The following is a 72,089-nucleotide window of genomic DNA, read 5'->3' as shown; positions in this document are numbered from 1 at the left end:
TCTGATATCATGTAGAAATTTTGAATAATATAACACTTATTCACAGAGATTATCCCTATTATACACTATTTGCAGAATGCATGCATAATAAATAACCTCCTCTAGGTTGATCATCAATTTTGCAGAATTAAGAAACAATCACATGTGCACATTGAAACATCAATCACACATATCAACACAGTATGTACTGGGGAAAGCATACAGCTAAAAACCCCCAAATATCTGTATATTATAATGATAGATAACATGTAACAATACATAGTACAATACTCCTCACAAGTACTCAATACTATCTCCACCTGCTACACACAAACTAGCTCAGATCTGAATCAAGTCACAGGTTCAAATCTCCTCCGCTGTTTGCCTGCCTCTACTGCGCAATCCAAAACGAGAATAGATCAGCTCCAAGCTCATTTTTTTTTGGCTTGTACTACACAATCCTCATTGGAAATCTCAATCACTGATTGTGCAAATCTCATGCATAGCTATAGTCACAACTAATAGTAGTCTCCACCTCTAACACCTGTCTCCACTGAACTGTCCATGCATTGAGTTAACTGATGTAACCTTTAGTTGATTTATGAGTTAATAATTAGTGAATTAATTAATAATTAATTCACATCACTCATCACTAGTGTATTTGGCAGTTAGACTAAATACAACTAGTTCAACTAAGTCAAACTGAACACAACTCCATCAACTCCTCAATCAACTCTACCGAACTCAATCACTTGAGTTCCAACTGAAGTCCATCATGCAATAGCTCAACTAACCCATAAGAAAAGTGTATTTCCTTCTAGCAATTGCATGTGCCACATCCGTAGCTCGAACTGACGTGCTCCAAGAGGATAAGATAATGTTTATAGTCCAAATATTATTAAGAGCTAATAATATTCAACTGTTCTATTTTTAGACTGGCAGTCTAAAAATAGACTCCGCCCATATGTCTATTTACCAACATGAACAATCATCCACAAATAGCATCCTGCAACTCATAGACCATGATCCATATGTCTAAAAATAGACTTTGCGCCAAAAATAGCCTGCGGGCCCACTTAGTGAAGGCGACTTCTTTTCACTAAGCTCCATCATCTTGTTGCATTTTCAACAAAGATAGCACTACCTACTACTATCTCTTTGATACCTGCAAAGCAATAGAGTAAGATAATTTCCCAGACTGAGAAATTTGTCTTCATTATGATTCACCCTCAGTGCAAGAAGAAAAGTGTGACCACATCCAAAGCCTCTAGACAGGGCTCCTTCGCACGGAAACAACAAATGGGCAAGGTCGTGAAAGCGTACATGGACATATTCACCTCACCCACAGGGGTACCCCTATAATGCCAGGTCAAGCACTCCATCGATCTGGCCCTGGGCATTCTGCTACCCAATAGACTGATCTACCAATGCTTTGTTTTGGAGAACGATGAAATTACGAGTCATATTCAGGAGCTATTATAGAAAGGGAATATCAGGCAAAGTTCATCACCCTGTGGAAGCTCAATCTTGTTGGTATAGAAGAGAGATGACACCTGGAGACTTTGTATTGACTATCGGGTGTTGAATAAGATCACTATCTAAAATAGGTATCTAATCCCATGGATTGATAACCTTATGGACCATCTCAAGGGGGCCAAATATTTCAGTAATATTGACTTGAAGTCTAGGTACCACTAGGTACCAATTGAACCCTCTAATGTGTGGAAGACTGCCTTCAAATCCAAGGAGGGCTTTTTCAAATGGTTGGTAATGCCTTTCGAGTTGATGAATGCCCCTGCAACCTTCATGCAATTGATGGACGACATATTGTGGCCCTTTACCAACTTGTTGATGGTAGTGTGCCTAGACGACATCCTAATCTTTAGTAAGAGTTGGGAAGAGCACATACACCATATCCGACAGGTCCTATAAACCCCCCGACAACAAAAATTGTGTACCAATTTGGAGAAATGCACTTTTGGTATGCCCCATGTTCAATATTTGGGGTACATCATTAATGAGTGGAGTGTGCATGTGGACCCATCCAAGATACAAATTATTCAAGATTTTCCAGGCCCAACCACTCTAACAGAGCTCTGCAACTTTTTGGGCCTTACCAATTTCTATCGCAGGTTCATTTTGGGATTCTCTCATATCACTTGGCCTTTGAGTCAAGTCAGAAAGGGCGAGGCAAAAGCAAAGTTATTTTGGTCTGAATCCCAACAAAAGGCATTTCTCGAGTTGAAGCATCGCTTTTGCTCTACACCAATGCTCACATTATTAGACCTGCAACAACCATTTGAAATTGAGACAGACACCTCCGACTATGATATTGGTGCAGTTCTTACCCAATAGGGGCATCCGGTGACATGACATATCAAAATGAGACAATTTCATATGCAGTCAAAATTTATCCCACTTATGACAAAGAGATGTATTCTATTGTGCAAGCCTATCGATAATGGAAGCATTACATTTTGGGGAAGGAAACGGTCATCCACATAGACCACCAACCCCTACAGTTCCTACAGACACAAGGGAAGTTGCAGAACGAGTGCCATTAGAAATGGTCCACATATCTGCAACAGTTCCATTTGAACATCAAGTACAAGGGAAGCACCAATAATGTTGCAAACTATCTCAGCCGACCATCAGTCATGGCACTAACCATTGTGCTTGACTCTTGTGGACACGAGACTTCAGGGTGGACACATCATTACAAGAGCAATCCATAATTCGACAACACCTGCCAGATGCTCCTAGAAGGCAAGAAAGTTCTAGATTTTCACTTCTAGGGCACAATATTATGCCACATGGAACACCTTTGTGTTCCTACAAGCGAGTGTGCCAAGATGGTTTAGGAGGTGCACTATAGTCGGGTCGTTGCACACTTCGGAGTAGAGAAAAGACTGGCAGTGCTACAAAAGTACCTTTATTGGTCAAACCTTCAACGGGATGTTGAGAAGCACATCAAATCATGCACTTCTTGCATCATTTCCAAACCAACAATCAAGAAGCAAGGCTTATATACTCCTCTGCCTAGTCCTAGTCGACCTTGGGAATCCATCTCCATGGATTACATGTCGGTCCTTCCTTCTACTAAGTATAGCAATGACTATGTGTTAGTGGTCATCAATAGATTCTCTAAGATGGCCATTTGGTGGCCTACAAGAAGAGTATCACTTTAAAAGCCACTACTAATCTCTTCTTTGAATGAGTGTGGGTACATTTTGGGATCCCACAGTCCATTATCTCAGATCAGGATAGCATATTCATGAGTACATTTTGGTCAATCCTCTAGTTGATGTTGGATACTAAGCTCACTAATTACATGGCATTCCACCCCCAAACTAATGGCCAAACAGAGGTCGTCAATAGGATGATCGTTCACATTTTTCTCACTTACAACTTGAAGCATCCACGCAAATGGGATGAAAGCCTCACCTATGTCTAGCACAGCTACAACAGAGCTCTCCATAGCTCCACTAGCCATAGCCCTTTTCAGGTGAGGTTGGGATTCCATCCACCCTGTCCCATTGATGTGGCTATACCATTTGCAGCTACTCACGCAGATTCGACTCATGTCCAGTCCAAAGCTGACCAAGCTAACAACTTCATTAAGCGCATTCAACACATCCTCCAATAGGTCCATGACATATTGGATAGAGCCAATTCTAAGTACAAGCAGCATCATGATTAGCATCGAGTGCCACATAAGTTCCAAGTGGGCGACAAAGTTTGGTTACATTTTTAGAAGGAACACCTTGTTGGGCCTCAAGACAAGCTTCGCCTGCTCCGATATGGTTCATACACCATCACCAAGGTTGTAGGGGACAATTCCTTCGAGCTCAGCATTCCATCGTTCCTTGGTTTACACCTAGTATTCAATGTGGATCAGTTACCACCATACTTTCCTCCATTGTTGGACACATCCGACGTCGCAGAGTAACTGACACCAATAGAGCTCAACCCAAGCTGCATTGAGCAGGCCACAATTGACAGGAACATGGAAATAAAAATTAAAAACACTTTTTAGTAGAGGATCCAACTATATTGAGTTGTCAAAGCAGGCCAACTCCTTTACCAAGACAAGTGGTTCACCAAGTCAAGTTCAACAAAAATTTCCTCACCTCATGGAGGCTTTGCACGCAATGGGGACCATTACTTCCTAAGGGGGAGGAATAATGTAAGTTGATATTGGTGGCAACCCACCTATTCCACCTAGACATCTATTTAGTTTCGTTTGTTTCCTTGATTATAGCAACATTTACTATTTTTAGCAGTTTCTAGGTCCTGAACTTCCGGTGCTCTTTTGACCCCCTAAACGTTTTTTTTTTTTTTTTTATGTTCATCGTAGGCCCATAGACATGGGAAGGGGCCTATAGAAAATCTTGTAGTACTTGTATAGGTATTTCTGATGAGGTATCATATGCACCAAATAGATATCATACGACCAAGTTACGACCCAGGGAAATTGATTGCCCAACTAACCCCAACGAGGCCTACAAACTCTTAGTATTTCATCTCCTGGGGTTAGGGTTTTGGTTGTTTAAGGTTTTCCTTTGTTATTAAATAATAAAAAGTCCCTTGAGCCTCATTGTAACACATTTCAAAGGCATGTAGCCGCCACATCTCTTCTCAAAGATAAGCTACCATTGTCCGAGCTAGTTTATTTTCATTTTGTATGTAAGCATATTTCAGTTCTTTGATATTAATGAAATGAAGTTTTATTTATGTTGCATCTTTGTTTTTATGTTTATATATGTACTTTGTTGCATTCCTGCATAAGTCCATATCACCACCTGACGAAGGAGAGATTCCCAAGAGGAGAATATAACAAGCTCAAGATGAAGAAAATAGGACCTTGCAAAATACTCAATTTTTTTTTCAAATGCTTATGAGTTGGAATTACCTATGGGCATAGGTATCTCACCTATCTTCAATTTGGCTGATTCATATCCCTACCACGATGATGGTGAAGGTTCCACTACAACAAATGGGAGTAGTGCAGAAATTAGTGAATAGAGTTGGATGAAGCAGATGCCTATGGCAGGGGGTCTGGGGATTCAAAGAATCTTGGACACCAGATGTGCAAAGCACACCAAGGGGAAAGAGTATCTGGAGTTTTTGGTGAAGTAGAAGGATTGTTCGATGGAGGATTCTACATGGGTGAGTGTTGCAACACTACAAAAGGCAGGTTTCTCTGTAGAGGACCTTATGAGCATGAGCTCGTGAGTTTTCCTTCCTGGGGAGTCTGATGTAGGACCATTAAACCAAGATTGTGATGAAGAAATGGAGGGAGCTTGAAAATGTGGTGGATTGGCCACATGTTGAGCTGGAAAATCGATTTTGTCATTTGCATTCTAAATACTTAATGTAAATTCCAAATGAGTAAGTCGAAGAGTTCTAGTTAGGGAGTTATTTACAACTCACTGATTGTCTTTTTGACTTCCATCATTTTGAGGGATGAAGAAATTAACCATTTGTTTAAGTTTATGAATAAAAGAGGGGCATAAAATGGGGAGGAGAGAGCTCTTCTCTTGCCTCCAAATTTGTACAGTTGAATTAGATGAAAAAAATTTGTGCCCAACATATTTGTTCATAAATCTGCTCGTAAACTTGTGTTTTCTTACTTCATGTATCTAGTAGTACTATGTGTGCATTTTATCTACATTTCAGAATTCATGTTGTCATTTTTGTAGTGTTATATGTCCGTAAACATTTAACTTATGAGAGTGGTGGTTGTTATATGTGCCTCCCTTTACTGTGACCTCTGAACTATATTTGTAGCGCCTCTGTTTTGCAGGCAAAATTTGTTCTTCCAACTGAAGTTTGAACCATTAAATTGAGTGAGGTGAATGTTGTACGAGGAGAGGCGGGAAAAGGAAGGTTCTTTGAGTTAGATATTGAGCCAAATCGTGGAATAATGAGCCTGCAAAGGACCAATTCGTTTCACCTTCCCAAGAGCCCCAAAACAGAGTTTTGTAATGCTACGAAAATATTTCGCAGCGCCTACAACCAAATTTCCCGCGCTACATTTTGGAGCTCAATTTGCCTTCGATCTGCCATTAGTCATCAAGAAGACACAATAAAAATAAAAAAAACAACAACAACAACAAACAACAACAACAATATGACAAAGAAAACTTAACTAATTTTATTGAATTAGAGAATTTTCTTGAGGTTAGAATCTAAAGCATGGATAAGGAATCCCTCATATTCTCAACTAAAGTGGTAAAACCTAATTTCATCATCAATAATGAATTATTAGAAGAAGAGCATCCAACGATTGAGATTAAGGAGATATACATAAATTTAATTTGGTTAAATGTTGATGAGTGACGACTAACAAAGTGGTACCTCAAAGAAAATGTGTTAACGCACCAATGGTTATAAAAATATCGATATCAACATGACAACACAAGTAAATTATAGTATGGAAATTGTGACAGTGAAAGCAAACCACACAAATTCTCTTGAATGGATGGAAAATCACTAATAAAGTCTCAATGAGGATGAAAGCCTTGTCGGCAAACCCCTCGTTGCTACCGTTATTATAAGTTCTATGGAAAAGAAATTTTAGTTGCATCACTTAGCTTCCATGGTGACAAAGCCGACTGTGGAGTGGAACTGCATTTTGCATGAGTAGGTTATTAAACGAATGGTCAACTTGACACCCTCGGCACCTAGAGCTACAAGGAGGTTCCTCAGAAATTTTGACATAACAGGAGAAAGAAAGAAACCACTAACATAGGGCCAGAAGGATTGTTGGTAAAGGAGGTATGTCGGTTATGGTGATAGACCATCATATGTTATCGATAGTCTTCATCTGGATGTTATTGGAAAAAGGTATGACCTTTGAACTGTTGTAAGTGGATAGGTATAACATGGTCACAATCTAGATAATCTTGGTATGAGGTATGTCTCATGAATTATTGAAAATAGATAAGAGTGACATATTGGAAGTTTTTCCTTGTGATATTGGTTTTTAGTGCTATATTGATCCTTCGTCAAATGATATGTGATTTAAGAAAAACTGGGAAGAGTAAATCCGCATAAGTGGAAAAATTTGTACAGTCTTCTTCAATAGAAATTGCATTGTTGTTCCTATTGTCTCCATGCAATTAAAAATGTAGTAAGTGTTGTGAAAAAAAGGGCAATATAAACATAGGACCGAACCTCCCAAAGGTGGTGGTATGTGATGGCCCAGACACACAGAATATTTCAAGGGAGTTGAGTTTGGTACAGGGGATGCAGGGTTATGGTTTCATGTTTGCGAACAAGGTTTGCTCCAAAATATCTCCAAAATATCCTAAAGAGTTCTATAGACTATAGAATATAGAGAGATGCAGACACCTAAAACTATTAAACAAATTTTGGAAGAAATCCGGGGTGTGATAAGATTAAGGAAGATTAGATTGGCCATTTCAAGTGTAGAGTGGTAGATAAGTGGATTAGGTATAGTCTTTGGTGGTGTAACATTAGGTGTTGTTGGCTGCAATATTTTTGATGTTAAATAAAAAGTGAACAAACGTAATTCTAGTGGATTATAAACATTAATCTATATGTCGCTTTGTTGCAACAAATTGAAGTATCTCACCCTATCTGAGGGTCTTTTCCATTTGGAGCCTTGGTTTCAGATAGCTTGAGCTCGATCCAGAATAGTTGCAGGTTTCCATGGTACCCAAAATAAGTTATGAGTGTAGGAATTGGTGGATAAATTTGAAAGAAGGAAATTGAGCTCTTTAAGGCTAACTGGTGACTTTAGCATTGTCACTGGCCTCCTATTAGTTGTTGACATGATTAATGGATTTGAAAATCGGGAGGGTTAAAAGTATTTTAAGTTTGAATTAGCCTGATTTACCTACCCCGACGCCTTGAGCAGATAAACATAAGTGAATATGTTGGCATGGATATGATTCTCTGATATTCATGTACTTCCCCGAATTTAACTATTCTATTACCAAGGTAGTTTCAGATTGTCTACAAGCAGTGTGCATATTATTTTGGAAGTGTATTACTTCACACTAATCGGACAACCTTCAAGGAGGAACATTGGCATGGGGAAAACATGAAGTCATCTAATCACATATTGGCTGACAGATCCCAAGTTGTTGATTGGAAATCTTATCCTTTTTGTGGGGCCAAAGGGTTGTAATACTCTACCCATTGGGGAGTGCCAGGTGTGATCGTGGTCTAGCCAACAATAAACCACTATTGGTCTTCCCTCATTGAACATCATGGATGCCCTTTGTTTGTTGATTGGATGATTGAATGACAACATGTATTGTGGTAGATGTATTCTTTTTATTGTCATTAGCGGTGGGGTATGTAGATTAAAATTGTGTGTTCTCCTCATTGAAAGATGTGTGTCATCTTGTTTGTTTAAACAATTTCCTTCCTGTAGCCCATTTGACTACATATCTGACCTATACACCTGGACGTTGGGGATTGGATCATTTTCCATCTACATGGAGAGTCAATCATTAATCCTCAGCCTAGGCTTAGACATCACGAGGCTCATCAAAGCTATGGTGGCTATAGAAAATGAAAACGCCTCCAGAAGTCATCACAAGAAATATAAGGTCGTGAATTATGGGGATCGGGAGGGCATTATTTGCGATCTGGATAAAGAAACGATTAACAGTCCTCATGGAAACAAACATACACAAAGCGTGGAAATCTGACTGAGAACGCCTAAGGCTGCATCTTTAAACGCAACACATCCGCATATATGGACCCTTCGGATCTACTCATGCGTTTCTTTTACTCCTCGCCTGTAGAGATAACAAACATTAGCTATGCCTATGAAAATATGATAGAAACGCTTAAAAAACATAATACTTGCCTTCATTAAACGTTTATAACATCAACAGGAACAAATGTGAAAGAATCGACCCCTGTTTTTTAATTCACGCATTGATTAAGTCTCGCAAGCGTCAACTCAATTTACATGGAAAATCATCGCATAACACAAAACCAGATCTGAAATCCAGACTTGAAATATTATAGATGGGAACCCATACCCTATCAGGTCCGCCATATGGGATTTTCCATTAAAAACCACGACCACAACATTTTATCGAATACACAGGAAAACATGGGAAAACCCGCGGCCAGGCCATAAGGCCAGACTTCAAATGATATATACTTGGGCCTATAGTTATCGTCGGGTCTGCCACATCGCATCGCAATGCTTCAATGGCGAGTGAATGGACCTTGGGTTTCATCGAAGCCCGATTGTGATATGCGATGGGGTTCCAGACCCGAAATATGTATATGTTGTGCTTAATAGCCCCGACAGGTCTGCAATGTAAGACTTCTCTTTGAAAACCTCGGGCCTCAATACTTTATCGAATACACAGGAATACACAAAAAACCCGCGGCCAACCATAAGGCTGGACTTGAAATATTATGCCGCGGGGTCTAGAGTTATTGCGGGGTCCGGAAGACAGAGGTGCACCTTATATATAAGCCCTGAACCCTATCGATTGTGATATGCAATGGGGCTCTAGACCTGAAATATATATGATGTGGTTAATAATGCAATCGGGTCTAGAAGACAGGTGCGCCTTATATATATAGCCTTGGAATTCCGTCGATTGCGATATGCGATGGGGCTCCGAACCCGAAATATATATAATAAGGTTAATAACACCATCGGGTCCAGTGCCTTATGGTATGCTTTGTGTTGATTGCAATAGGCGGAAAAAGGGTGATTTATGCATGTTTGTGAAGCATTTCCATTGTAAAGAGTTATAATGGAAATACAGGTGCGATAGAAGGTTTTTGAGGGTTGAAAAGGTCCCGATGGAGGATATGGATGAAGGGTTGGAAAGGGTTATAGATGAATCATGTGGCAAATATTTATAAAGGGGGCTTAACCATTAAAAATTGGGGATTTGATTCAGCATAGAGTTTAAATCCTTGGGATAAAAACAGATCATTCGGAGAAGTGAAAGATCAAACTTCTAGGGGGGCCATTCAAATTTGCTACCAGAGCATGTTTAAATAGGGTGGTGGTTGTGGCCACAACAAATGGCGAACCGGTTATATCTGTTTCCAAATAAACCTTGGATCAATAGAACATCAAGGTGTTAAGATAAACTTGAAATGCAAACTGTACAGATGGGCAATCATGGGTTCCACTTCAACATTAATTGCTTCAGGTGGGATAGAGACAAATAGCTTCTACTTACTGATAGGTTTTTGACAGGCATTCTCCATTGGTAGTATTATGGGATTTATTGACCTTCCTTTACCTGTTTCCCACTTTCAAAGTCCTTTCGGGGCCATCACTGGTCTGTCAATACCTGTTTAGGTGTGTACCTCAGCTCTTTATTGCTCGTCAAAATTGATGTAGATACATTTATCTGCACTTTATATGAGAATTTCAGTGCTACATTTTCATATGATTGAATGGGGCGCAGTCATGGATCATGCCATATTTTTAAATTGCTTAAGTAAGGTTGGGCTTGCTGTGTCAACCAGTACTCTGAGCCCAACAATAGTCCCTACTCTAACTGGCTTGCCAAACAACCTGTCCTTCCAGATTGCCACAAGGACTTGACATTTCATTTTCTTTTGAATAAGTCCTTCCAGTTTCAGGCACAAGGACTAGAGCACAATTGGATTTGCCACAGGGTATATGACAGTGAGCTTAGCCCATGTAAGGAGGTTTACTTGTAGATAACAGGTACTGGACAATTTAGTGTGGTGGATGGGACCAATGGAGAATGACTGCAAACCTTACAGGCAAGTATATGCTAGGTTTGAGTGGGATTTATTTAAAAATGCAGCGTTCCTCCATGCCAGTCCAGCTGTAGTTACACATTTTTTTTATAAAGATGCCCCTACATGCTCGAGGTATCCAAGTTATCAATAGATCTTGCCTAGTTCCCCAACAGATGCTAATGAGTGGCTTCGGTTTAAATTCCACCTCTGATTTTCCAGTTCTCATGGGCTCATTAAAAATTTGTTTGATTTGCGATGTAATGATGGATTTAGGATCAGCAGACTCATCAGCAGGTTAATGAAGGAGGAAAAAGTTGAAGGTGGCGAATGGGGGCAATCTGAAAAGGTAAAAACGAGACTGGAGGACCGAAATCAGTTGGCTAAAAAGGACTGCAATTCAAAACAGAAGGAAAATAAACTTTGCAAAAAAACAAGAAAGGAAAAGACAGAAATGTAACTAAACTAACAACAAAAATAAAATGAATTCTAACCTACTCAGGAGGTAAACGCCATGTGGTGGATACTGAAAGTATCTCTTGAGATGTTGGCCATTAACAAGGATTTTTTCAGTTTCTCCCTATAAAGTTTTTAATCTATAAGTTCCCTGACCAATTTTTCCCACAACTTGGAATGGGCCCAGCCATAAGTGTTGGAATTTCATGTGTTTACCTTTTGGCTCATTCAACTTGTCCCATTTTAGGACTAGCTCTCCTACTCGGTAATCTTTATCTCTTGCCATATGGTGATCAAACCATCTCTTCACAATCATTTGGTGATTTCTAAATTTATTTCTGTCTTTATCTCTGAATTCCTCCAACCTCATCAGTTGGTTGATCCTCTCTTGAAGTAAGGCTGAAGGGGTTCCTCTTGAAGCTTGGGAGAGCTGTAGAGAGGGAAGGGTAATGTTGGGAGGCAAGATGGATTCCTTTCCATAGACAAGGAAGTATGGGGAGTCTCCTAAGGCCACTTTTGGGGTGACCCTATCAACCCAAAGGGCGTTTGTTAAAGCGTTGTGCCAATTCCTAAATGAGATTTTTATTCGAGGACTCTGCACCTCCATTTCCCTCGGGGTAAGAGTTTGATGCATACCTTATGTGAATTGATTTATCAATAGTAAATTCAGTCAATTTCAGTGATGAAAAGTAAGAAGAATTATCAAATATGAGAGCGTCAGGGATGCCAAACCTGTTGATAGTAAATTTCTCAACAAATGATATTACCTTGTCTTCATTTACCTTTCGAAGTGGGATGGCTTCAGTCCATCTGGTGAAGTAGTCGGTCATCGTGAGTATATACTTATGCTGCTACGAAGAGTTTGGAGTGATCTCGCCTATGATGTCTAGGCCCCATTGCTGGAACTGACGATAAATCATAACAGGCCTGAGGGGAACAGTTGGCTTTCTTTCTCGTCCTACGGCGGTTTGACACACCTTGCACTTGTGAGCATAGGCATGCAAGTCTCTGAACACTATGGGCCAATAATATAGGGCTCTTAATATTTTGTGAGCAGTGGTCTCTCCGCTGTAGTGACCACCTGCTGGGCCATCGTGCATTTCTTTCAAGACATGATCAGCATCATCCTCTTCCAAACACCTCAACCAGATTCCACCATAATTTTTTCTGTATAATATGTCATTGGCCAAGTGATACTGATTAGATTTCAATCTGAGCGCTCTCCTTTGTGATGCATCCATGTGTTGAGGACATGATCCCCGTGTTAGATAGAAGCATATGTCATAATACCACGACTCAGGATCCAAAAGGGCTTCTGACGCTTGGCGTTCATATATTAGCATCTCATTAATCCATAGGGGCTCCTCCCTGAGTTCTACTTGTTCATTTTGCATGCTCTGCGCTTCAAGTTTTTCGGATGTCCCTTCTTTATCCTCCAAGGCTTATGCTGCTAGCCTACACAATCCCTGCCCTCGAAATATCTTTGCCGGCTTGATCTCGAGGTCGAATTCTTGAAGTGCGGTTATCCAATTCCCTCTATGTTCATCCATTTCCTTCTGCATGAAGAGGGCTCTTATAGCAAGATGGGGAACGATTACTTTAGTCTTGGCCTTTAATAAATTAGGGCGGAAGTGTTTTATAGATTTAAAAACTGCAAAGCCTTGTTTCTCCACATCTATGTAGTTTAGTTCTTCTCCCTGAAGATTAGAGCTCATATAAGAAATAGGTACTTCATTGCCATCATCATTTTTTTGAGTGAGGATCGCGGCATATGAAAGATCAGAAGCAAAAGTGTACAAGAATAATTCCTTACCAAAATTGGGGCTAACCAATGCATGAGCTTCTGCGATGGCTTCCTTGATTCGCTAAAATGATTTCTTAGCTTCATCTCTCCACTTATACACAACGTCCTTTTTCATCATTAGCTACATGGGATGCACTATTTCTGCGAACCCTGAAACAAATTTCCTAATGAAATTAATCTTCCTGAAGAAATATTGTATTGCCCTTTTATTTGCAAGGGGTTGTATTCTCATGATGGTCTCTACTCTTTCAGGATCAATAACATTCCCTCCTTTAGAGAGGATATGACCTAGTAGTTTCCCTTCTATGACTGTGAAGATGCTCTTATTTGGATTCAATGATATTCTATATCTTCGGCATCTTTCGAAAATTTGTTTCAGGTGATAAATATGATCCCTTTTGCGATATGAATATACAGTAATTTCATCCATGTACACTACTACTGATCTGTTGATCAATCCTCGGAAAGTTATGTCCATGGCTCTTTGGAATGTGGCGCCCGCATTAATAAGTCCAAAAGGCATTTTAGGATATGCGTAAGTGCCCCATTTAGTGTTGAAGGTAGTCTTTAATTGATCCCCATTAGATACCAACACTTGATTATATCCTAAAAACCAATCTAATAGGGACAACATTTCAAACCCAGAAACGCACTGAAGAATGTGTTCCATAGAAGGGACAGGATAGTTATCCTTTTGCGATTATTTTTTCAGGTACCCAGCGGGTGTGTCTAACCAGAAAGATGATTTTAGCATCCAACATTTTGTTTAATTCTTTATTCACCAACAGTTCTAGGCTTGGATGCATCTTGAAAATTGTTGGTAAGGCTTAGCCTCCTTTTCCAAAGGAATTACATGCTGCATAACGCTGGTATCAAAGGTTTTTAAGTCACCATATGTCCATGCAAAGACGTCCTTGTATTCTTTCAATAGATTGACAACTGTAGCCTTCTCTTGTGGAGAGCACCCCAAGCCCAAAATGACATTTTTTGGGTCTTCTTTGGTTCCAAGGTTGACCGGTTCATACTTCATGGATGAGCTATGTTTTTTGCAGTTAGTCAGCTTCTTGAATTTACCATGCAGGTCATACAAGTGCTCCATCTTGACAACTAACATGGGAATCATATTGGACTGATCCTTTTCCTCATCTTCCCTCATTCATAAGCCTGTCGTACTCCTTTTCATCAATGATTGCATTCTTGAATGTCTTCTCACAGTGCAAGAACTCAAGGATTTGCTCATCATCTTTGAACACCTACCAATTTGAGATGTTATCAGGCACAGATGGTTGAAAATCAATTCAACATAACATTTATTCTTATTTAATCTAAAATCAGGCAAAAGTTTTGCAGCCATACCAACCATCAGATCGACATCTTGGTTTTGTCCTCGAGGTATGTATGTGATATTAAAAGAATCAAAACTATCAATTAAGTTCCATACCTCATGTTGGTATCTTACTAGGTGTGGCGAATTGCAGTGTATCCTCTTCCTTACCTGGTCCACAATTATCTGTGAGTCACCAAAAACTTTAAGATTTTTTACCTTCATATCAATGGCCATTTTCAAGCCCTGCAACAAGCCTTCGTATTCTATCATGTTGTTGGTGCACATGAACTCCAACTGACTAGCCATCTGATGTTGGTTCCCTTGTGGATCAACGACAACACTCCCAGCACCCACACCTTCAAAGCAGTTAGAGCCATCAAAATAGAGTGTCCAAAATATAGAGTCTAGTGTTACATCAATTGAATTGCTTCCTACGAAACTAGTTCTATCATCTACTATATTACAAGGTGGTTCATTAGTTGGAATACAGGGGAGAGCTTCCAACTGTGATTTTATTGGATTTTCTTCAATTGTTTCTGCATGGAATTCTCCAAAACAGGTTTCTGTGGCACAAACATTGAAACTATAATTCCCAAGGATAGAGTTGGTAAACATTACAGGTTCATTGGGGCTGTTTAATTCCGTCACCACATACTTCATGTATCTTTCATGATCAACTCTTAGCATATCACCCTTCCCCTTCTGAGGCAGCAAGAGATGGGACCAATCAATTGAGAAATATCCATTCAGTTTTGCTGACCAGTACCTACTAAGTAGCATTTTGTATGCCTCGGGTATGTCGACTACCACTATATCAATGACTTGTGTGTATTTTGGTTTAGCAGCCATCCGAATCAACACATCTTTCAATTCCCAAATTACATTCACATTTGTCCTATCCAATTGCATAATCCGAGTCCCTTTTTTCTCAGGTATCGCATGCAGTCTTTTAGCAATAGTGTAAGGCATCAAAATGGACGAGGCACTGGAATCTACAAAGAAAATGTGTGCGTTCATGTTGAGGATTTCAAATGTGATAAGGAAAGGTGGAGTCATGGATTTTGATTTCCTCCCTATCATGGCTGCACTAACATCTTGGGAGCATCAATTCATTATAGACAGAGTGGCTTCCATAGCTAATGGTATTTGGGTTGTAATGGAGGTGTTAGTGGGTCTGGAGACCGACTTCTTAGTTTGGCTACCTGGGATGGTAGGAGTTTTGCAATTCCGCTCATTCATAGCTTTCAAGAGTAGATCTCTTTACTACGTTAATTTAGCAAATCGAAGTATGTTATATTAGCCCTAGATTTCTTAAGATCATCCACAATATTGTAATTAATGTTATAAACAGGATAGGGTAGAGTAAACATACCGATTTTGCCATTCTTAGGTGGGAGTTTACCATTTTCAGTTGCCTTCGTTGCAGTGGGAGATGTGTTATTTTTCTCTGGATGGTTTGCAACTAGGGTATTCTTGGACTGACCACAAGGTCTACCCTTCTCAACGGGAACTTTGGGAGCAGATGACTTCAAAGGGTGAACATCTTTCTTTGTCTGGTCTAGAGGCTCCATCACGCCCGCAAGTGGCCCCTTACTTTGTGTGTGGATTTCATTAGTGTGGATTTCTGTCGTACTATCTCCTTCATTGTCATCATTCTCATTTGTATAAAAATCCCACAGTACATTGATTTGAGATTCTTCGTCCAAGGGCTCTTCTACTTGGTATTCTTCCTCATTTTCTTGTTCTAGCTCCAGCTCCACTATAGGTTCTTCGTTGTTAAGGATCAATTCGATAACAACCAACTCTTCCATATTTAAATTCCCTTCATTGGGTGGAGGAGGCAGTGCAAGTGGACCATGACCACCTTCTGTCTTCTTACGATAAAAAGGTTTGAAAGGTTTTTTGTTGTTATAATCTCCTCCATTCTCGCCTGTAATATCTTCAGAATTCCTTTTCATATCAATGACTATGTTTGTCAACTTCTTAATGATCTGATGCAAACCTTCCACATATGTGGTATACTTTTTTTTTATTTCAACCCCTTTGTTATCACTCCCATTATTCTTCTTGGATGCTTGAGGGGCTTTTTTTCTTCGATTGTACTGTGGCATGTTGTGAGACTGATCATTTCATTCTTGACTTTTACTGCTTCATCGATAGCACCCGGTAAGGTTTGTGCGTTAATCCTTTTGACCCACATCGCAGTAGGGTCAGGGAGAGCAGTGATGTAGAATTCCATGAGCACCTCCTTAGTACGTCTAGCATTAGCCGGGATTCTGTTGAACAAAGTGTTGAACTGAATGTTAAAATCCTTGACCTTTTATTTGGTTTCCATTTTCAAACAAGATAGTTCTAAAAGTAAGGCCGCAGGTGTTTTGTCATCGTCGTACTTGTCTAAAAAGGCTTGTTGAAAGGCAGCCAATGAGGTGATCAATCCTGTTCTCAAGATAAAGTACCATGTGGAAGCTGCACCAATTAGGGTAAAAGGGAATAGGCGAAATATATATCTTCATCGGCTACCCCCAACATGTGCACGGCCAAGAAGAAAGAGTGAATATGGTTATCAGCAGTGTCTCCCTTATCCGGGTCGAATTTAGGCAGTACTCTTTCTGCATTCTTGGGTAAGGGATGTTGCTGCCCAAGTACCGCTACGGCATCCTGAGCGAGCCAGGGAGGGAGTACTCCCAGAGGAGGTGGGAGTTGGTTCCCACCCGGTTGAAGCTGATTCCCACCTAGAAGAGGAACGTTAGCCATATTATGGATAAGGAGGTTCTAGTTGAAGGTTTATTCGAGGTGTTCTTTATTAGGATTTCCCAAATCAGACCAGGGATTACCTTCAGAGAGTGGATCATCAGGGATTTCTTCCCAAGGAGTGTTGATACTTTGCAAGGACTCTATCACAATATCTTCGAGAAACAGGGCTACAGAGGTCTCTTCGTTTATGGAACAGATCCTTGGATTTCTTTCAGTTGTCAGAGGTAAAGAGTGAAATATGGGGAGCTGAGAGAGGGAATGAGTGTAAGCCCGAGTAAGTACTATAACTGGTTGTTCCTGAGTGACAAGATACTCCCACAGTGTCTCTTATTTGAAATGAGGCTTTTCCAAATAGGAGGAGGTATCTTTTCGACCTTTACAATCCATGCATTAATCTTTTCGAATCCATGACATTTATAGATGAAATCATAAAAATATGTGGACGATGTTTCAGGCCCTCCTTCTAGTGCCAATTTGTTGACATGGCGAGCTTTCTATATGCTAGCAAGGGGAACTAACCTGATTGCAGACCCCAATTATATCTACTTTCGTTTGGAATGGCTAGTTCTGATGGGTTTTAAAGGACCCTGTAAACTCCTATATGTGTTGAAAGATTTATTCTTGGAGGAAGACTTCAATTAAATCAACAAAGAGAAACAGCTAACCTATAAGTATCAAATCCTCTCTACTCTAATTTTAACTACTTATGCTAATCCTAACTATTCTGATCTATCCTGCAGGAGCATAACAAAAGAGATTAAACATCATCTATAGATTCCAAGTCCAAATGAATCAATCACTAGTTCATAGATGAACAAGGTTGTATTAAATCTTGATTGCAATCTAATTACTTATACGAGAATGCACATTCCTTTCCATACAAATAACACTTGCAACTGATGTTTAACAGAGTTTAGAATCAGCAATCTTTCATGAGTCAAGTATGCTATTGAATTATATTCGAATAACCAGGAATAACCATGAACTGTATGTTATCAATATGCACAAAGCAAAACACATTTATCTTTATGCCAGCAACAACACTCTAATTCTAAACACATGAAAGCAGAAAAAATAAATCTGAAACAAAAGGCTCTTTCTCGACCAAACAGTCTTCTTTATTCACAATAAATCAAAAGTTGTTCTGCCCAAAAAATGTCCTCCTCTCCTATCCGGAGGTAATACTTATGCCGCTGGAAATGACTCTCGGTCTTCCCATAACCTTTTGCCTTCCCCCTGTTCTTTTCAATATACAAATCAAAATACATAGATGTAGAACAATCGGTGTCACAGCTGACACGTAGAAGGCATATCTGCTGGAGCGCTTCCTTTCCTAGGGAAATGAATAGAAGTTGATGAGAAGAGGATGACTATGTGTCATCTCTTCATGATGAAACCTGGGACAATTTTTCTTTCAGAATACATAGGCAACGCGTGGAAACCTGACCGGGAATGCCTAAGGCTACATCTTTAAATGGAACACATCCGCATATATGGACCCTCCAGATCTGCTCATGCGTTTCTTTTACTCCTCGCCTGTAGAGATAATAGACATTAGCTATGCCTATGAAAATATGATAGAAACGCTTAAAAAACATAAGTCTTGCCTTCATTAAACATTTATAACATCAACAGGAACAAATGTGAAAGAATCGACCCTAGTTTTTTAATTCACGCATTGATTAAGTCCCGCAACGTAAACTCAATTTACATGGAAAATCATCGCATAACACAGAACCAGATCCGAAATCTGGACTTAAAATATTATAGATGGGAACCCATACGCTATCAGGTCCGCCATATGGGATTTTCCATTAAAACTGTGACCACAACATTTTATCGAATACACAAGAAAACATGGGAAAACCCGCGGTTGGGCCACAAGGCCGAACTTCAAATGATATATACCCAAGCCTATAGTTATCGTAGGGGTCCGCCACATCGCATCGCAATTCTTTTGGCAAGTGAATGGACCTTGGGTTTCATCGAAGCTCGATTGTGATATGCGATGGGGTTCCGAACCTGAAATATGTATATGTTGTGCTTAATAGCCCCGGCGGGTCCGCAATGTAAGACTTCTCTTTGAAAACCCCGGGCCTCAATACTTTATCGAATACACAGGAATACACGGAAAACCCACAGCTGGCCATAAGGCTAGACTTCAAATATTATGCCACAGGATCTAGAGTTATCGTCAGGTCCAGAAGATAGAGGTGCGCCTTATATGTAAGCCCCGGACCTTGCCGATTGCAATATGCAATGGAGCTCTGGACCCTGCCGATTGCCATATGCGATGGGCCTTCGGACCTGAAATATATATGATGTGGTTAATAATGCCATTGGGTCCGAAAGAAAGGTGCGCCTTATATATATATATATATATATATATATATATATATAGATATATATATATATATATATATATATATATATATATATATATATATATATATATATATAGCCTAGGAATCCCGCCGATTGAGATATGTGATGTGGCTCTAGACCTGAAATATATATAATGTGGTTAATAATGCCATTGGGTCCGGTGCCTTATGGTATGCATTGTGTTGATTGCAATAGACGGTAAAAAGGTGATTTATGCATGTTTGCGAAGCATTTCCATTGTAACGAGTTATAATGGAAATAAAGGTGCAATAGAAGGTTTTTGAGGGTTGAAAAGGTCCTGATGGAGGATATGAATGAAGGGATGGAAAGGGTTATAGATGAATCATGCGGCAGATATTTATAAAGGGGGCTTAACCATTAAAAATTGGGTTTTTGATTCGGCACAGAGTTTAAATCCTTGGGATAAAAATAGATCATTCGAAGAAGTGAAAGATCAAACTTCTAGGGGACCCATACAAATATGCTACGAGAGCATGTTTAGATAGGGTGGTGGTTGTGGCCACAACAGGCCGAATAGGAGTAGGCAAAGTAGTATACAAGCCTTGCTTCTTAATTGTAGGTTTGGAAATAGCATAGGTAGTGCAATATATGATGTAATTCCCAACATCTTTTCAAAGGTTCGGCCAATAAAAATACTTCTGCAACACTGCCACTATTTTCTCTACCCCAAAATGTCCAATGACCCGACTATAGTGCACCTCCCAAATCATCTTGGCACGCTCACTTGAAGGAACAAAGAAGTGTCATAGATTGCATAACAGTGTGCCCTGGAGGTGAAACTTTAGAATTTTCTTGCCTTCCAAGAGTATTTTATATGTGGTGTCGAATTATGGATTGCTCTTGTAAAGATGCAGCCACCTTGAAGTCTCGTGTCCATAAGAGTCGAGCACAGTGGTCAATGCCATAACTGATGGTCAGCTGACACAGTCTGCAACATTATTTGTGTTTCCCTTCTTGTACTTGATGTTCAAATGGAACTATTTCATATATGTCAACCATTTCTGGTGACAATCGTTCTACAACTTTCCTTGCATCTTTATGAACTGTAGGGGTCGGTGGTCCCTATAATGTAATGTTTCCATTTTTGGCAAGCCTGCATAATGGAATACATCTCTTTGTTATAAGCGGGATAATTTCGGAATATATCTAAAAGTGTCTCATTGTGATATGCCACCGGACATCCATTTTGGGTAAGAACTACACCAATATCATAGTCAGAGGCATCAGTCTAAATTTCATGTGGTTATTGTAGGTCTGGTAATGTGAGCATTGATGCGAAGCAGAGGCAATGTTTCAACTCAAAAAGCAAATTCTATTGGGATTCATACAAAAAGAAATTTGATTTTTCTCTGCCCTTGGTGACTTGACTCAAAGGCCAAGTGATATGAGAGAATCCCAACATGAACCTACGATAGAAATTGGCAAGACCTAGAAAGTTGCAGAGCTCTATTAGAGTGGTTGAGGAAAGCCAATCCTGAATAACTTTTATTTTGGTTGGGTCCACATCCACACCCTTATCATCAATGATGTACACCAGATATCGAATCTAGGTCATACCAAAAGTGCATTTCTCCAAATTGACACACAATTTGTGTTGTCACAGGGTTTGGAGGACCTATCAGATATGGTGTATGTGCTCTTCCCAACTGCGGCTAAATATCAGGTTGTCGTCCATGTACACTATCACGAACGAGTTGGTAAATGGCCGCAAGATGTCATCCATCAGCCGCATGAAGGTTGCGGGGGAATTTGTCCACCTGAAAGGCATGGCGAACCATTCGAAAAAGCCCTCCTTGGATTTGAAGGAAGCCTTCCACACATCAGAGGGTTCAATCAGTACCTGGTGATAACAAAACTTTAAGTCTATCTTGCTCAAATATTTTTCCCCCTTGATTTGGTCCAAAATGTTATTAATCTATGGGATTGGATACCTATTCTGGACATTGATCTTATTCAGTGCCCGATAGTCAATATAGAGACTCCAAGTTCCTTCCTTATTTTGTACCAACACGATCGGGCTCCCACAAGGTGATGAACTTGGCCGAATGTGCCCTTTTTGCAACAACTCCTGAATATACCTCTTGATCTCATCTTTCTCCAGGATAGGGCATCGGTAGGTTAGTCCATTGGGTATTAACACTCTCGGGGTCATATCGATGGAGTTCTTGACCTAACAGTGTAGGGGTACCCCTGTGGGTGAGGTGAAGATCTCCTTGTGCTCCTCCACAACCTTGTCCATCTACTGTTGTTGTGTGGAGGATCCCTTTCTAGAGATTGTGGATGTAGACGAAATATTCCTCCTTTTCTAAGGGTGAACCATAAGGAAGAAAAATTTTAATTTCCCAGTCTGGGAGATGTTCTTACTGCATTGTTTAGAAGAGATCAAAGAAAGGGTGCTAGGTGGCGCTACCTCTAGTATCCTGTACAATTTCTGACCCAAAGTAATAATAACAAAACAAGGTCAAGATTCATATATAGCACGATGCTTCCATAGGTATGGCTGACCTAATAAAACATCACAGACTTCCAGGGAGGCAACATCGTATAATACCTCATCTGCAAAGGGCTTGATGCTGTTAGGAAGGCGACATTGCTTAATGACATGGATATCTTGCCCTTGGTGGAGCCACCTGATGGTGTATAGTTATGGGTGTGGCATTGTTGGCAGTTTCAATAAATTAATGACCTCATTTGAGATCAGGTTCTTCTGGCAATCGCTTTCAACGTTGAACTACACTAGCAAAAACTTTACCCACATCTACAATTGGAAGAGATTCTCCCCCTCCTCTCCATTGTCAGCCTTTGCATTTTGGAGCCTGGTGATGGCTACCGTCATAGTGGGTTCAACGTCAATGATCTACGTTCTCTTGTCGAGTTTCAGCTCAAACTTAGAGCATGCATCTGTCTCTGAGTATTTATGATCGGCCACCAATGCTTGCTTTGCACAACATTCATTCATGTTGTGAGTGGGATTTTTATGGAACTCACACCACTTTTCGGTGTCTTTCTTCGCATTCCCATTATTCTTGGCTTGTGGCTTCAAGGAGGGCTCCTCACGGGTTGCAGCCTGGCTCTGCCTTTTTCTCTATGGCTTGGGGGCGCCTTTGCTCTACTTTAGATTCGCAGATCCAAAGTCTCACTTCTTTTGCTTGAATTTTTTCTCAATCTTGGCAGCATATCAGTATATTGCACTAAGTGAGGAGATGTCCAGGAAATCCATTTCCTCCTGAATGTATTTGTGCAAACAACCACAGTACTTGAGCACCAAATGTTTCTCAGAATATTTGATAGCCAACTTTGTGTGCAGAAGATTCGTTAGCTCATGCACATCTTCATCCCTTTATTGTTTCAGTGTAGTCCCTTATATATACTTGTCCTCGTAGCTCCCCATCGGGTAATATTATTCCTTGACAGTGTCTTCAAATGAATTCCTAGTGGGTGCACCAAAAAACAGCGACGGTTCTCTCTCGTCCCTTTGTTCACAGTAGGTTTCCCATTAATCATTGACATGGGGGTCGGCTTTGAGGATTGAAAAAGTAATCTTTTACCTATTAGAAAATTCATGAACCGAAAATATCCTTGCAACAGATTTAACCATTTATCTACAATGTTTACATCTCCCTAACCTTCAAATATGGGAATGTCAAAGTTGAATTTTACCTTGAAGGGAATGGCACCTCTAGAGTGGCTTTCGGATGAAGATGCGTCGCCTCTGGGAATCCACCAAAAGATCCGGGCATATTTATCCATAATCGCATTCCTTTTTCGCTCGAGGGCTACTTCGAGCAATATTTTGAAGCAATCTCCTCCTCCCTCATCTTTTTTTCTTCCACCATGGGAGTCTGTTGGGTTTTGCAACGTTGGCCTTGAAAAGGTTCAACTAGTTTGAGCCCTAAATCCTTATACCCTGACCTTTTTGGGGACATGCAAAGAAAAATAGAGAAAGAGAAGACTAGTCTAATACCACTTATCTAGACTTATGCAAGAATGCAATTGAATACAGATATAAACATAAGCACTGATATGCATCAAAAATAAATCTTCATTTCATTAATATCAAAGAACTGAAAGATGCTTACATATAGAATGGAAATAAACTAGCTCCAGTGATGCTAGCTTATCTTTGAGAAGAGATTGGGTGGCTACATGCCTCTAAACTGTGTTACAATGAGGCTCAATGGAATTTTTATTATTGAACATCAAGGAAAAACCCTAAACAACCAAAACTCTAACCCTAGGAGATGGAACGCCAAGAGTTTGTGGGCCCTGTTGGGGTTAGTTGGATAGTCAAATTCCTAGGGTCATAACTTGGTCATATGATCTTCGTTTTGTGTGTACTTACCTTGTTAGAAATATCTTTCTGAGTGCTATAATATTTGCGGTGCACAAGCTTGTTGAGGACCTCAAAGAATGTATTTTAGGGGTTCAAAATAGCTATGGAATTTCAAGACCCAAAAGACTGTTAAAAATAGTAAATTATCTTTAAACAAGGAAACTGATGAAACCAACTAGAGGTCTAGGTGGAATAGTCAAGTGGCCACCCATATCCACCTAGATCAGTGGATGAAGGTTGTATGGGCCTGCTTGATAAAAAGGAAACATGGTTTCTAGTGGAAGTGGACCTTTCAGGTGGTTTACCAACTGTTATTGACATTTACTAGGCTACCTTCTCAATCTGATAGCAAGTCAACTACTGGGGAATCCCCTTTAGGTGTCTTGAATGTCACAAAAGATGGCATCTTTTGATTGACTGTCCTAATTGCAACAAGGGGAGGAGATGGAAGTCAAAGGAACGTATATCAAAAAGAAGGCAACCAGTTAAGATGGATTATGGAAACACTTATGATAGGTCTCCTCAAAGATTTTCGAGCTAACATTGGATAGTGACCACTCTGATTTGAATCCCAAAGCTCCAATATCTGGGAAGTCTCATGAAAGAAATTGGTGAGAGATCCGGTCAATAAGGAAAAGAGAGTCAAGGTAATATCCATGAATCAATCTATTTGGACCCCCTCTAAGAGGAAGGGAAAATAAATAGAAAAATAAGCCTATAAATCAAGTAGAATTTCATTATTTTCTCCAATTTGCAACGGGAAAGACCATGATGCAAATACATCTCCAATTTCAGTTGATGTGGATCTACAAGCACTGGCTGGAAATCCTATTTTATGACTAGAATCAATATCTATAAAGCAGAACTCCATACAAAATGTGGATTCCACGACTGGTGGGGGATCAAATGTATCAGAACCTAGTCGAAAGAAGAAAAAAGAGACCAAATACAAAAGGATTTATATATGTGATGACATCGGGGTGGATCTAAACTCTTGATTCTATGAAGCTATGGAGGATTCACTACACCCATCATTTGATTCAGGCCCTTCCAATGGATCAAATGAATCTATGGAGGATACACTTTATCAGGACGTTAGATCATCATATCCTACTTAAATCATTCCACAATGAGAGTTATGTCTTTAAATATGAGGGTATGGGATCTGCCCAAACTAAAAGATCCTTAAAATATAGTATAAAAACAAAAGGTCCATTCATCATTTTTCTTCAAGAAACCATGATGACTAAGGAGAAGTCCTTGAGATATTGCTCAATATGTTTACTTGATGGCTAGGTTATGCAACAAACTCACAAGGAAATTGAGGAGGGCTTGCAACGATTTGGGATCCATCTATTTTCACATTCCACGCTTACAAGACCTATGCAGGAATTATTGTGACTGGTTACTATAGGGGAACCACTCACAAATTTCGCATATTAAACATTTGTGCCCCATAATGCAATCATAAATCTTTTTGTGATTCGGTTGACGCTTCTGGAATCTAGACATCCATCTGATGATCATCAATGGGGATCTAAACTTTACTATCGAAGTCAGTGAGTGTTGGGACCACCGAGCTAAATTGGACCCATTGGGAAGCCACTTCAAAGAACTCTTTAATGGAAAGGCACTCAGAGACATTACTTTGGTCCTGTTGTGCCCAACCTGGCAGAATGGTTGATCTGGACAGGAGGGCATTGCGAAAAGAATCGATATATTCTTTCTGGAATCACTTATGCGTCATAGGATGAATTAGATTCATTCCTAGACATTTTTCGCCAACATCTCTGATCAAGACGCCATAATCCTTGAATGGAAAGACAAGCTAGAACATCATAAGGTACCCTTCAAATTCAATATGTTGTGGGTAAACGATATATGTTTCCATAAGTTGGTTCAATAGCCATGGACCTTCCTAGTCTCTTTGGCCAATGATAATCCTATATTGTGGATCAGGGAAAACTTAAGAGGTTGAAATCTAAAGTCAAAACTTGGGTATATAATCACAAAAAAGTAATTAGACGGGAGTTGTTATCTATTGAAGATGAAATAACTCTTTTATTGTCAGTAGTCACCCCTATTTATTTCTCTGAGCACCAACAACAGTCTATATTGAATCTGGTGATTAATAAGAACAAAATCCTACAATTACAGGAAGAGGAATGGCGACAGAAAAGTTGTTTGGCATGGATAAAGGGTGGAGAGAAAAATAATAATAATAATAATAATAATAAATAATATATATATATATATAATAAATAAAAAAATAAAAACAAATAAATATAAAATATAAAATATAAAATAAAATAAAAATATAAAATAAAATAAATCACAGAGCAACATCTAAGAGGAAACACATAAATTCTATATGGTCCATAATCGACTAATCCATGCTCATCCACACCACAACCAATGATATAAAATTGGAGGCACTACGATTTTCCAGAAATCAATTCAAGGAAAGGGATGGAGACTACATGATAGAGAAATTAGGGCTAGTCAACTTGTTTCCAGCGATGGTCAATGAAGAGGATACTTCTTTGATGGATACTCCAATCTCGGAAGAGGAGTTACTGCAAACACTTAAGGAGATGGCCAAGGACAAGAACATAGGGCCTGATGGTCAGCCTGTTGATCTTTTCCTGTATTTTTTTTAGCACATGGGATTAGAGCTTGTGAGTGTGGCAGAGGATGTTAGTTGTTCTGGGCACATTCTAAGTGCTATTAATTCTACTTTCCTCACTGTAACTCCTAAGAAAACAAACTCTTTGTTTTTCTCTGACTATAGACCTATTTCTTTATGTAATTTGGTTTATAAAATGATGTTTAAGATCCTTGCTAACAGAGTCAAAAAGATTATTTCACTTCATATTTCGTTGGACCAGTTTGGTTTCTTGTCTAATAGGAGAATTTAGGATGTTGCCATAGCTCAAGAGTGCATCCACTTTGTTAAAACAAGGAAGTTAAAATCTTACCTAATGAATATCGATCTCAACTGGGCATATGATAGTGTGGATTAGGATTTTCTCACAATGATTTTGTAAAAAAATGGTTTCCATCACAAACATGTACAATGGATTATGGCTTGCATCACAACAGGTTCTATGGTTGTCCTCATCAATGGTGATTCCACTCAATTTTTCAAAATCAGCATGGGACTTAGACAAGGTTGTGCACTATCCTCCCTTCTACTTATCTTTGTCATGGATGTATTCAGTAGAGGAATCAATGCCATGAAGGAAGCTGGCTCCATTTATGGTTTTGGGATCCAAGAAATTGCAAATTGTCTCACCTCATATCCATGGATGACGTCCTATGCGCTGGGGTAGCCAAAATCTTGAAGTGGGAATCCTTCTACAAGATATTTGAAAATTTTGGCAAGGCTTCCGGGCTTATCATTAACAAAGCAAAACCAAAATTAATTTTGGATGATGGGGACTTGACAGAGATACATGAAATTACATCTTTATCTCGGGTCAATATTTGCCACATGTCTATGAGCTTCAAGTACCTGTGATGTTTTTTAAAACCTTGCAAGTATAATATTCAAGAATGGGAATGATTCGTCTCCAAATTTAAAAAGAAGTTGACCAGCTGGGATCACAAATGGCTAATGCTTGGGGGAAAATTCATCATGAGAAAGGTGGTATTATAGCATATTCTAGTATTTTGGATGTACCTTTTCCATATTCCCTAGTCAATCATTCACAAAATCAATTCCATTATTTCCAAATTCCTATAGTCTGGCACCAGTGTCAATAGAAAAATTCACCTTATTGGATTAACTACTATCTCTAGTCCCATCAAGAAGGGGGGATGGGGAATCCTAGGTTCCACAAGATTAAATATCTCTCTATTGGCTTCGAATATTTGGAGAGTGTTCAACAAAAGGGGTTTGTGGAAGAGCATCATGTTTGGAAAATACATATGACAACAAGGACTAGAGGAGTGGTTAGTTGCAGGTGCACCTCAAAATCATTTGCATCGATCATCTGGTGAAGCCTTAGCCATGCGATATTGTGGGTTTGCAGCAATATACGATGGTTGGTTGGTGATGGTCAAAAAATCCAAGTCAGGATGGATGACATTAAAGGATTTCCATGCAGACATCTCATTTCGGTCACAATCATCAACATTTTGAATATGCAAGGGAATAACTCACTTGCAAGCCTTTGGGAGAGAGTTCGAACCACTTTTTTTGCCCCTTCTTGGCCTCATGCTTGGTAGATTGGCATCCTAGAATATTTGGAGGACGATTGGGAAGGTTATCACAACCTCCTTTACCAAGCAATCATTTTCCTTTCACATAGCCAGGATCGACTGGTGTGGGGAGTTCATATTGGGAATGATAGGATTGTTGTCAAATAAGTATATGCCCATATTTCCTCGAACTCCCAAACTTTTCCCTATGTTGACTACACTGCTCAACTATGGAAGTGGGATGCCCCATTAAAGATCAAATGCTTCACATGATTAGTTATTCATAATCATATTTTGACTTGGGACAATCTATTTAAGAAGGGGTTTGTGGGGCCTCGAAGATGCACACTGTGTGAGGTGGATTCAGAGGACTGCACCCATCTATTTTTAAGATGTCCCTTTGCAGTTGCTATTTGGGAGGAGGTATACACTCTTTTAGGTGTCATTGTTATCAGAGAATTCTCCTCTATTCCTTCTTGTATTATCTCTTGGGCACTCCGAGTGAAAGCCTTTAGGATGGTACCTCTTTATGTTGTGTGGGGCATTTGGCGATTTACAAATGACCATATTTTTTAAAGCATGTCTCCAGATGTGAAGATTGATGCTCTCATAATTTTTTCATATTTCTTGGAAATTTGTCCCTGAGTTCCCATTGCCTCACCTCTATTTATCTCTAGTCTATTTTCCCTGCATCTACCCTATTCTCTCTTTCGATGGGGCATCCATAGGTGATCGATGTGGATGTGGGGTTTCTATCCAATATGGCACCTCTTTACATTATCGTTTTCATTGGTATGGAGGCAGTGGGGATAATTGTAGGGCTGAAATGATTACTTTATGGGGAGCTCTTCAATTCTCACCATGGCTCGGCATTGACATAATATTGATCATTGGGGATTATCTTACTATGATCCAATGGGTTCAAGGGTGGAATGCATTGAAGGTCCCTACTCTTTGCAACTAGATGTAGTGAATTCAGGATATAAAGGCAACATTCTCAAAGGTTATTGTTCAATATGTTTATAGGGAGAAAAACATGAATTTCAATGCTCTTTCTAAGCGTGGATTGTCCCTCCTTCCTGGATTTATGTTTTTTGAACAGCTAGTTGATGGCAAGAGGTGTAACAACTCCCTCACACATTTACCTACTTTCATCGATCTATCGGTTAAACATGACATGGAGAGATAATATGACATGAATCAACCTCCTAAGTACAGTTAAGGAAGTGGAATTGACAAACCCAAACTTTACTAACCTCCCTCAAGTGCTACAGGACCCCCAGGAGCTAACCAACCACTCCAGGTGCCCAACCCCTGAGTTAACTTTATTTTTCAGTGATATAAACTCCTAGTCACTCCCATGACAAGGCAAGCCAGTGACTGTAACCCTCTAGTTGCTCCCATAAGCTTGCTTCCCAATGACTGCAGACTAAGTTACTCACTTTTGTGCCAATGACCTTAAGATCTAGGCCACTTTTTCAGGGCTAGGATCCATACCTCTACCCAAAACTTAATGAAACTCTAAAAAAGTATAAATAACACAAAGACAAAGCCTTTAGCTCAAAACTTGATTAAGAACTCAACCTATCCCATTTGAACCATGACAGTCATTCTGTCAAACACATTGTGAACATGAAATCTACAGGTCATGAATGCACAACTAAACATAGGGATCTAAAACTTATATACGGTTTACCAAGAAGGTCTAATGCCATCTCACAATAGTTGTAATAACATCTATTAGGCCATGCATTCAATAACCATCCATTTATCCATCAAAATGTGATATGATCCATCATTAAAATCTGTCATGAAACCATGCTTATAACCATCATATATCTAGAATGATAACTATGGTAAAACAACCATCAAAGCCACATCATAACAAGTATATTTACTCATAGGATACAAGAGGAAATTAGCTCTTACTAACATTAGCAAAGGCCAACCAAGTTAGGGACTTCCACGTACCACCCGACCATAGATTGGGTCGAATCAAATCTTTCTTTAATCCAATCACCCCCATGTCATATTCCAAGCATGAATGTGGGATCTCATGGGATAACCAATACATGAACAACCAAGGGAATCCAGAGGTTAAACCACCTCCACTCTCACACTACCGTGATCTCACCTAAATCGGTTCTCAGACCACAAAACCAAACCAAGCATGGATGCCTCAGCATTCCTTCACCGTCCCTTGAGGAATTTTCCTGTCTCCACCCACCCGTTGAGGGCTTCCCAAAGAAACCCATCTCTATCCCCAACCCTTGGGATTTTCCTTAAACCACATCACTGGGATCCAAAACCTTCCAGCAGTCCAAAACTAAATCAAGAATGAATTCCATCACACCATGACTATTGAAAAATGGAAAGGAAAGGTTGAAACCATCGTCGAACCAGGAAAAACCCATGTTGATGACATCAAAAGAGCCAAATACACACATGCATATACCATGCATGCACAAACCAGCTAGGAAATCACACATGTAACTTGTTACCTACAAGTATTCTCGATGATGCTACTTGATCCAACTTTTCCTTGCTTGATCCTTGCTTTCCTTTGCTTTTGTGTCCTTCCTTTTCCTCCCTCTACTTGCTTTCTCCTCTTGGTTCTCTTCTCTCCTCTCACACTAACTCCAAAGCCAAACTCAAAAAAGGATCCCAACTGATGCTCTGATGCCTTTTTATTATTAACGCCTCTAGTTTCTTCATTTTTCCTCTATTTTCCTTCAATTACCTCCTCACATGAAACATATCACCTTTCACCTTCCTTTTCTCCTATTTTCCTTTATTTTCGTAAATAAAATGCCAATAATGTTTTTTTTTTCCTTTTCAAAGCCTTTACCAGTTTCCTTAGTCGTAATAAGCAACAAGTGATGCTCACTAGGATGCTTTGCCCAACATTCAACATGGAATACATGTCCTGTAACCTTGGTCTTATTTTTCCTTTATTAACTTTATTACATGAAATTCTAACCCGAGGTTGTTACAGATCCCTCCCCCTTAACACCATCCTTGGTGTTCTATGACACCTACAACCAACAAAACCATTGAAAAGAAAAATATACTACCCATGGAGCTTTATAACTTAGCTCAATGCAATATTTAAACTGAACAACCCACTGAAAAGCAAAACCAACATGACAAACATGAAAACATAACAACCATACCAATTATTGGAGCTTTATAACACATCTCATTGTGGTATTTACAATAGCGACCATACATAGATATGTGAAAATACCATAAACTAATTTGCCTCCACTGACAAATAATGAAGGATACATAGCTTGCATCTAATCAGCCATCTCCCTTGTAGATTCATAGGGCCCAAAGGGCTTCCACTACACGTTAACTTGCTTGATTGCTCGGTTTTGGAGCATGAGTTGTTTCTGCTGCAATATGCATTGAGGTTCCGGCTGGAATTCTCCTTCTAGATCCACCTCCAATAGAGACCATTCAATCACATTATCAACATCTTTAACATACTTCTTAAGCAATGACACATGGAAAACATCATGGACTTTCATTGTCGGAGGCAATGCAAGTCTACAGGCCACTGGTCCAATCCTCTCAAGGATCTCCAAAGGCCTACAACACTGAGGTTCTGTTGAAGCCCTGAAAATCGGGTCTACAACAAGGGGGATACCCACCTGTTCCGGACCTTGAAAGCAACTCTTTTACCATTTGGGATGGTGGGTCCGACTGGGGATAATGGGACCAATTTCCCAATTTGTGTGTGTGATGATAAGAATTGATATTTCCTTTTTCTAAAGATTTCTAAGTAAAATGCTTTTAATCTAAGTCTAATTTAAAACATGCAATTGTATCCTAATGAACAGAAATAACTAATTCTAAAACTAAACCGGGATTCAACTTTTTACCTATGTGATCTAAAATAGTTTCTAACAACAATTGGTAATAAAGATCATTCAATCGCTACGAGAAAAGAATTCAATGAAAATGAACTGTTTTGTATAAGAAATTAGCCAAAACAATTGTGAGAAGAATATCGCATAATAATTCATTCATACATTAAGCATAAACAGAATAGTCATCACCATACAAAATTGCCAAATGATAACTCAAACATTCAAGCCTTCATATATAAATAACTGAACATAAAATATTACTTTAACACATAAGCATAAATTATTAAGAGATAAAAGTACCATTGATAACAAGTTCTACTCATGAGCTTCAGCAATATAGATTTATCTCTTCCTAATTCAATATCTACTAAGAGTATAAAAACGCATATAAGTAGCAGACATTAAACACAGATATCAATAAATCTCGTTCCATTCATTCATAAAAAACCTCCTCTGAGTGTGCAGAAGTACATGTTCTGAGGAAACGTTTTTGACAAATTTCAGGACCTCTCTCTAAATGCATGAGAGGGGTTAAAATACTACTACCTAAATACTAAAAATAGTTTATTACAAAAATATAGGAGGAGGTTTAAATGATCATCCTCATCTAAGGCAAAAATAAATAAAAAATGAAACTAAAACTGTATCTGGAAATTACTATCTATGTATCTGTTTTCTAAGATTGCAAGCATTCAGCATCAGCTTGAGAAATTAACTATCTATGTATCTGTTCTCTAAGATCGCAAGCATTCAGCATCGGCTTGAGGAGCATCGGTTAGCCGACCTCCGATTTTAGTTGTCCTACGAAAACAGAATCAGCAAGTGTTGGCACTATCTTCTAGGTAGAGTTTGTAAGGCATTTGAGAGTCATACATTGATTGTGTGGTTTAACCAAGTACTGCCAGTAAGTGTCCCAATTCAACTTGGTTAACTTCTTAATGGACTCTGCCCTTTCCTCAGCTTTTTGTCTCCAGCTTTTCTATAGTTGTTGTGCCTTTGGGAGAAATCCCGGAGTGGTTTCTGATATGAGGTTTGCTCTGTGCAAGTTTTCATTGACACAGTCAATGACGTTGTTTGCCGTTGTAGCTGATTCTTCCGCTGCCTATTCTGCCTTTTTAATCTATGCATCCCACTTATGAAACAGCATTTCTTTGTGGGCTTCATTGATTCTGAGTGCGCATACTTTCTTTCCTTCCTCCATTTCCTGCCATTTCAAATAATCAGAAATTCTTTTATCAATTAAATCATAGTCGAGTCGCAAGTGCACGACTTGATTTGTAATTTTATCGCTCATCTCGCAATGGGAATTCCATTGCGATATTCTTTGGCATAATGCCTCTTGCTGTTGCAAGAGTTGGTCGTTTAAGGCAAGGGCTTTTGAGACAAACTTTGTAATTTTGGGGTCATCTCTATGCAATTCTAGCATAGTCTGTAATTGATTTTCCTTTTCGGCCAAATTGCTCTGATACCCCAGCTGCATCTGTTGAAATTCCTTTTGTAATTTTTCTAACTTCTCTGCTTCGCGATTGGCACTGGCCTGTTGTAGTTGTTGCTGCAAAACTTGGATTTTTTCCTCTTTATCCTTAAGTAATTGTTGTACTTCAGACGCTTTATCAATGGTAGCAGAAGCATATGCTCCTGCAATCTGGGATAACTTAGTCAGATTTTCAATAAGGTCAGTGGTAGGGTCTCGCCAAAGGACATCTAGCTGCTCTACCTCAGGTGAGAGCACGCTATCCAGTTTCCTTTTCTTTCTTTGCCTTCTTACCACTGCCTTGTGTTGCGAACTATAAAATACATCTAGAGGAGGAATCTCCTCTATCTTGAGCATGATTTCAGATGATGGGGTAATGGGAATATGCTCCATTTCTGGAGCATTGCTGACTGTTCCAATGACCATATCTGTTATTGTCTGTATTGTACTCTCAAGTGTCTTTGTGTTTTTCTCCTTAGTATTAATCAATTCATTGAATGTTTCCCACTCTTTATCCAGCTCAATTCTTACTGGCTTTGGTGGTTGGATGAGAGGAGAGGGAAACAGTACTATACATACTGTGTTTGTCCTTTTTTAATGGTTCTTCCCTTGCTAACCAGTTCTTGGTGCACTATGCCAAATCTTCATTTTCTTTGGCGAACTTCTCCATGAACTGCTTGTTGTAGCTTGCTTGCAGCTCTGGTAGATAATACATAATACTTAAATCTTGTGGAGTGAATGACCCAATGAGATCTTGGCTCCGAGACTTGAATTTTCTGTCTGTTATATCAGCATTGTCTAGTACCCACTTGACCATGTCTGTGTATGGAAGTATCTTAGGTATTGCCGCTATTCGGTGCAAGAATGAACATGCAAGTTCAGTAATTGATGCCTTAGATGACCTTCGTGAGTCTGTTGTTGCTTTAACTTCCATGACTCTGGGTTTTTCTTCTTCAAGCAAACTGTACATGCCTTCCCAAGTGATTATGCCAGCATCCCTGGTACAGGTGGTGTCTGTGAATAAGGGCGTCATCTCTTTGTCCTCAACAACCGGAGCTTTTCCCTTCTTTCCCATTACGCTCTGAACACTGTTGTGTATATTATTCTACTTTCTGCTCCTGCAAGTTTACAAGTAATGAAACAATAATGGTAAGAGATAAGGTGACAGGAAAGCTCTTTAATTCTAAAATCATATCAGATATATCACCCTACGTGAAACAACCTTTCAATAAGATCTAAATGTTATCTCATAAATGACCATCAACTAACCACTAAATTGACATTAATGCCCATAACTTGGTATTGGATTACAAGAAATACTTTATTGAACAATAAGCCCTGCCAATCTGCGATAAAGCGATTTTGCGATTTGCTTCGCAATATTGCAAATCGCAATATCGTTAATCCTTTTTGTTGGCATTATGATTCAAGTGTTGTCCTTGATGGCAACTCACTCAGAGGTTGGTACAGATGCTCAGAAGTTGGTACAGGAGATGGCAACTTAATCAGAAGACAGATCCTAGTACAGCTTGCCAAGGAAGTTCATACACGCAGGTTTGTTAAGACCAAGTCACGTGTACACGCAGGTTGGCTTCAGAAAAAGCGCGTGTATGTGGAAAAGTACCTTTGGTCCATGGCGGTTAGTCCTTGGAAGTTGTGCCTATGGTTTCGGACCATTATGTCTCGACGGACGTGTTGATCCCTAGTTTCGAGGTTGATGGTATTGTGTTTCTATGGTTTTGGCTCTTGGTATTGAACAAGGCCTAAGGCTATATAAGGAGAAGATCACTAGGCAAAGAGGTATGGATTGTGGGTGTCTGACGCAGTGAGAAGATCTGGTATTGCTGGTTATCTGTTCGGGACGCTTGGCAAGGGTCGAATCTGACAGCAAAGGCAGAAGTAATCATTTCTAGATCTACACGCGGGTTTCCTTTGGAGAAAGCGCGTATACACGCGGTTTTGGTACAGTGAAGTAGCGTATGCATGATAAGTGTTAATATTTCAGGTTGCTGCTGATTCTGGTGGTTGTTGCAGAGTTCTAGATTCTGGTTTGGGTTCTGTTTTCTTGATGACAGGGTTTCAGTGATTCGGTATTGGGTTGTTTAATGAATTATGATGCAAGTATAAGTTGATGATTGTATTGCGGTAATGTTTGCTTTGTACTCTTGGATCCAGTATGAAAATGTATGAAACGTGGTCCCTGAAGGTTGTAGGGTCAGCACCTACGTACTAGTAAATGGATCAGCTAGTACAAGAGCTGAGGGGGTTGTAGCTCCCTTCCAAAAGTAGTTGGAAAACGAGAGAGGGTTGTAGCCCTCTGCAGGTTGTAGCCTGCGTGCTGGTAAAGGACTGCACCAGTACATTGTAAAGGAAGTTTCTCATTAAAGAAGAAAGAGACAAATTGCAGCAGGTGGTTTTCACCCACATTGGGTTTCCACCTTATATCATGGTGTTCATGTGTGTGGCTTTTGTGTGATGATCTATTCTGTTATACTGCACCTGTTTACTGTTAATATGCTTAATAATATCCTGATGCATTTACTGAAGATAAGATTAACTGAATCATAAGATCTCTGCATATACGCTAGTTGCTTTAGACACAGTCGCGTGTACACGCGGGTTCACTTAACTGAAGTCGCGTATATGTTTCTGAGTATGAAATTGAAAAGTTTTATCTGATCTGATAATACTGATTCACCCCCCCTCTCAGTATTATTTCCAACACTTTTCGTTAACAATCATTTATTTCGTTAGGTGGCTACGAGATGCCTTATCACATATCGCCGGATCAGGATATTTCATCGTAAGTGATACTTGCGGCATATGAAATCCGCGATGTGCGATGAGTATTTAAGGCGCACAATCTTGCATCCCATTTTCGCAATTTCGAAAGCTTGTTTATATGATGTCCTCCATTACCCTTTGCGATGTGATGTTTTGTTGTTAAGAGAACGATTTTACTCGGAACTTACCATAAAACTTAAGTTTTTTAGGTTTTGCAGGTGTTTCCCTAAGTTTATGATAATGTGTTTTATTCAAAGGGAAATATAAGTGCTAGTTTTTATTTTTTAGAAGGGTCCCCATTTATTTAGTTGTATTACTAATACTAAATAAAAGGGTGGGGGGGGGGGTTGTTGCTGGCCACAACAATTGGCGATTCACTAGGAAGAACCAGTTATCTCTGATTATCTTTTGAATTTTCTAAACTTCCAAAATAGAAAGTTTTTCTAGAAAATCAAATTTTATTATAGCATCATGATTTTAGCCGTTAATGGTAGTTTGTTTCTTCCATGTTAACTCTGATTATTTACTTCCCGAAGCTAGTAATTGTATTTATATCAGCCACTCCTTGGTTTTATAAAGATAAAAACAAAGAAATCTTTGTAGATCAGTTTTAAGTATGCTCATTTGTCGTAGGTAGAGCCTCTGTTGCCAGCAGGCAGTCATAGCCTCGACAGGGCTACCTGTTACCCAGCAATGATCCTGTATCCTACTTGGAGAAATGTACAATTTTTAAGGATAAATCCATATCCACACTTATTACTTTTTGTTTTCTTTTAATTCTAAAAGAACAATGTCTTGGTTTGGTAGCCAAATATGACAGTGTCATTCACTTGATTTATAACTTTGTTGAACAAGCTGGCTCGTGATGAGACCCCTTGTCTTTTGATTGCAACAATCTTGATTCATTGCCCTGTTTTGGTATGTAGTTTTGGCAATGTCAGCAAGTTATAATATCTATGATCATGATAAGTCGACTCGTGATGAGACCTCTTATTCTTTAAGTTTATAGTGTATCATTGGATTACTCCTTGAAACTCATAATTCCCTAGGTGGGGAGCAAGTCATTGGTTCCTTAAGAATACCTCTAGACGACAATCATAGAGTTTTTTAAACAACTTTTATATAGAGAACCTTTGTTTTGTTATTGATGCTTTTCATTAACTGATATAAAACAAATCCCCACTAAAGGTTGCTTTTCATCAAAATTCGTAAGGCTGAAACTAGTAACATTTCCAAGCTTATAGCATTTGACTGTATCTTTCAATAATAATGATCGATTTTCCAAATCAGTTCTATTTATACAAGCGAAAAACAAAATCTAAAAGAAACACTAATCTTTCTCGTGAATTCCAAAGATAACCATTTACAACCTTTTTTATTATCAAAATAAAGCTATAAACAATAATTTACAAAAATAGAAGAGGTCATCTTCTATGGAAAGTATTTTTTAAGGATATGCCCATTAACAGGTAAAGATTCTATTTTCCCTGCTAAATCTTGCAACATGAAAGTGGATGGGCCTATAATTTCGACAATTTGGAATGGGTCGAGCCACATTTGTTGGAATTTAGAATGTTTGCCTTTTTCCTCATGAGCCTTATCCCATTTCAAAACTAAATCTCCAATTTGAAAATCCTTCCTAGATACCATGCTTGAATCGAAGGAAGCCTTTACTAATGCTTGATGATGAGCGTGTGTGATTTTAGCCTGTTTTCGTTGCTCTTCTAGCTTAAGGATCTGCAGTTGTCTTAGTTGTAAAGATGAAATTGGTGTTTCGTCAATAAATTGAACTAAGGCCAAAGAAGGAATTGCTAGATGAGTTGGAAGAACTACTTCTTTCCCATAAACTAAATTAAAGGGAGAAGTGCCAATAGAAGTATTTTGGGTTATTCGGTCTGCCCACAAAGCATGCATCAAAGATTTGTGCCAATTTTTATGATTATGATCAATGGTTCACTTAATGATTCTAATTAAGTTTTTATTTGTTGATTCGGCCAACCCGTTCCGTTGTGGGTAATAATTAGTAGAATATTTAAGCTTTAAACCTCTTTTAAGTGCAAATTCAGTCATAGCATTGCTAGAAAAATATGATGCATTATCAAACATTAAAGCAGAGGGTAAACCAAACCTGGTAATTATGAACTAATCTATGAAATCAATGACGTGTTCAGCACTAGCTGTCTTAAGAGGAACTACTTCTACCCATTTAGTAAAATAATCTGTAGTTGTAAGGATATACCTATGCTGTTTAGAAGCGTGAGGAATCTCACCTATTATATCAAATCCCCATTGATCAAAGGGTTAATCGATATTGATTGGTTGCAAAGGCAATGATGGTTTCTTCTGTCTCTCGGCAGCAATTTGACAAACTTGACATTTCCTTACATAGCTATGCACATCTTTAAACAATGTAGGCCAATAGTATCCTGCACGCAAAATTTTATGTGATGTAGCATTTTCCGCATAATGTCCACCTGCTGGTCCATCATGGAGTTCCTGCAACACCTTTTCATCTTCAGATTTCTCAAGACATCGAAGGAGAACAGAAACATAATTCATCCTAAAAAGTACATCGTTTACGAGTTGATACTGCTTAGCCTTCAATCTTAGGGCTCTTTTCTTTATATAATTCAGAATTGAAGGAGCATATCCGTTCTTTAGATAAGATATGATATCAGCATATCTTGATTCAATATCGTTTAGGCTTACCTCATACATTTGTATCTCTTGATTTGGAGATGGTATTTCAGAAATAAGTGATGCTCCAGCTAACATATTGCAAAAGCCTTGACCTCTTACAATATTTGCTGGCCTGATCTCAGCATCTTATTCTTGTAGGGCAATGACCCAATTTGCTCTCTTTTCACCCACGTCTTTCTGTACTAAGAGATTTCTTACCGCTAGAAATGGTACTATGATTTTTGTATGGGTTTTAAGAAGAAAGGGTCTAAAATATTTGATCGCTTTGAAAACAACATAAGCTTGTTTCTCAACGTCAAAATAATTTAATTCAGCCCCTTGTAGATTTGAACTAAAGAAGGAAATTGGGGCTTCTGCCTTGTCTTGATTGGCTTGAGTGAGTATAGCAGCATATGACTTATGAGAGGCAAATGTATACAAAATAAAAGGATCAGAAAAATTTGGAGTTTCTAGGGATGGGGCATTAACAATCGCTTGCTTAATTAGATTGAACACTTCATATTCCTCTTGGCCCCATTTGAAGAGTGGATTCTTCTTGATCATTGCTTGTAATGGTGACAGAATCCTTGAGAATTCTGGAACAAATATTTTAACAAAATTAATCTGACCAAGGAAGGATTGCATGGCTTTCTTATTATGTGGTAAGGATATTTCGGAAATATCCTTAATTCTATCGAGATCAATATGGATTCCAGATCTTGACACTATAAAACCAAGAAGTTTTCCTTCACTTAATGCAAAAAAAAAGACTTTTTTGGATTAAGTGAAATCTCATACCTTTGACAACGTTGGAAGATCTGCTTTAAGTCTCTGAGGTGATTACCGTGTTTTTTAGAATATATTGTTATGTCATCCAAGTAAATCACCACTGATTTGTTTACTAATCCCTTAAATGTGATATCCATGGCCCTTTGAAATGTGGTGCCAGCGTTGATCAGACCAAAAGGCATCTTTTGATATGCATAAGTACCCCATTTGGTTCTGAACATGGTTTTTAGTTGATCCTCAGGATGGACCAGAACCTGGTTGTAGCCAGAGAAACCATCTAAAAAGGACATTAATTCTTATTCTACAACCGCTTGCAATATTTGTTCCATAGGAGGCAGGGGAAAATTATCCTTTTGGCAGGCTTTTCTAAGATTTCGAAAGTCAATACAAATTCTAATATATCTGTTTTTCTTTCTGACTGGAACCAAGTTGGAAACCCATCTAGAATGTCGAACGGGAAATTTTTTTTTGGCTTTCAATAATTTATTGAGCTCAGATTTAATCTGACTTTCCATATTAGGATGGATCTTCCTTAGATTTTGCTGGACAGGTTTTTCATCAGCTATCATTGGGATAGTATGCTGAATGATTGAAGTGTCGTAAGTCTTAAGTTCATCGTAGTTCTAGGCAAATACACGTTTATATTGTTTCAAGAGCTGAACAAAGGCTAAATTTTTTCCTGGGGCTAGGCCAAGACCTAGTTTGATATTCTGTGGCTTGGTATCCGTTCCTAGATTTACTAATTCATAGTTCAGAGTTGAACTCTGGAGTTTTGAATTGGTAGATCTTTCAAATCGGTCTTTCAAATCAAATAGGTCTTCCAAGTTGACTACAGATTTTGGTATGGCATTATTAGTGCTCTACTGTTGTAACTGCTTGTCATGTTGGTCCTAATCAATTATCTGATTCGTGTAAGATCCTTCTGATGCCAGGAAACTTACAATATTAGGATCATCGTTAAAAATTCTCCAGTTTGTAACATTATCAGGGATGGAAGGCCTAAAGATCAATTCGATTAAGAGTCTGGGCTATAGTCTTCTGAGGGAATGAGCTTGGAAGCTACATTAGCCAGGAGGTCAGCACTAGCATTTTGGAGTCTGGGAATAGGTGAAATATTAATTGCTATAAAATGTTCAGTCAGATCTTACACTAAAGATTGATAATGCTTTAAATGACCTGATAGACAATGTATAGTATTTCGTACCTGTTTAATAACAATCTCAGAATCTCCAAAGACTTGTAGATACTTGATATCTAATCTGATTTTCTTGTACAGTCCTTGGACTAGAGCTTCGTATTCTGCAATGTTGTTTGTGCAATTGAACTCGAGTCTACATGTTAGCATAGTTTTGTTTCCCTCTGGACTAACTAATACACATCCTGCTCCTACTCCATCATTAGACTTAGAACCATCAAAAAATAATTTCCAAAATAAAGAAGTATTTACAGGATTATCTATAAAATTAATGCATTTAGAACTATCTGTTTGAGAAAAGTTTTCTACTTGAGACAGAACAGAATGTTCTAAGTAAGGCGAAGTATGAGCATTAAAATTTCCTAAGAAAGAGTCAACAGAATAGTTGCCAATGTTGTTGTATGCTACAGCTTCATTTTCTTCTTCCAATTCCGTTACTATGTATTTTTGGTGTCTTTCTCGCTCAACCTTTATCTAATTCGATTTACCATTGTAAGAGCCACATATGTGATAAATCGATCGCAAAGTATCCGTGAAGCTTTTCACACCAATCCCTACTAAGAATTAAGCCACAAAATTAGGGAATGTCTGCAATTAGAATATCAATGACTTGACATACCTTTGGATTAGATGATAGCCTTATGGTAACTTGATTTAGTTCACCGATTACTTCAACCTATGATCGGTCCAACTGAACTATACATACTGCAGATTTCTGAGGTTGGACGTTTAACTTTGCACATATTGTTTTAGGTAAGATATTAGATGAAGCTCTTGAATCTACCAAACATTTATGCAAGTTTTTATTGAAAATTTTGCAAGTAAGAAGGAATGGAGGAGTATGGGATTTTGACCTACCTCCAATTAAAGCAATATCATTCGGATCAACTTTATTTTTCATATTAGTTGGAGTTCTTTCCATCTCATGAGAATCTTGCAAGATTACAGCGGCAGGAAGAGGTGCGACAGGTATTGCATGTAACTCTTTCAAAAGTAGCTTCTATTGATGTTTCAATTTGCTCAATTCATGAAAAGTAATGTTAGCCCTAGTCTTCTTCATATCTTCAATGATATTATACTCCATCTCATCAGAAACAATCAGTGTTTTAGATGGAGTTGGTGAATCGGATTGGACTGGGCTTGTTTGAGTCGCTTTTGGTGATGATTTCTTACCTGTGACTTTATCTTTGGATGTCAAGCTTGCGCTCTTCTGTTTAGAACTAGGTTGTGGAGGATCGAGTTGATTTCTACTTCTGGTACTGACTGGTGATGCCTCTTGATCCTCTTCGTCTGGAAGGACAAAGTCACACATTCCCTGTAACTCTACAACTTCATCTTCATCAGTAGGTTCCTCTTTAGAAACTTCCTCTTCTTGTCCTTCAGATTCTGCATTTGTTATAGCATTGGGAGGCTTTGAATCAGTTGAAGTATTTTTTCTATAAGGCTTGTAGGGATTTTTAGAAGAATTCTCTGCTACTTGTCTCTTAATGTCAACCATTTCGTTAGACATGGTTTTTAGGACTTTCTACAATCCTTCTAAATCAAATGGGTCTTTTGATTGATTTTTCTTGGGATCATCTCTAAAAGTAACCTTCTTAGAATTTCTTTCATCGACAGCATTTTTCTTTTCTAAAGCTAAGATACGTTTTTCTACTGCTATCGCTTCCTTCATGTTTTCAGCCAATGTTGTCTTGGCAGCCCTATCAACAAAGATTGCTATGTTCGATGGTAAAGCAGATATGTACCATTCACTTCGAACTTCTTCGCTAGGCTTGGAAGCGGTCAAAATTTTATTCAAAAGCTTGTTGAAATGTGAGTTAAAATCTTTGATGGGTTCTCTTGATTCGATTTTTAGATTCGATAGATCATTGATCAATGTTGTTGTAGATCTATCATCACCGAACTTAGTCAAGAATTGATCTTGGAAAATGTCCCAACTAGTGATGGACCCTAATGGTAACAAAAAATACCAAGATCCGGCTGCTCCTTGTAAAGTGTAAGGAAAAAGTCTAACAACAACATCTTCATTAGTAACACCATTTAAATTTGTCGATAACATAAAGTTGTTGATGTGTTCTTCTACTAGCATGCCTGCTTCAGGATTAAACTTGGGCAACCATTTTTGAGGATGGGCCGGTAATTGACTCAAGGGTGCAGGCATTGAGACTACCCCTGGATTATTCCATGGGTTTTGGACCATCGTTGAACTACTAATAGAGGAAAGTGCGGATGAAGTTCCTTGTGGAAGGGATGAGGATGTTAAATTTTCAGTACTCCGATGGACAACAACTTGAAGTGGAGGGGTGGATGGTTGGCTTTACAACGGGGAAGTTGGAATGGATGTTGATGATGAAAGAGTCTCACTATCAGATCCTTGAGGTGACTTCCTTACTCTTTTCCTTTTAGGTAGAGGTAATTCAGATGGTTCGATACCAAACTTTTCACTCTGCAATCTGGTTAAAGGACAAGAAGGAATGTATTGTGAAGTCACACTACCTTGAGATATTTCAGACTTTTCCAATGATATGGAAAATCCTTGAAGTTTATGAATCAAAGACTCAACTTCAAGAGATTCGATAGTAGATTTCTTTGAAATGTTTGGATTTGTGGTAGTGTTTGTTGTTTTCTCAACTTCTCGCTTAGGATTTAAAGATTCAGAATGTGATGGAGAAGTCAGGGGAGATGTTGAGTGTGATTTACTCTCAAAAATGGTATTTATATTTGGATTTACTAGCCATTCACAGTTCGGAGCCCTCCTTCTAGTGCCAAATATGTTGAAGCCCTGAAAATTGGGTCTACAACAAGGGGGATACCCACCCAATCCAGACCTTGAAAGCAGCTCCTTTTCCATTTGGGATGGTGGGTCCGACTGGGGATAATGGGACCAGTTTCCCAATTTGTGTGTGTGATGATAAGAATTGATATTTCCTTTTTCTAAAGATTTCTAAGTAAAATGCTTTTAATCTAAGTCTAATTTAAAACATGCAATTGTATCCTAATGAACAGAAATATCTAATTCTAAAACTAACTCGGGATTCAACTTTTTACTTATGCGATCTAAAATAGTTTCTAACAGCAATTGGTAATAAAGATCATTCAATCGCTACGAGAAAATAATTCAATAAAAATGAATTGTTTCGTATAAGAAATTAGCCGAAACAATTGTGAGAATCATATCGCATAATAAGTCATTCATACATTAAGCATAAACAGAATAGTCATCACCGTACAAAAGTGCCCAATGATAACTCAAACATTCAAGCCTTCATGTATAAATAACTGAACATAAAATATTACTTTAACACATAAGCAGAAATTGTTAAGAGATAAAAGTACCATTGATAACAAGTTCTACTCATGAGCTTCAGCAATATAGATTTATCTCTTCTAAATTCAATATCTATTAAGAGTACAAAAATGCATTTCAGTAGCAGACATTAAACACAGATATCAATAAATCTCATTCCATTCATTCATCAAAACCTCCTCTGAGGGTGCAGAAGTGCATGTTCTGAGGTAATGTTTTTGACAAATTTCAGGACCTCTCTCTAAATGCATGAGAAGGGTTAAAATACTGCTACCTAAATACTAAAAATAGTTTATTACAAACATATAGGAGGAGGTTTAAATGACCGTCCTCATCTAAGGCAAAAATAAATAAAAAATGAAACTAAAACTGTATCTGGAAATTAATTATCTATGTATCTGTTCTCTAAGATCTCAAGCATTCAACATTGGCTTGAGGAGCATCAGTTGGCCGACCTCCAATTTTAGTTGTCCTGCGAAAACAAAATCGGTAAGTGTTGGTGTTATCTTATCGACAGAGTTTGTAAGGCATTTGAGGTTCATGCATTGACTATGTGGTTTAACCAAGTATTGCCAGTAAGTGTCCCAATTCAGCTTGGTTAACTTCTTGATGGACTCTGCCCTTTCCTCAACTTTTTGTCTCCTGCTTGTCTGTAGTTGTTGTGCCTTTAGGATAAATCCCAGAGTAGTCTCTAATATGAGGTTTGCTATGTGCAGGTTTTCATTGACACAGTCAATGATGTTATTTGCTGTTGTAGCTGCTTCTTCCGCTGCCTGTTCTACCTTTTTAATCTGTGCCTCCCACTTATGAAACAACATTTCTTTGTGGGCTTCATTGATTCTGAGCGCGTCTGCTTGCTTTCCTTCCTCCGTTTCCTGCCATTTCAAATAACCAGAAATTCTTTTATCAATTAAATCATAGTTGTGTCGCAAGTCCACGACTTGATTTGTAATTTTATCGCTCATCTCGCAATGGGAATTCCATTGCAATATTCTTTGGCATAATGCCTCTTGCTGTTGCAAGAGTTGTTCATTTAAGGTAAGGGCTTCTGAGACAAACTCTGTAATTTTGGGGTCATCTCTATGCAATTCTAGCATAGTCTGTAATTGATTTTACTTTTCAGTGAAATTGCTCTGATACCCCAGCTGCATCTGTTGAAATTCCTGTTGTAATTTTTCTAACTTCTTCGCTGCTTCGCAGTTGGAACTAGCCTACTGTAGCTGTTGCTGCAAAACTTGGATTTGTTTCGCTCTATCCTTAAGTAATTGTTGTACTTCAGACGTTTTAACAATGGTGGCAAAAGCATAGGCTCTTGTGATCTGGGATAACTTAGTCAGATTTTTAGTAAGGTCAGTGGTAGGGTCTCACCAAAGGACATCCAGCTGCTCTGCCTCAAGTGAGAGCACGTTGTCCAATTTCCTTTTCTTTCTTTGCCTTCTTACCATTTCCTTGTGCTGCGGACTATAAAATACATCTAGAGGAGGAATCTCCTCTATCTTGAGCATGATTTCAAACAATGGGGTAATGGGAATATGCTCCATTTCTGGAGCATTGCTGATTGTTCCAATGACCATATAAGCCATTGTCTGTACTGTACTCTCAGGTGTCTTTGTGTTCTACTCCTCAGAATTAATCAATTCATTAAATGTTTCCCACTCTTTGTCCAGCTCAGTTCTTACTGGCTTTGGTGGTTAGATGAGAGGAGAGGGAACCAGTATTGTACATACCATGTTTATCCTTTTTTAATGGTTCTTCACTTGCTGACCAGTTCTTGGTGCACTCCACCAAATCTTCATTTTCTTTGGTGAACTTCTCCACGAATTGCTTGTTGTAGCTTCCCTGCGGCTCTGGTAGATGATACATAAGCCTTAAATCTTGTGGAGTGAATGACCCAATGAGATCTTGGCTTCGAGACTTGAATTGTCTGTCTATTATATCAACACTGTCTAGTACCCACTTGACCATGTCTGTGTATGGAAGTATCTTAGGTCTTGCCGCTATTCAGTGCAAGAATGAACATGCAAGTTCAGTAATTGATGCCTCAGATGACTCGCGTGAGTCTGTTGTTTCTTTAACTTCCATGACTCTGGGGTTTTCTTCTTCGAGCAGACTGTACATGCCTTCCCAAGTGGTTATGCCAGCATCCCTGGTACAGGTGGTGTCTGTGAATAAGGGCGTCATCTCTTTGTCCTCAGCAACCGGAGCTTTTCCCTTCTTTCCCATTACGCTCTGAACACTGCTGCATATATTATTCTACTTGCCGCTCTTGTAAGTTTACAAGTAATGAAATAATAATGGTAAGATATAAGGTGATTGGAAAGCTCTTTAATTCTGAAAGCATATCAGATATATCACCCTACGTGAAACAACCTTTCAATCAGATCTAAATTTTATCTCATAAATGACCATCAACTAACCACTAAATTGACATTAATGCCCATAACTTGGTATCGGATTACGAGAAATACTTTATTGAACAATGAGCCCTGCCAATCTTTGAAAAAGCGATTTTGCGATTTGCTTCGCAATATCGCAGATCACAATATTGTTAATCCTTTTCGTTAACAATCATTTATTTCGTTAGGTGGTTGCGAGATGCCTTATTGCAGATCGTCGGATCGTGATATTTCATCGTAAGTGATACTTGCGGCATATGAAATCCGCGATGTGCGATGAGTCTTTAAGGCGCACAATCTCGCATCGCGTTTTCGCAATTTCGAAAGCTTGTTTATATGATGTCCTCCATTACCCTTTGCGATGCTATGTTTTATTGTTAAGAGAACGATTTTATTCAGAACTTATCATAAAAATTAAGCTTTTTAGGTTTTGCAGGTGTTTTCCTAAGTTTATGATAGTGTGTTTTATTCAAAGGGAAATATAAGTGCTAGTTTTTATTTTTTAGAAGGGTCCCCATTTATTTAGTTTTATTACTAATACTAAATAAAAAGGGGGGGTTGTTGCTGGCCACAACAGGTTCCAACTTGGCACATGAACCAATCCATATGGGGATCCTCTTAGGCTTGATGTGTAAATACACATGTTCCCTGACGTAAAACTCCTTGAATGCTTTATGTTAATCTGCATAACTTTTCTATCTATCCTATGCTACCTATAGATTCTTCTTGATGACTTGTACCTATTCCATCTCAGCCAACATACCTATCCAATCAATACCCTATTCACTGGATCACTCCAGCCTATGGGAGCATTACAACTTCGCCTATACAATTCCTCAAGGAATCATCCTTAGTGACTCCTAATAACCATTGTTGTAAGCAAAATCAACGAGTAGAAGATACTCCTCCCGCCTCCTTTGTTGGTGCATGACATACATCCTCAACATATCCTCTGGTATCCTATTGACCCTCTCTGTCTGTCCATCTATCTGTGGATGATAAGTTGTACTAAAGGCTGACTCTATTCCCCAAACCTGCAAACAACTCCTTCCAAAACTTGGAAGTGAACTCGGCATCTCTATCTGTTACAATCTTCTTAGGAATACCATGCAATCTCACTATCTCCCTAATGAATAATTTTGCTACCTCACTAACTGAATAAGTAGTCTTTACTGGAATGAAGTGAACTACCTTGCTCAACCTATCGACCACAACCATGATGGAATGATGTTGCTTCAATACCTATAACGAAATCCATGGAAACGACCTCCCATTTCCACTCCATAATCGGAATAGGTTGTAACAAACCAGTTGGGTGCTTACATTCATCTTTCACCTACTGACAGTCTAAGCATCTAGCAAAAAAATCTGCCACTTCCTTCTTCAAGCTATGCCAATAGTAGAACTTCTTCACATATGCCAATCTATTTTGATATCTTGGGTGACTTGAATATGGCTTGACATGAAACTCCCTCAAGATAAGCTTCTTGAGTTCACTATGATCTGACACATAGATCCTATCCCTAAATCTCACCAAGCCATTTACCGTGAGATGATAATCTACATCCTGATCACCTGTACCCTGCTATTGTAATATGTGCCTAAGTTTTTGATACTCGTCATCATGTTGTCCTGCCTGTAAGATCTAATTTTGTAAATCTATCCCATAAGAGCTCACACCTGCAACATGGTTCATCTGCACTCTCCTACTAAGAGAATTTGCAACCCTTTTCTCATTTCCTTTAATGTACCTAATCTCAAAGTAAAACTCACTAAGTGTGGCCAACCACCTAGATTACCTAGTTGTTGTAGCGGTTACAACCACCCTCCAAAATTTTGGCCTACACCCAATTTCAGAGCCTCTCTTGAGAGTTTCGCTTGATGACTGCACACACTCGGTCCACTCCGTGAGCTCATGTGAGTCCTCGCATCCACCCTGCTTGTTCTTTTTAACCAAGTTTTTGCATGTTGTTGTCAAAGTCATGCTTGCGACCATTTTCTGATCATGCTCATGTCTTCATTTGTACATGAAAAGGACTTTTGACCTTAGCTCCTCCCACATAGCCAAGAGAGTCTGTAATATTTCTTTGAGGAGTAAGTAGTGGCTCCAACGCCTCACCCACGGAGTTTCGCTTAATTCAGAAGGCTGCTAATAGGCCAACACATTTTCACACATGTATTATAATTGTTGTAAGACTAATCTTAAACACTTGTGATGCATGTTGATTTAACCTGTGTTTCACACTTGAACTAATTCACTTGTTGTAATACATAATCTATTGATGAAAATGTGTTGTACATGTTGTTAACGTTGTCCCACCCGTGGTGGTTATCTCCCTGGACATCAAACAGACCTTTCACATGAAACTTGTTGTAACAACCATTGCACTCTTGCGGACTCATCCGTTGAGTGTTGTACGTGTTATCTTCCCTTGTGTTTTGTGATTGCCGCATCTGTGTGGATTGTTCCTATGGAAGATGTGCACATCCTGTTATGTTGTGTGTTCCTAACAGAGCTGGGACTTCCTCCCAACCGACATGGGACTCACTCTCACCCTCTCCCTCTATAGTGAAAGAACCATTGACACAAGTAACACTTAAAATCACCAGGCATGCGCACCTCACTTCTCGAAGACAAAGCAGACCACTCTCTTATGCTAATAAGCAAGAGTTGAGGAAAATCTTTAAGATAGTGGCAACCGGGCCATCATACTGTATGGGACTCCCACACCAAACAGTGTGAGGTCTAGTTGGGACTTCATACTGGCGTGATCCCCTAAATGTTGGCTGGTCCAGCACCGTCAACATTTATGGCGCCAGAAGGAGGGAAGCCAGTTGTATATGGCTAAACATCCTCTCACACTCATTCATTAAGTATTTGGTCAAGGTAGTAACTTGCACACCTCCTCATCTACGTGTGACTCTGCAGTTGGTTACTCCTCACCTCCCAGGGCTGAACACGAGATTCCATATCATCACCTTTTCTCCATCTATCCCGTCACTCGCTAGTTCGTGAAAGTAGTCGGACTGATCCTAGGCATACAACATCTTCCATATGCGTCAAGGAAGCCAAAAGCCACTACTACAGGAGTTGTTGTATCATCAGTGGAAGAAGCAGTCCTTGCCACACCTAAAGGTTTGGCAGAATCTATTGAAGACGGAGAGGAACCTTCAGTCTTTCAGCAAGGTGAACATGACATCTTGTGATCTTGGGATCAGTCTCCGGTATAGGAGGCGGATGGGAAGGTAGTGGAGGTGGAGGCGGAGATGAACCAATGAAATCAAAGCCAAAACCGTTATATTCTAAAAGAGAGGAAGAGGATGAAGAAGAAAAAGAGATGGCTGACCCAAATCTAGAATGGATGAATTAAGGAACATTGGCTCTCCCAGTTGTTCTGCACAAGATGTCGAAGCGAGAGGAGGGAATGAACATCAAGTTTAACCCTGACAACACGGTGAAGGAAAAAGATCACTTGGACAACTTCTACCTGCAGCTGCAGACCCTTGAGGTACGGTATGACGATGTAGCATGTAGATTGTTTCCATGTACTTTGGACGGTCGCACAACTACATGGTATCACAACCTTTCACCGAACTCTATATAGAACTGGGGTGCATTCAAACACATGTTCCTTGAAAAGTTTGTTGATGACAAGACCCCAACCATGCTACTCAAAGAATTGGGAAACTTGAAGATGGAGGGAAAATGAAAAGTAAAAGACTTCAATCACATGTTTATGTGCATATTGAACAAGTTTGTAGTGGACACAAGCCTCATGACTCCATCACTTTTGATTACTACATGTCCACACTGCCAACCAACATTGCGCAATTCGTCAAGCAAGCTGCGAAACCAACACTCTTGGAAGTTGTGAAGAGGTTATTGCTGTTGAGAAAGACCTGCACGCGAATGGGGTCATCAAGGACGATGAACCAGCAAAGGACTCCAAAGATGCGAGCATGAAATCCCAAGCGATGGCGAGCAAGGGTAGAGATAAGGAAGCAACTAATATTGAGACCCTCACACGCCTCGTCAAGAATATGAAAATGTCCTAGCTCAATCAACGAAAAACAGACACATTTGCAAGTAGTCATCTGCCCAAGCAGAGACAGGTAAGCAACTCATCAAGCAGCAACTGGTACGCACCAAAAACTACGCAAAAATTTGTGTTCTAGGTCAAACAGTACGCAGATCCCAAGTTTTTTTCATTCCACGAAGAACATCACCCCGAGACCTCTTGTTTGGACTGGAAGCGAGTCGCAAGCTCTGTATGCAGTCATACATTCAATGCAAAAAATAGTATGCAGGAGCAGCTGAAAGACATTAATGATGTCGAAGAGATTGCACTTAATGAACCATCTTGTTCTGGGCATGTGGTGAACGCTTATCAGTGCTCGCAAGCAATGTCGAAGACAAACACCGAGAAGCAGCCGCAAAAGCAAAGTGACTGATACAATCTCACGAGTAAAGGGGCTTCCCTCACACTTGGGGAAGCACAAGAAAAGATGAGACTGTTGATGAGGAAGGTCGATCCACTGGCTTGTCCAAAGCAGAAAACACGAAACTAGTTCGAGAAGACAATGACGGACAAGAGTACCTCCATGAGCAGCAGACTGCAGAACATTGCATCGGATAACAAGAATATTAGTCCTACCCCGGACACCTCGGTGAGTCTACCACCTCTAGAATACAACAATTTAGATGACATGAAGAAAGCTCGAGTGAACATTATTTTGTTCGAGTTAGTTAAGATCCAGAGTCAGCGAGACATTTTGTTGTGTGCATTGGGACAAACAGCAGCGGACATCACAACCTCTACCAGCAAGGGAGCAAGCACATGTCTTAGATTACTTTCTACTCTGCTCAACACACTCCAGATGGAAGAATCAAACTCAGGTTTCTCTCCATTCCTGTTATCCTTTGAAATTTTTAACTACAATGTTCACAATTTCTTGGTTGATTCTGGCGCGACCACCAACGTCATGCCACTCTCCATTGTGAATAATATCAATGCACAATGGAGCAGGATATCTGCGCGAATCAATCAACTTGATTGAACATCGATACCAGCCATTGGTGAACTGCGAGACGTGATCATTCGACTATCTCATGACAGTCGAGTCCACCAATGCATCAACATAGTTATTGTGGACATACTGGAAGCATATGGTGTACTACTCAGCAGGGGCTGGTCCATCAAGCTAGATAGATATTTTGCTACAGACTAGTCCCACATGTGGCTTTTGTACAAGGGAAAATGCAACCAAATCTAGGTATTGTCTGAGAGGTATATGAAGCACAATGTTACCCCCCTTAACGGTGAGAATGAATCATTGGCCTTCGCAGAACTCATGTTTGGCAACTGCCTCCTAGAAACAACATTGGGGTGTTATCCTGCATGGCTAGCTCCAACCCCACCAGACACGCAGTTGGGACTCCTTCCTTGCCCAACTGATGGTAATGAAACATGTACAGTGCATTGTACCAATAGTAGCAGTAGCAGTAGCAACAGTAGTAGCAGCAGTACTAGCATGTCAAACGGTTCGTGTACAGACAAGCTGTGGGCCATGGATTTTGACGAATCAAAGACACATGACAACTCAAGGACCGGGTATATCTCAGCCGCCAAAAACAACATAAAATGCATGATTTCAAGTTGCTTGAAGTTCGATTGCACAAACATTGTTGCTGAGTACGAAGCACTCGTGTTAAGCTTACAAAGGACCATCATCCTCAATGTGGTGGCACTCAAAGTGATACTGCACCCTGAAAACAGTGTTAATGCTTTCAAGGACATAAGAACTGATGAAGGTAAGCACGAAGCCCCTGAAAACTGCAGCTAAGGGCAAGAAAGAAAACCCCATCCCCAAGGGTGTGGTTTCTCTCAACAAGCTCTATGATTTGCAAAACTTCTATCAAGGGCCAAGAAACAGCAGAACCCACAAGTCCACCACTATGAATGAACAAAGAAACCTGGGAACCAATCACGATCCGAAGATAGTCAGTCTCGGTACAAACTACACACCGTAGCAACGGCAAGTCTTTGATCGCTTGATCACATAGTACCGAGATATGTCCGCATGGGTAGATGATGAACTGAGTACACACTACACGCGAGTATTCCAACAAGAGATTCCAGGTAAAGGAGGAGCCAAGCCATTGCAGCAAAGGCAAGGTAAAACACATATGTCATTTGAACTACTTATATAGATATAAAAAATAATAATAATAAAAAATTGAATAAGATTTTGGATGATTGGATTACTTACAAAGTTCGTCATCATACATGGGTTTCTAATTTAATTTTTGCATGTAAGAAATCCAGGAAATCCGCTTATGCATTGATTTTAGAAAATTGAACCATTCCCGGAATAAAAACAACTACCCCATGCCATCGTTTGATCCTATGTAGCACGTAGTGCCTGAAGCAGTGGTGTTTTCTTCACTTAAAGGTCTTTTGGAATACCACCAAGTTTCGGTAGCGGAACCCGGTAGCATAATATTGGTCTGTGAGAAGCTTGGCACACACATGCGTCATCCATAATCACTTGACTAGAGGGTTGACAACCTTCCTGCCAACGGCCAAGATCTCAATCATTGCTTCCATTAGGCCGGTCCGCCCCCGTGCGATGTACATAGTCTGCGTGTTGCATGTTGTTTTCATCTTGTCTTTCTTGCTTTCTGTCTTTGTTTTTATTTTGTTTGTTTTACTTTCTATTTTTGTTTACATTAATTTTGTCTGCGTGATACCTTACTATTTGTGTTTACAGAAATAAGTGTTGCCAACCACTACGTTTTGGCTTTTGAATAGAGTATGTGGCTGAAATATGAAGAGACTTGTGATATTACAACGCTTGGCCAATCTTGTGTCCATCTTCTCTGTGCTTGATTATAACATTTAGCCGATGAAGTCTTGACAGAAAATACGAACCATCTGCAAGGGAAGTTTTGGTCCAACCATGAACTTGTGTCCACACTTGGAAACCCCATGCCTATACTCATCCTTTTGCTATGTGTGTTCAAGCTCATCCAACTAGTAGAAGCAAAGAAGGGGAAAATCTAAATGAGCAAACCTATGTTAGAGGTCTTACATGCTTCTCTGAAGGAACAACCTCTTTTGATCTCTATAAGTCGGGATCCCTCTTCCGCCCCAAAAATAAATAAGTGCCTATGCACAGTCCTCTTGAAAAATACTAAGGCGAAAGAAGAGAAAGGATTCCTGTGTAGAGAGTTGAAGCATGCAATTCCACTGGTGTATTGACCAGGCTCGTTGGAAGTGGATAAATTCATGTGTTCCTGCATGACTTCGTTGGGGTACTGTCCAGGCATGCTAGTAGCGAAGCAACACCAAAGATGAAAACTTATACTCTGAAAATCTTCAACTCACGAGCTAAACAAACCTTCCCTAATTCAAAACATTGTGATCACGCTGAACTTTTGATTGTGTTTGACTGAGTTAGCAAAAGGTGAACCATCTATGTCCATGGTGTAAGTGGGGAAGCCGAAGTAACCCGCACTGCGATTCAATACTCCCCGAAAGACCAAGGCCCTGTGCTATCGATGAACCAAAACAGAGAAGCTATAATTCTACCAGTGTGTCACCAAGTGTTGTAGCGGCTACAACCACCCTCCAAAATTTTGGCCTGCACCAATTTCAGAGCCTCCCTTGAGAGTTTCGTTGGTTGACTACACACACTCGGATTCACTCCATGAGCTCGTGTGAGTCTTCATATCTGCGTTGCTTGTTATTTTTACCCAAGTTTTTGCATGTTGTTGTTAAAGTCATGCTTGCGACCATGTTCTGATCATGCTCAAGGTCTTCGCTTCGTGTGTACTTATTATGTTTGCTATGAAAGCATTTGTCGCACTCACACACGAAGTCACATTCACTGTAACATAAGCGTCGTCACGATCGACCAAAGATCAATCATAAGTGTTGCACTTGTTGCTTGTACCGTCGGTCGGTCATGTTGAACATGTGTGTTTGGATGGTTTGAGTCATCACGTCGTCAATTCATGTAAGTGTGTGTTTTCAGGATCACATATGCATCTTTCACTCATTCACACACTTAGTCCTTTTTTTGAAGTTCTGACGACCGGACTCCCCTTTGACAGCCAGACCATCACCCTGCCATCAACTCGATCAACTATCACCCAAAACAGCACAGAAGCACAAAGAAAGTCATTTCAAGTTGCACTTCCCGCAAGAAAATCAATCCACCTTCATGTTGGTCAACCATAGAGTTTGACCCGACAGTCGAACAGCTGCTCACCTAGAAAATTGTGCAGTTTTCATGAGCAAGCTGTCTGTTGCCCACCAGTCTGCTCAGCTCAGAAACTGCGCAGAGGTGATCAGCAGGCCAGCCTCCCAGCATTAGCGCAGTTTTTCCTGCCAGCAACTCCCAGCAGCAGACTGCCAGTTCCCTCTAGGAATTGCGCAGTTTTTGCTACCAAGCTCCAGGAGCTGACTGCTAGTTCCCCTTAGGAATTGCACAGTTTTTATTGCCAGTGACCCAACAACAAACTGCCAGTTCCCTCTAGGAATTGCGCAATTTTTGTTGCTAGTGTCTCAACAGCCAGTTGCCAGTTCCCTCTAAGAATTGTGCAGTTTTGGATGCCAAGCTCCCACTGCCCACTTGTTCCAGAAATTGGGCAAATTTTGTCTGCCTAGCCTTCCTGTAGCGCAGACTATCCCCCTCAAAAACTGTGCAGTTTTGTCCTTCAACTGAGCCAGACCTCGCAGGAAGTCACTGTCGATCCATATTTCTCATCTTCATCACCCAGTGACTCTTGCGCAGTTTTCATCAGTAGTGCCCAGAGCCTACATCTCGCCTCGCAACCTTGTTGCCTCTCCCGGTCACCTGCATCCGAAATGATCATGTATCATGGTAGACTAGGAGGTTTTTGGATTTTATGTCATCTCATCAAGAGTGACTGTAGGAATAGGTACACAAACAAACATGGCACGACGACAAATGTGATGAACAAAGGAAGCACATGTAGAGGGACAAGTTCACCAACAGATGAACAAACAATGCATGTGAGATATGTGCTCACAAACGGATGATCATGCGAAGATGTGTTCGCGGATGGATGGATGAGAAAACTTACAAGATGTGCTCACGGATGGACGAACGGACGAACATGCACCTTTCATGAATAGAGGAACCTGCCAAGCCTTCCAACATACAAGCAATGAGAAATGTGCAAAAGCAACATCAAGCGAACCAACGACCACCAAAGACTCTGGGTACTTTTCCATGCGGAAGTGAAGTTATGACACACCATGAGAACATCCATCACCCAGCAGCACTGCAGCTCAACATGCACACTAGCAACAGCACGAATGTACCAACACTTTCATGTCGAGTCATGTCATGAGTCATGTTGTCCACATCTCTACTGTGGGCCATACTGTCTATCAATGTAATGTAACGTGGAAGTCCAAGAGACCCACTTGTTGTACAAAGAGTCATGTAAATTCGAAGAGTCTTGGAAGTCAAAAGTCATGAGGGTAGTCAAACAGCCACAAGGGTTAGTTTCACCCTTAGCTATAAATACCCCCCATATGTACATGAAAAGGACTTTTGACCTCAACTCCTCCCACGTAGCCAAGAGAGTCTGTAATATTTCTTCGAGGAGTAAGTAATGGCTCCAACGCCCCGTCCATGGGGTTAGTGATGTATGGTGTAACGATGTGTCTTGGAACTTTCGCTTAATTCAGAAGCCTGCTAACAGGCTAACACGTTTTCACACATGTATTCTAACTATTATAATACTAATCTTAAACACTTGTGATGCATGTTGCTTTAACCTGTGTTTCAAACTTGAACTAATTCAATTGTTGTAATACAATCTATTAATGAAAATGTGTTGTATATGTTGTTAACGTTGTTCGCCCGTGGTGGCTATCTCCTCGGACATCAAACAAACCTTTCACATGAAACTTTTTGTAACAACCATTGCACTTGTGCGGACTCATCTGCTGATTGTTGTACGTGTTATCCTCCCTTATGTGTTGTGACTACCTGAATTCGTGTGGACTGTTCCTCCAGAAGTTGTGCACGTCTGGTTGTGTTGTGTGTTCCTAGCGGAATTGGGACTTCCTCCCAACCGACTTGGGACTCACTCTCACCCTCTCCCTCTACAGTGAAAGAACCATTGACACAAGTAACACTTACAATCCCCAGGAATGTGAACCTCACTTCTCAAAGACAAAGCAAACCACTCTCATGTGTTGACAAGCAACAGTTGAGGCAAATCTTTAAGATAATGGCAACTAGGCCATCATACCGGATGGGACTCCCACACCAAATGGTGTGAGGTCTAGTTGGGACTTCATACCAGGGTGATCCCCTGAATGTTGACAGTCCAGCACCATCAACATAGCATTGAGGTTTGGTTGGTCCAACAAGTACCTCAACCCACTGTAATCACTCATCAACACAAACCTCTTCCCTAGAGATAATGCATCTGCATCTTCAATGCATGAATAATACCTGCTAACTCAAGATCATGATCACATAGTTCTGCTCATGCTCATTCAAATTCCTTGACTCATGGTAGACCACCTATCTCTCCTGCATCAGGACTTCACCAAGTCCTCTCTTGTAAGCATCGATACATACCACAATTTCTTTATCTGGGTTTTCAATATTTAGAACTGGAGCACTTATCAAAAACTGTTTCAACTGCTCAAAATTTGGTGCACATTCTTACGTCCATTCAAATTTCTTTCCTTTCCACTGCAATGATTTAATAGGATATGCAATCTATGAGAAGTTCCTAATGAACCTCCTGTAGTAACCTGCTAACACCGTGAATGATCTAACCTCATCCACATTTCGAGGAGCTTCCCATTCCATGATAAATTTGATATTTTCTAAATCCACTACTATGCCTTCCTCAGAAACAACATGTCCCAAGTAATGTACCTTTGTCTGAAAGAAGCTACATTTACTAAGCTTGGCATACAACTGATGCTCTCTTAGCAATCTCAATGCTACTACTAAGTATTCGACATGCTCTTTCTCATTCTTAGAATATATCAATATATCATCAATGAATACAATCACAAACTTGTCCAAATAAGGACACAATACATTATTCATCAAGCACACGAAAGTAGCTAGAGTATTAGTCAAACCAAAAGAACCACAACAAACTCACAATTCCCATACTTGGTCCGAAATTTAGTCTTGTAAATTTCCTCTTATTTGATGTTTACTTGATGGTATCCTAATCTCAAATCAATCGATCTTCGAGAACACTATTTCTCCTTTCAACTTGTCAAACAAGTGATCAATCCTTGGCAAAGGGTGCCTGTTCTTCATTGTCACCTTGTTTAGCTTCTTGTAATCAATACACAACCCTGAGAGTACAATCCTTCTTCTTCACAAACAACATTGGTTCACCCCAAGGCGATACACTTGGCCTAATGTATCCCTTGTTAAGCATTTCCTTCAACTGTAACTTCAGTTACACTAACTTTGGTGTGCTCATCTTGTAAGGTGCCTTTGATGTTGGTATCACCCCTGGTACCAACTCAATAGAAAATTCCACTTCCCTGTGAGGCGGTAACTCTGAAATCTCTGCTTCCTGAAAATGCTACAAGATAGGGTACCTCTTGAGGACTTCTGCATCCTCAACATCCTATCCCTTGTCACTAGAAATATGAACTACAAATAGTACACACCCCTTCCTGTGACTACACTCACCGTGCATAGATGTAACCATCCTACCTGATGTAGGATTCTTCTTCCCCTGCAAGATTCTCTTTTCCCCATTATCATCCAGGAACTCAATAGCCTTGTCATAATAATATACTTTGATTCTGTGAAGATACAACCAATCCATACCCAAAAGCATACCATATGATCCTAATGGAAGCACATTTAGATGTGTTGACGTAGGCATACCATTCAGTTCAAATGGACAACCTCTTACCCAATGATGAACTCTCTTCTTAGTACCTATAGCTAACTGCATCAACCAAGACTCTGCGTGCACTTCATTTCTCAAACCACACTTATCCACCAGGTCAGGATTAACATAACTATAATTTGATTCAAGGTCAATCAAAATAGGAACAACTCGATCACAGAGCTTACCTTCCATCTCAATAATGGATGCCTGGTGATCTTCCTGCTTTTTTTCCACAACTGCATAAATATGAGGAATGTTATGGCCAACATCCCCAACTGCCTGTGCCTCCTAAGCACTATAGATCTTAGTCTTTCCACCCTGGTACAATGGGCAAGCCTTCTTTCGATGATCTTTGCCACAAATCCAACACTGGAATTGTCCCCTACCATCACCTCTATTATGCTACTCTCCAAGCTACGACCCATGTCCCTTCTCAGTTGCATTATGCTTCTTGTAAGGAGCAACATTTTCTTTCTCACCTGCATTCGGAGATCTTCCCCGCTTCGGTGGCCACTTCCTTTTAACTTTATCATTCCCCTTCAAATCATGCTTAGGCTCATCCTTTCACTTTGACTACTCATAAAAATGATTCAATTTCCTAATGGCTTCCTCCAGTGACCAAGTATCATCATACTCAATCCAGTCTTTATATGTTGTTGGAAACCCTAATGGCTTCCTCTAGCGACCAAGGATCATCAAACTCAATCCGGTCTCTATATGTTGCTAGAAACCCACTGATGAATCTCTGAATCTTATCCTTCTCATTCTTGAGGTAAGGAACATACCTCAACAACTCTAGGAATCTGCTAGTGTACTCATCATCTGTCATAGAACCTATCTGCAGCTCATAAAACGCCTTAGCTCTATCATCATAATATCTCTAAACTAAGTAATTCTTCTTGAAGAGTCTCTCAAACTCATCCCAGATCAACTCCTCTTCTAGAATTCCTCTGACATTATTCACATATTCCCACTAGATATATGCTTTCCCCTTAATACTGAAGGTATCTATTTTAGCTTTCATGTTCTCTGAGGAGTTATGCAATCTGAAAAATTTATTCATCCCAAGAAATCATGCCTCTGCATCTTCTGACTTCTTCATTTCTCCATCAAATGTAGGAGGTGTTAGCCTCCTGCTGCAGCAGGTATTCATTTTTCATGATTGACATTTTCACATGCCAAATATGTCATACTTCGCAAGCTACAGTGTTCCATATTTCCACAAGAGCCATGAAGTGTGCTGGTCCAAATGCCACTGCTGTATTCCATTTTTTATGAGTTTTTCAGTTAAGGGAGAGCCAAACAGCTTAATCTTGGTCTCCCTAGGTTTCAATTTCCTGTTTTAGAATATAGAGAATGTATCTGTCCAAACAGTTTAATCTTGGCAGATTAAACTGCCTCAGAATCTGATTCCGGGGCTCCGAAGTGCGATTTTTTGCCCTTCGCGCCAAAAAAGTGCTGATGACGTCAGCATGACGTGACGTTGTACGTCGGGTGACGTCAGCAATGACATGGCAGGATGACATCAGCATGACGTCATCATGTACGGACAGTGACGTGGCATGACACGTGGCAAGGGGCCACACAGGCAGATGACTCGACATGTGACTGGGCAGGGGGGGTGACGTAGGGGGTGACTGTGCAGGGGGGTGATGTAAGCGGCGACGTCACCGGGTAGGAGGCGGTAAGTGGTTTTGTGGCGCACCACCTTTGGGGGGGGAAGCGGTTTTGTCAGAGGGGGCTCCGCCACAGCCCAGCGCTTGACGCGTGGCGGGAGGTACGGCGGTAATACCGCCCATCTCCCGGACGCTAAAGCTCAGGCGCTTTGGAGATGGGACGGCCCGCCAACCATCAATCTAGGCACAGGTCGATCGGACGGCTGGCGGCGAATGTGAAGCGGCGGGAAGTTAGGGCGGGGAATATTCAAGGAATATTCTGAAGTTAATATGCGCGCGGCGGGGTTTTAGACTTAGGGAATGAGGGTTATGGGGTTGAAAATGCGCGGGGTTTTGAGGGTTTTTAGGGCTAGGGAAGAGGCTGTTAGCATGACCAGGTGTCATCTAACCCCTGTGATGACTCGGATGGGCTAAAAATAGCCCCGGATGGACCGTTTTTTTCCCGGACTTACAAAAATATGGCTACATTGCCAGGGGGGATATTTATATAGGGGATTTTTATATACAAAGTTTTAATAGGGGAAAGGGGAAAACTGATAGGGAGTTATATAATACTGTTAGTAGTTAATATGAAGGTGATAAGCAGGCGCCAAGGTCAGGGACCTTAGGCTAATTCTGGGGAAAAGAACTTGTAAAGAACTGAGATCCTTGAGTGAAGCAGATCTTCACCAAGGCAACTGATATGGATGATGATGAATCTAAGAGGAATCAAGCAGATCTTGACCTCTTTGGGAAGTTAGTAAGGGACTTGGGGAATTAGAAGAAGGGGAAAGTTAGTTATGTCCAGCTTTGAGCTCTCTTGAATGAAAACTGCCTGCACTGTGATCTGTTAAGATAAAGCACTTCGAAACACAAAATTGATTATCAATCATCATTCTGCAACCACAGCTACCTACCCAGCCTACTCACCTAACATTTTTTTCTTTTTCTTTGGGTGCACTTAGACTTGCAGACCCAGATTTACAATTTTCTTTTGAATTCCTCCTATCTAGATCTACACTTATTTCTGCCAGGGCCCAGATTAAACAGTTGGGTCCCTTTGATTTTCTACCTATCTACAAATCTGCCAAGATTAAACTGTTTGGACAGATACATTCTCTATATTCTAAAACAGGAAATTGAAACCTAGGGAGACCAAGATTAAGCTATTTGGCTCTCCCTTAACTGAAAAACTCATCAAAAATGGAATACAGCAGTGGCATTTGGACCAGCACACTTCATGGCTCTTTGTGGAAATATGGAACACTGTAGCTAGATCTGCTTCACTCAAGGATCTCAGTTCTTTACAAGTTCTTTTCCCCAGAATTAGCCTAAGGTCCCTGACCTTGGCGCCTGCTTATCACCTTCATATTAACTACTAACAGTATTATATAACTCCCTATCAGTTTTCCCCTTTCCCCTATTAAAACTTTGTATATAAAAATCCCCTATATAAATATCCCCCCTGGCAATGTAGCCATATTTTTGTAAGTCCGGGAAAAAAAGGGTCCATCCGGGGCTGTTTTTAGCCCATCCGAGTCATCACAGGGGTTAGATGACACCTGGTCATGCTAACAGCCTCTTCCCTAGCCCTAAAAACCCTCAAAACCCCGCGCATTTTCAACCCCATAACCCCCATTCCCTAAGTCTAAAACCCCGCCGCGCGCATATTAACTTCAAAATATTCCTTGAATATTCCCCGCCCTAACTTCCCGCCGCTTCACATTCGCCGCCAGCCGTCCGATCGTCCTGCGCCCAGATCGACGGTTGGCGGGCCGTCCCATCTCCAAAGCGCCCGAGCTTTAGCGTCCGGGAGATGGGCGGTATTACCGAACAGTGGCCATTAAATGATGATTTAGACCCACAGCACATCAGAACAGCATCTACTTATTGCCAAAGAGTATCAGAGGAAGAAGAAGAGCCAAAGAGTATCAGTCAAGATTTTTTAGGGGCTCAAAGCACCTGAACATTGATGAGCCCCCCAAAAAGTCAAAACAAGAAGAGTAATCTCGTCCTAGCTCTCAAATCACAGTCAGAATCATTCAATGCCGCCGAACAGCAAGGGCGCAAAGACCAATGCACAGTTATGAGAGATGAACAACACAGAGCCACCAAGACAGGAATTAACTCATTTTGATACAGCTACCCCAAGCATAGCTCAAAGATATTTTCCTGCATTTATTTCTGGATAAGATTAGGTTAAAAGTAATCAGTTTTCTGTCAGACCTGTTAGGTCGGCTGTAATAGATAAATTTTGGGTAAATCTTCCCTATATATACCACCCTATGTATTGTTTAAAGGGTCGATTGGTTGATAGCCTTCAGTAGAGACTCGCACTGTATACCTGATATGTTTTCTGTAATCAAAGACTGCTGAAAGGCTTGGAGAAAATACTGTCTGCTCTGTGTCTAATGGTTTTGAAGAAGTGAATTTGGAATTCTTGTGCTGCAACATGACTCAATAAGTTTTCCTACCTCTGTTTTTCCATTTGATACACCGTCTAAAATAGTAGAAAGAAAGAATAGTCTAGAATTGGTTTAACTGCCCTCTATGCTCATTTTCTGCTATTTCTTTATGTTTTCATCTGGGTTAGAAATGAATATGAATTCCCTATGGCTCATGTTTCCCCCTAATCCATTCATCTTTGACAGTTGTCTAGGAATTCTTAATTGCTCCTAGACAGAGCTCATTCACCTTCCCCCTTTTAAGCCGAGTGAGAGATTCTTTGTTGCCTCTCATTCCTTATCCCTCATTCCATCCTTTTAAGCTTTAAGTGTTGTTTCATGAGCAGCTACCTTGCTCCTTATTTCTCTTGTGACCAAGAAAACGCACCAGCAGTCCCACTCCTTGACTCCACGCCCAATGGTTTGAAACTTACCAGACTATGTTTTGCCTCTTTACTTGAGACATCTTCCTTCCCACCAAAAACAAAACAAAAACCCTCTGAACTCAAGACCTAGCCTAAAATCCTTTCCAAACAAAGCTAAACCTAAAAGAGAGAGCCCTCTCTGATTGCAGGTTGGCTAGAACCTGCAGTCCAAAGTTGGTCTGTGGTTACCTCGGCCGTATCCTTTTCCGGAGCTTAAGGACAACCTGAGTGATAACATAATGGCGACTCCACTGGGGAACTTCCTCAGAAAGTTTCACGAAGAAGGTAAGAAAGCTCCACTGAGAGAACCAGACCTTCAGAACTACTTTTTCAAGACTAGTTCTGATCTTTGATGGTGAACAGAGATCAGACACTCAAAGTTAATATATTCACCTGGCGACTCCACATCATCCTCATAATAAAGACTCCACTGGAGAAATGAACCCAAAAGAAATTTATGAGCAGATCAGGCTTTTGACCGGGATTATTATCCAAGAGGTCATGTTCTTTCTCCTCCATGAAATCTTACTATACATATTGTTTGAACTTCACTTTTATGTTTTTCCCGTAGAAAATGTTGAAGAAAGCCCTCCTTGCACACCCGAACAGCATCTTTTAAATGCTTCTGATGCTCACCTTATAGTCAAGGAGGACACTACTGTCAAAGCAAATCATCCTATCCCTGTTCATACCGAACCCAGTCATTTAGTCCCTGTACACAATCACGCACCTCGTAAGGTTCCTGATAGATATAAGCCACTCATTCTGCCTCCCGTGCTTAATCCTTTGCCCAAAAATCATCCCATGCATCTCCCAAGATTTGATGGAGAGAATGGAGTTACTGCCCAAAAGCATATTCAGGCTTTTGAAGATTATTTGAACATTTTTGAAGTGGAGGATGAGGATGTTAGTGTTAGGTTGTTTGCCCTTTCTTTGCAAAGTGAAGTTAGGACTTGGTTTAAAGCATTGCCTGAGGCAAGCATCTCGAATCTCCAGCAGTTATTCAAACTTTTCCTTGATAGATGGATGATCAAAGTAAATTTCCTCGTGCTCATAGAAGAATACAATCAGTTAAAAAGGATTCCAAATGAATCTGTTCAGCAATTTTCTGACCGATTCAATCAAGTTTATCATTCTATACCATTGAATATAAGACCTCCCCTTGATTTGGCCCTATTACATTATCCAGCAGCATTTGATCCAGAAATGGAATTTCATCTGAGAGAAAGGAGCCCCTCTACTATGCAACAGATGCAGAACATGGCAGTAGATGTAGAGGTTAATCTGAAAGTTAGGGAGGAGAAGTTGAAAGCAGAAAAAAGGATGAACTTGACATCTTTTTAGAGAAAGCAGAGGAATTGAAGTAGATGTGCACAATGGAAGTTGAATGTTTAGAGCGCCAGAACAGATCTATTTTGCAAAAGGAAGGTAATGATATTCATAAACAAACCAGCTACAAAACAGATGACATATTCATACCGCCATACATGATGGAGCAGTCTCCTGATATAATGTATGAATATAATAGCTTCTCTTCTTTCAACTGTCTGCCCAAATATGATCAGTATGATGATGACTGTGAGCCTAACGACCAAATCAGTCTTGTAGAAGAGTTACATCTTATTTTTGCAGAGAGCACAGTTCAGGATCAGCTGCCTGAAAACAATGATCAGCATGCCCATCTCAGCTATGAAGAAAAGGAAGAAAATGCAGAATGTGTTGATTTTAGTGAAGGAGCTTTACCATTTTGTTTCAAGTCTTTTTAGTTTATTAGGGAAAAATATCATGCCGTTAATAATCAAGTGTCAACATGTTCTGTTACTGATCAGCTAGAGGAAAGTCCAGGCCCTGCTCCTAAAGCATTAACACTAGATTTGCAGCCCCAAAGTGCCAGTGAATGTCAGATTGAGGAAGACTCAGAAGCGGCAGCATGTGACCAAAAAATTCAATTGGATTCCCTGCCTGTTGATTTTCAGCCATCTCGGATATTTGAAGAAGAAAAAGAACAGTCAGCACAAATCTGTCAAGTGCCATCTGAGCCAGCTTTCAAAGAATCACAGGTACTATCCCATGTTTTGCAGAATTCATCTGATGGCAAGCTGTGTGATGAGGTAAATCACTGCTCTTCTCTGCTAGCAGGCTGCGAAGCACAGTATCAAGTGGTTGATGATCCCCCAATTCTAAAGCATGATAGCTATCCCAAACTTTTGTACAGTTCTTTAGTTCAGTCCAGCAATAATGTATATATGCTACAGGACCCTTTTGTACAGTTTCTTATTTCAGCAAAGAAGGTCAGCAGTTACCTGATCTTCTCAAAAATTAACAAAGCCAAATCAGATTGCAAGATCTCCATTTCAGGTAACAGCAAGCACAAGCAGCAGAGGCCATTCATGTTTGTAATGCTTAAATGGCTACATTGGCTGTTTCATTTTACCTAACGGCAAAGTAAGTGCTGGTTAGGGTAGGTAGGTAGGATTAATAAGGTAGCCGGCCAAGCAAATATTTTGCAAAATACAGCAGCAATTGAATACAAGGCAGTCTGACATGCTGTTCTTGGCTTTTCACAAGGAAAAGCCATCCCCAAGTGGAGCCACTGTTAGCCTCCTGCTGCAGCAGGTATTCATTTTTCATGATTGACATTTTCACATGCCAAATATGTCATACTTTGCAAGCTACAGTGTTCCATATTTCCACAAGAGCCATGAAGTGTGCTGGTCCAAATGCCACTGCTGTATTCCATTTTTGATGAGTTTTTCAGTTAAGGGAGAGCCAAACAGCTTAATCTTGGTCTCCCTAGGTTTCAATTTCCTGTTTTAGAATATAGAGAATGTATCTGTCCAAACAGTTTAATCTTGGCAGATTTGTAGATAGGTAGAAAATCAAAGGGACCCAACTGTTTAATCTGGGCCCTGGCAGAAATAAGTGTAGATCTAGATAGGAGGAATTCAAAAGAAAATTGTAAATCTGGGTCTGCAAGTCTAAGTGCACCCAAAGAAAAAGAAAAAAAATGTTAGGTGAGTAGGCTGGGTAGGTAGCTGTGGTTGCAGAATGATGATTGATAATCAATTTTGTGTTTCGAAGTGCTTTATCTTAACAGATCACAGTGCAGGCAGTTTTCATTCAAGAGAGCTCAAAGCTGGACATAACTAACTTTCCCCTTCTTCTAATTCCCCAAGTCCCTTACTAACTTCCCAAAGAGGTCAAGATCTGCTTGATTCCTCTTAGATTCATCATCATCCATATCAGTTGCCTTGGTGAAGATCTGCTTCACTCAAGGATCTCAGTTCTTTACAAGTTCTTTTCCCCAGAATTAGCCTAAGGTCCCTGACCTTGGCGCCTGCTTATCACCTTCATATTAACTACTAACAGTATTATATAACTCCCTATCAGTTTTCCCCTTTCCCCTATTAAAACTTTGTATATAAAAATCCCCTATATAAATATCCCCCCTGGCAATGTAGCCATATTTTTGTAAGTCCGGGAAAAAACGGTCCATCCGGGGCTGTTTTTAGCCCATCCGAGTCATCACAGGGGTTAGATGACACCTGGTCATGCTAACAGCCTCTTCCCTAGCCCTAAAAACCCTCAAAACCCCGCGCATTTTCAACCCCATAACCCCCATTCCCTAAGTCTAAAACCCCGCCGCGCGCATATTAACTTCGGAATATTCCTTGAATATTCCCCGCCCTAACTTCCCGCCGCTTCACATTCGCCGCCAGCCGTCCGATCGTCCTGCGCCCAGATCGACGGTTGGCGGGCCGTCCCATCTCCAAAGCGCCCGAGCTTTAGCGTCCGGGAGATGGGCGGTATTACCGCCGTACCTCCCGCCACGCGTCAAGCGCTGGGCTGTGGCGGAGCCCCCTCTGACAAAACCGCTCCCCCCCCAAAGGTGGTGCGCCACAAAACCACTTACCGCCTCCTACCCGGTGACGTCGCCGCTTACGTCACCCCCCTGCACAGTCACCCCCTACGTCACCCCCCCTCTGCCCAGTCACATGTCGAGTCATCTGCCTGCGTGGCCCCTTGCCACGTGTCATGCCACGTCACTGTCTGTACATGATGATGTCATGCTGACATCATCCCGCCACGTCATCGCTGACGTCACCTGCCATACAACGTCACGTCATGCTGACGTCATCAGCACTTTTTTGGCGCAAAGGGCAAAAAATCGCACTTCGGAGCCCCGGAATCAGATTCTGAGGCAGTTTTTGATGAGCGATTTGCGCCTAGCACAAATCGCTCATCGCTAGATTTTTTGGGCCTGAATGGGGAATCTTCAGGGAATCTTTTTATTTTGCGGCCCCCAGCAAGCCCGAAAGGCGCCGAATGACCCATTTTTCTTCACGAAGCTTGCCGGAAGGAGCAGAAGACAGTTTTGAAGGAAACAGAGGCCGAACAGCGGCCATTAAATGATGATTTAGACCCACAGCACATCAGAACAGCATCTACTTATTGCCAAAGAGTATCAGAGGAAGAAGAAGAGCCAAAGAGTATCAGTCAAGATTTTTTAGGGGCTTAAAGCACCTGAACATTGATGAGCCCCCCAGAAAGTCAAAACAAGAAGAGTAATCATGTCCTAGCTCTCAAATCACAGTCAGAATCATTCAATGCCGCCGAACAGCAAGGGCGCAAAGACCAATGCACAATTATGAGAGATGAACAGCACAGAGCCACCAGGACAGGCATTAACTCATTTTGATACAGCTGCCCCCAGCATAGCTCAAAGATATTTTCTTGCATTTATTTCTGGATAAGATTAGGTTAAAAGTAATCAGTTTTCTGTCAGACCTGTTAGGTCGGCTGTAATAGATAAATTTTGGGTAAATCTTCCCTATATATACCACCCTCTGTATTGTTTAAAGGGTCGGTTGGTTGATAGTCTTCAGTAGAGACTCGCACTGTATACCTGATATGTTTTCTGTAATCAAAGACTGCTGAAAGGCTTGGAGAAAAGACTGTCTGCTCTGTGTCTAATGGTTTTGAAGAAGTGAATTTGGAATTCTTGTGCTGCAACATGACTCAATAAGTTTTCCTACCTCTGTTTTTCCATTTGATACACCGTCTAAAATAGTAGAAAGAAAGAATAGTCTAGAATTGGTTTAACTGCCCTCTATGCTCATTTTCTGCTATTTCTTTATGTTTTCATCTGGGTTAGAAATGAATATGAATTCCCTATGGCTCATGTTTCCCCCTAATCCATTCATCTTTGACAGTTGTCTAGGAATTCTTAATTGCTCCTAGACAGAGCTCATTCACCTTCCCCCTTTTAAGCCGAGTGAGAGATTCTTTGTTGCCTCTCATTCCTTATCCCTCATTCCATCCTTTTAAGCTTTAAGTGTTGTTTCATGAGCAGCTACCTTGCTCCTTATTTCTCTTGTGACCAAGAAAACGCACCAGCAGTCCCACTCCTTGACTCCACGCCCAATGGTTTGAAACTTACCAGACTATGTTTTGCCTCTTTACTTGAGACATCTTCCTTCCCACCAAAAACAAAACAAAAATCCTCTGAACTCAAGACCTAGCCTAAAATCCTTTCCAAACAAAGCTAAACCTAAAAGAGAGAGCCCTCTCTGATTGCAAGTTGGCTAGAACCTGCAGTCCAAAGTTGGTATGTGGTTACCTCAGCCGTATCCTTTTCCGGAGCTTAAGGACAACCTGAGTGATAACAGGAGGTTTTACTTTCTTGAACTCCTCTAGCAAATACTCACTCCTCCTATAAGGACGATGATGGTGATAATGTCTCCTAGATGAGAAACTAGAATGAAACCCGTACATGCTAGTCCTCCTGTAAGTGTATCCAGTGATCTTCCACCTCTGACTGTGTCCCTTCTATCCAACATGTATCCTGACTGAGACCTACTACCATAGGCTCCATTAGTCTTCTCTTCTTGTTATTAACTAATACTTAGATGTCCTTGTCTCTACAAGTCTGGAAAGCTCTTAAGGATCACTGCATTGACCTCTCCCTGCCTTTCCTTAGCCTTTGCAAGTATTTCTTGAGCCTTAATCAACTTGTCATTGTTTTCCTTACAAATTACGATTTTTTCCCTCAAACTCCTCAATGTATTTGCTATATCAGGAGAATACTCATCTCCTTGCTTCTCAATTGATCTGTAGGGAGATTCGCATGAACCATAGTCCACCATTTTGCTTGTCATCTTTGATTTTCTTCTTCCTGCAAGCATGCCATGTCAGATCAACCAAATAAATACCATAATCAAAATCATACCTCAATGATGTTCAAGGGAGGCTTATCTTATCTACAAAATCAATTCAAATTAACACACTACATGTATAACTGTAATCATATTAATATATCAACATCATGCATGACAATATCAATTGCATACCATGACCTCATGCATGACAACCACAACCATAATAATGCATGCATAACAACATGTATCTAGCTCTTATACCACTTTGTAACACCTCCCTCCCAAATTTACCCACTTTCACCCATATGTCGAGTAAACATGAGATGGAGAGTTACTATGACATGACTCAACCTCTTAAGTATAGTCAAGGAAGTGGAATTGACAAACCCAAACTTTACTGACCTCCCTCAAGTGTTATAGGACCCAAAGGAGCTAACCAATTACTCCAGGTGCCCAACGCCTGAGTTAACTTTATTTTTCAATGAACTAAACTACTAGTCTCTCCCATGACAAGAAAAGGCAATGCGTATAACCATCTAGACACTCCCAAAAGCTTGCTTCCCAGCAAATGCAGACTAAATTACTCAGTTCTATGTTGGCGACCCCAAGACCTAAGCCACTTTTTCAGGGCTAGAATCCATACCTCTACCTAAAACTTAATGAAACTACCATAAATGATAAAGAACACAAATACAAAGCCACTAGCTCAAAACTCAATTAAGGACTCAACTTGGCCCATCCTAACGATGACAATCATTTTGTCAAACACATTGTGAACTTGAAATCTACAAGTCATGAATGCACAGCTGGACATAGGGATCTGAAACTTATCTGGGGTTTACCAAGAAGGTCTAATACCCTCTCACAATAATTGCAATAACATCTATTAGGTCATTCATTTAATAACCATCCATTTATCCATCAAAATGTGATAAGATCCATCATTAAAATCTGTCATGAAACCATGATTATAACCAACATATAACCAGAATGATAACAATGGTAAAACAACCATCAAAGCTACATCATAACAAGTATATTTACTCATAGAATACATGTGGAACTTAGCTCTTACTAACATATGCAAAGGCCAACCAAGTCAAGGACTTCCACGTACCACCCAACCATGGTTGGACCAAATATTTCATTCTGCCAATCACCCCCGTGCCATATTCCAAGCATGAATGTGGGATCTCATGGGATAAGTAATACATGAAAAACCAAGGGAATCCATAGGTTAAACTACCTCCACCCTCACTCTACTGTGATCTCACCTAAACCAGTTCCGAGACCACAAAACCAAATCGATCTTGGATGCCTCAATATTCCTTCACCATTCATTAATGAATTTTCCTGTCTCCACCCATCCGTTGAGGGCTTCCCAAAGAAAATCATCTCCACCCCAACCCTTGGGACTTTCTTGAGACCACCTCACTCGGATCCAAAACCTTCTGGAAATCCAAAGCACAACCAAGAATGAATCCCATCACACCATGGATATTTGGAAAAGGCCAGGCAAGGCTGAAACTATTGTTGAACCAGGAAAAACCCATGTCAATGATATAAAAAGTGTCAACACACACACATGCACATATCGTGCATGCACAAACCAACTAGGAAATCACATATGCAAGCTGTTACCTGCAGGTATTCCTACTGAAGCTGCTTGATTGAACTTTTCCTTGCTCGATCCTTGCTTTCCTTTACTTTTTTATACTTCCTTTTCCTTCCTTTGCTTGTTTTCTCCTCTTGGCACTCTTCTCTTCTCTCACACTAACTCCAAAGCCAAACTGATAAAAAAAAAAAAGGCTCCCAACTGATGCTTTGATGCCTTTTTATTATTGATGCCTTTAATTTCTTCATTTTTCCTCTATCTTCCTTCAATTTCCTCCTCACATGTAACCTGTGACCTTTCACCTTCCTTTTTCTAATTTTCTTTATTTTCATAAATAAATGCCATTAATTATTTTTGACCTTTTCAAAGCCTTTGTCAATGCCTTTACCAAATTCCTTAGCCATAATAAACAACAAGTGATGCCCACTAGGATGCTTTGCCTAACATTTAGCTTGGAATGTGAGTCCCATGACCTTGGTCTTATTTTTCCTTTATTAACTTTATTACATGAACTTTTAACCCAAGGCTATTACAGGAGGTGTGGACAGGGTACATTTGAGATCTAATCTCAGCTTCCATTGCAGAATTTTGTTTTCATTCTTCGATTTCTCATTCCTTTTTCTTCTTTCTGCTCTACATTTCATTAGTGTCAATGGATTTTGTGGATCATCCCCTGTGTTGGGAGCTTATACTTATAGTTTATTCCCCTATGTTTGAATCTTGTCTCTGAGTCTGTAGGGGTTTTTGTCCTTGTTATTTTGACAATTTTTGTAATCTCGATCTGTTGTAGAATTGCATATTTGTTTATTTCCATGATTAAGATCCACGATTATGTAAAACTTTCTTTGATTAATCAAGGAACATTCTATTCTTTTTCTTCTAAAAAAAATCATGAAAATAGTAAATATGATTTTAAGAAGAACCAACTTACTAGAGAATTGTATTGTCTTTGTAACCTATAAGATTCAAAGAACGAACATCAATAGTTCCCTAATTGAAATCAATGTTTTACTAATGTATCAAATCATCCAAAAATCAATATGATTTGAAGTCAAAAAAAAAACTAAAATTCTTATCATCAAAGAGCATTGAAAAACATCAATTTAAGATGAATTGATCATTTTTCAATATGAGATTATTGTTCAAGGCTTCTAAAAATCATATTACTTATGTCTTCAACCTTATCAAAGTTAGAATGAGTGCTTTTATTATATGTTTTGAAGGCAAAGTACTATGAAGAAGATTGTAATACACTAGTAGAAAATGATGAAATTAGTGACTAGGTGATTAAAAACGTTAGTCACCGCAATTATTTCAAGTGAATTACTACTAAATTTGAGCAATTTTAAGTGATTGAACTAAAAATGACTAACT

The sequence above is a fragment of the Pinus tabuliformis genome, chromosome 6 (assembly GCF_031772625.1).
Source record: "Pinus tabuliformis cultivar Carrire ecotype Pingquan chromosome 6, CPIR1, whole genome shotgun sequence".
Taxonomy (NCBI): Eukaryota; Viridiplantae; Streptophyta; class Pinopsida; order Pinales; family Pinaceae; genus Pinus; species Pinus tabuliformis.
The sequence above is the reverse complement of the archived record's forward strand: the minus strand, read 5'-3'. Positions refer to the sequence as shown.